Source organism: Bombus huntii, unplaced genomic scaffold (genome assembly GCF_024542735.1).
Source record: "Bombus huntii isolate Logan2020A unplaced genomic scaffold, iyBomHunt1.1 ctg00000072.1, whole genome shotgun sequence".
Lineage (NCBI taxonomy): Eukaryota > Metazoa > Arthropoda > Insecta > Hymenoptera > Apidae > Bombus > Bombus huntii.
In genome coordinates, this window is record NW_026099330.1 from 131,184 (window position 1) to 192,131 (window position 60,948).

Sequence of the window (60,948 nt, forward strand, 5' to 3'; positions counted from 1 at the left end):
GCTTGTATCTATATTTAATATATATATTATTTCGAGCATATATATGTCGGGTTCACATTATGATTAGGGTTAGGTGAGTGTAACGAATCTTCATTTGGATTAATCATTGTTGTTATGTAATAGAGAAGATATTTACTAGTGCAAATATGATTATTACAGAATTTGACAAGTAGCCGTAGTAATTAGATACTCGAGATGCTAATGACGATGATGTGAGATCGGACGAGAACGAGTGCACTCAACGTGGTATGAGAGTTGGCTGAAGTAAGTAGTTTTGTTAATTGCTCTTAATATTCAAGAAAAAAAGAATATTAAAAAAACAAATGTATGTAAAAATGAGAATGATACAATGTATGGCAATAGTCGCGTAGTACTAAAATATTTTTTTTTCGATGCTTATATTATAGATTATTAAAAATAGATTATTAAGGAAAGCAAAAGAAAAATTGTAAAAATGAACAAACCAATACCACACGGAGTTCCCAAACGGTGAACCATCTAAGTACCATTCGTGCCTAGCGTTGCTTAACTTTCGTGATCAAACGAAAACGAGTGCTTTTTTAATTTTAATTATAACGTTTATTGCCCAAAGAAATACATATTTTGTATATAAGGCCGAAAATTTTTACTATATCGAATGCTTTTTCAAGGCAGGCGGCTACTCGTTGCTTTGCATTGGGAGCCCACCAGATGTCTGACGTTAGTTTATTTATTGCGTACAGTGTGGAATGTTTGTGTCGGAAGCCGATTTGATTGTGTTGGATTACGTTGTTTTTTGTGCGGAAGGAGACTAGGGGGTTGTTTATGACTATTTCGAATACTTAGCTTATGTTGGATAGGAGGGGTCGCAGGTTTGATTTTGTCTTTGTTTCCGCGTCTTCTTTTTTTATTTTGCACTTGCCTGGTCAATGCGACTCAATATATTTTACGCACCGATAATTAAGGTTACAGTTTTGTGAGATATGACATAACAGTTGGCATTTGTGGCATTGCGTCATGTAATTTTTTCTGGTTTTTCCCCATTTTACCCTAAAGTAATTCAGACGGCTAATTTTTGGTAAGTTACTAATATTGCTATGAGAGAATACTTGGACTATGTAGATTGGGAGCAGTACGTTGTTATCTATTGATTTTTTATTGAGATGCGTGAAACTTTTTTTAATTGGACGTCGGACATCTATAATGCTTGCAACTCTACGAGTATTTCTATCTCAGAGATTTATTATTATCATATGTATAGAGGAATATATATAGGTACTGAATTAAACCATCGATAAACATATGATAATGAGTGGACTTGTGGAAAAAAATTACTTCCTCTTCGATTTCGATGGGTTTTGAATATATTATCCGAATATATTATTATATTGAATATATTAGTATCCGAGATATTCGCAAATAACTGTCGATAGTACTATAGTGTAGTCAGCCTATAGTTGTGTGCTGAGGCAGCGTATGGGTCAGTATTGGTTGCCCAAGTCCACTACAAATCTATCTCTTATCTTCTGTTTATAGTATATATAAACGAGAATTGGGCTAACTCAATGTCCCGTGCATAACTGTATAGGTTGTAAGAAATGTCTATTGTAAACCAATTAAATGTAAATGTCATCAATGTATTGCGTTAGGGTTAGTCTTTTTAATAGCTTGCTTGAAATAAAAACAAGTTAATTATACAAATACTGAACGAATTGATAATTGATATTATTTTTCGAAATAGAACAATTATTATTTTATGCTAATCATTTCGCGTGTAACCTACGAGTGCACTCAAATTTTTCACTCTTAACTCCTTTCTAACCTCATCTTTTGTAATTATTGCGGCTTATTTACGGTGTATTTACATGCGTGTGGTATTCGCTGGATAAACACTTCTCAAGCTTGTCGAAGGTGCGGCCCCTTTCCCCCACAGTAGTTACATGATAATAATTTTATTTGCACTAAAGTTCGTCGATTCGCGGATAAATATATCGAAAACTAAATTGAGAATGCGATAATCACGAGACTATCAATTTATATTATTTTAAATATAATTATTTTATACGTCTTTCAAATTTATTTGTGAAATTAGAAGTATTTTGAAAAATAAAGAACAAAATAAAGGATTCTGTTACATTGAACCGCTTAATTGAGCTTAATCACTAAATAAGTTCGGATTATCCTTTTCTCTTTCTTGCTTCAGTTTTTCCTCGGTCCTGTCGTTTTCGACGAACTGATCGATCGTCATAATGACATTAACAAATTAATATCTTATTCGACAATGATAACGGATTTATTTTCATTAGAAAATCGATTGACTGTGTTTACAATCAGAGCATCAGCATTTTCTTTGGCCTGATTGGTTACAAATCTAACAATGTGAAATTCACCATGAAGCATGAAGATAAATTTGCATTTAATTTCATCGTTTGAAAAAAATTGTCTTTTGAACGACGCATTTTCACCTTACGAAAAAGCTTTGTTGCTTTTGTACAAGAAGAACTGTTTTCATCGGAATGGTTATCCGAAAGAATAATTTGAAAAAACACTCTGTATAATATAAATGTGTATATCTGTACTATATGCGAATTCACCGCTAATCTACATCGACCCATTAGCACCTATTCTATGGTCATAACTGACCATATACCAGATCAGTGCTTTTCTATTCTTCGAACGAATTTCTGGTTTTTACGAACATTCATAGTAAACTTGTTTTATGTAGCGATAGTTTATTTTTTGGTAATTGTTCACTGGTAGAATGTCTACAATGAGTCAGTACATTTTCTTCCTTTTGAGTCTGATTTGCTCGATTTCTTTATTTATGTGTTGTTTCCAAACAAATTTGTTTGGATGTAGATGGTCCGGGCAAAGACTTGATTATCTAACTGTTTTGATTTGCTGTATGATGTGGTGGTTGAGAATAATAAGAGATGTGGTACCTTTCCTTAATGTGAATATAGTGAGGTTGCATTTACCCGTATTTTCAGTTTATTTCTATCTATTTGGCCGCTCCTCGAGTATTTCGATGTGAGTTTGTAGCTGTAGCTACATTAGAGTAGGTTCTAATTTATTTTATATAGTGTCGTACAGTGACAACTATCTACTTGCCAAGCCGCGTTACAAGAAAAAACCTGGGAGTACAGGAAATTACTTTGAACCCCGAGACAGTTGGGCTGATATAGTCGGCTGCCCGAAAGTTCCATTATAATATTTCCGAATTAAACATGATAGAATTTGGAAATATTGCGCTATAACGGTTTGTGAACAATATAAAGGAATACCGATAATGTGTAGGTCAAGGTGGGTGTAGGTCGTAAGATAAAGGATAGTGTAGATAAATATGACAAGGTGTATTTATAAACAAGTTATTTATTATAAATTATTTAATATGTATACAGGCCAGTCGTATTATAGCGGCGATAGTTAGAGTCAAATTATTAATTTTGGTTTTTTATCGTAGTTAATATTATGTTGGTTGTGGCCATGTTGAAGGCGAATCAGGATAGTCCTGGCCCAGGTCGGTGGTCTGGCCCTATAACAAATAATATCAACAATAATATAGCAAATAAATATCATAAACATCGATATCATTTGTAAGGGAATGCACTTTGAGCATAGTGAATTTATGTTGAACAGTTTTTGGGTACTAGATTGAAATTAGATAATAATTTTGTTACTTATGTTATAGATTTACCCGTTAATTTTAAGGAGATGCAATTGTTCAGGCGCCGTTAATTCACTGGATATGTCGTCCTTGTAGAGAAATGTTAGGTTGGCATGATCGCTAGTTACTACAAGCTAAGTTGGTACGACTTCTAACGACGCTCTTTTGTCTTAGAAATCGACCACGTGTTAATTGACCGAGTGTATTCTGTGTGTTAAGACGTGTCTTACGAGGCGATATATTATTACAAAATATATTGGAGAAAGTCGAATCTGCGTGAATCGATTAATTAATAAACCCAAACCTATATCCTTTAACAGGTTATGGGCCCAGGGCAGTAAACTGCGGTAATAAAAGGCATTACTTTTGAGTTTTTGTGTTTTCTGAGATAATCCAAGAAGAGACCACGCCATGGTCGACCAGGAGAGAATAGGTGATGTGGACAGCGATATGAAGCCGGCTCTAAGAAAGGGGAATTACGAATATTGGAAGACAATGACGGAAGCCTCGTTAATTTTCCTGGGTTGCTGGAAAGCAATAGAGCCAGGATTTACGGCAGCAGAAAGGTTGAACCCAGAGTGCATGAGGATGGACAACATGGCACGTGCGTACCTTCCCGGCATATTCGCCCCGAATATCTTGGGGAAATTAGGACTTTGAAAACAGCAAGGGATTCCTGGAAGGTGCTAGAGGACGTCCACCGGAGGTCTACGTCGATGGACACTGTTTTATGCATACGGGAACTGGGAACTATAGAGAAGACCCCCAACATGGATATCTCCACATACTGCGGGAGGATATACGACCTATGCGACAAGCTCTCCAACGTAGGATTAAAAATTGAAGACCATATGATGGCATGTTTCGTTTTGGCCGGCCTCGTGGCGGATCCAAATTGTGCAATGTATATTAGAACAATAAGAATCGATAAGAGTCTAACCATGAGGATCGTGAAGTCCGATCTTCTACTTGAAGAAAAACAGATCGAAGCGGCCATGGATTCATCCGAGAAGAACAACGCAATGGCGACCTGGAAACAATGGAGGCCCAAGCCTCAACAAAGCAAAGATGGCGCGAAACCAATGCAAAAAGACCAAAAGGATAAGAAGTGCTACAAATGTGGAAAATGAGGCCATATGTCGTACCACTGCCAAGAGGGAAAGGGAGATAAGGAGGACCAAAACCAAGGAGACAAAAGGGAGAGAGAATCAGAAGACAAACCGAAGTCCAAGGGACTTATCTCCACGCTAACTCTATCATCTATCAGCCACATGGAAAGGGACAGGATCAGCTACCTTGACTCGGGGGCCTCAAATCATATGACTCCGGACAGGCATCGGTTCGTGGATTTCGTGCCTGCAACTGGACAGATCAGGATTGGTAAGGTGTACCTGGAAGTCAAGGGAAAAGGAACGATCGTCGTGAAGATGACTAAGGCCTGTGGCGGGTGGAACCTATACTTGTCGAACGTCCTGTGGGTACCTGAATTAAATGTGAATCTAATCTCAATCAGGCAATTGGCAGTATGTACGAGGGATGAGGCCATCGGTACACATGATGATAGGGATGTAATATTCAATTCAAAGGCAGGAGACAATGTGTATTACCTAGAGACAATACCATCTGAAAGGCATGTAGCAAACGTTTCCGTGGAGAATGATCAGGAAAGACCTGGGAAAGATGACGACGACATTGAGGTCATTGAAGCCAAGGCATACAAAAGTATCGTATCATGGCATGAGAGATTAGGTCATCTACATGGGAATGCGATGAGGAAAATCCCTGTAAGTAGTGTGAAAGAGGACTCGAGGAAACCTGAGGAACCATGCAGAGTCTGCGTGAAAGGAAAGATGACCAAAGTACCATTTCCGAGGACAGCTCACCACATGTGTCAACGCCCTTTAGAGATTGCTCACAGCGATATTAGTGGCAGAACTCAATGCAAGTGGCTGGGCGGAGGTAATTATTTTGAGACCCTTATTGATGACTTTTCTCGTTTCATGCACGTCAGAATCATCAGTAGGAAGAATGAAGTACTCAAATGTTTCAACGAGTACCAGGTGGAAGTGGAGGCTTTGCACCAATCCAAAATAAGTGCCCTCCAAACTGATAACGGGGTTGAGTACACGGGGGAAAACTTTGAGAAATATCTGAAGGAGAAAGGCATCTTACACAGAAAGACCGTTCCTAGAAACCCTGAACAAAATGGGGTTTCCGAACGAGCAAATAGGTCGAAATGTCTAGATGTTTACTCATCCAATCAGGACTCCCTGACTATCTGTGCGGGGAGGCTGTGAACACGGCATGTCACATAAGGAACCTATTTCCATTCACTGCTATCGGAGACAAGATCCCACTGGAATTATGGAAGGGTAAGGGATGTGACCTCCAAGGGGAGATTAACAGACTGAGTGTGCTTGGATGCAGAGTCTGGTATCTGAAAAGTCCAAGCGGAGGAAAATTCGAGAGCAGGGTGGATGAGGGAATATTTGTAGGATATGACAAACAGGTCAAAGGTTATAGAGTTTACCTGCCGAAGACCAAGAAGGTGATAATATCCTGTCATGTCAGGTTCGAGGAGAACACGTTCCCCTACAAGAGCGCTAAGGCGGAAACGAACCATATAAAGGATAAGTCCTCGGAATGGATATGGGATGTAGAAGCCTTTGAACTTGGAAGGGGAGTTGGCCAGACTGACGTCGAAACACAGAGTGATGGCGAAAACGACGAAGGGGAGACTGACTACTTTATGGATAATTTAACGAGTGAGAATAATCCAGTGGAGGCTGTGAGTGTACCGATTGTGGCCAGGAGGTCGGCAAGACGGCACAAACCGAAAACATGTGATAATTGTGCTCATACTGCGACCGTTTGTAAAACTCAAAACATGTGTGTACCTGTGAATGTGTACGAAGCCCTGAGGGGGCCAGCTGCTCAAAAGCGGTCTGACGCAATAAGGGAAGAATTAGACAATCTAAAAAAAAAAGATGTGTGGGACATTGTGCAAAGACACTTAAATAAAAACGTTATAGACTGTAAGTGGGTGCTTGTGATAAAGAGAGACCCTGATAGGTATAAGGCTAGACTGGTAGCTCGGGGATTCTGGCAGAGATCTGGAGTAGATTACTCAGAAACCTTCAGTCCAATAGTGAAACGCAGAACTTTAAGAATTCTGCTTGCTCTATCTGCGGAGAATGGGTGGGTTTATGAGCACATCGATGTGGAATGTGCGTATCTCAACAGTTCTCTGGATGAGGATATATACATGGAGCAACCAGAATTTCCCAAGCCAGGGAAGGACAGAACTCAATTTGTGTGTAAACTTAAAAAGAGCCTGTATGGACTGAAACAAGCTGGGAGAATGTGGTTTAGGTACATCAATAGTATTTTAAAGGGTATGAGTCTGAACACATGTGTGAGCGATCCATGTGTGTATGTGAATGCGTCCAAAGATTTGATTGTAGCTGTGTATGTGGATGACATTCTTGTGTTTGGGACGAAGGAGTGGATTGAAATATTCAAAACTAGGATTAAGGACAAATTAGACGTAAGAATGCTAGGTGTAGACACTCAATTTCTATCCATCCGCCTGAGCATGCCAAACAGCACCACTGTAGTATTCGATCAATCTGTACGGATAGGTCAAATGCTGGATCTGTTTGACATTACTCGTGAGGTTGGGGTGGTGGGAGTGTCGACACCGCTAGCTAGAGAATGTGAGACTGGTTTTGATATTGAACGTGATGAGCCTCTCGACAGTAAATTATATGAACAAGCTGTGGGGCACATAATGTATGTAGCTACTGTAAGTCGTCCTGATGTTGCGTGTGCAATAGGGAAACTAAGCCAAAGATGCGCGAATCAACTGTATCCGATTGGAAAGCAGCGAAGCGGGTATTCAGATATTTACTAAAGACCAAAGACTTGAAGTTAGTATACCAAAGGACCGGGCAACCTCTGAAGGTGTTTTGCGACTCGGATTTTGCGGGTTGTACGGTAGACAGGAAATCCAGGAGCGGGTATGTGTTCATACTCGCTGGTGGTGCGATATCCTGGCTATCCAAAAAACAACCGATTATAGCTCAATCGACGTGCGAAGCGGAGTTCGTGACGATGCAGGAAGCAGCAAGGGAAACAGTGTGGATTTCCTTACTGTTAAGGGAGTTGGGCCAATTGTCATATTGCCCTCGCCCTTGCAAGATCTTCTGTGATAATATCGGAGCTATTTCATGGTCAAAGGTTCTAAGCACGTCCAAGTGCGTTACTTTTATATTAGATTATACGTATTATATATAGGGGATATTAGATTATACGTATATACCTAGTCCTGAGAATGACGCTGACATCCTTACCAAAGGCTTAAATAGGGTTAAGACTCAGTATTTCACCAAAGTTATGGGGCTTGTAGGAACTACGATCAAAGGGGAGTGTTGAAAAATGTTAGGTTGGCATGATCGCTAGTTACTACAAGCTAAGTTGGTACGACTTCTAACGACGCTCTTTTGTCTTAGAAGTCGACCACGTGTTAATTGACCGAGTGTATTCTGTGTGTTAAGACGTGTTGTACTCGGCGATCAAATATATTGGAGAAAATCGAATCTGCGTGAATCGATTAATTAATAAACCCAAACCTATATCCTTTAACAGCCCTAAACCAGGATATTTAAATTTTATATTATTGTATTAAATAATATTGTATTGATAGGAAGTATTTTATCGCTAAAATTATGAGTTTTGATTAAATATAGCATAGTGTCGCGTCACTACGAGAAAGGAGGTCAGTCGTAAAAAATGGCAGTAATTGTATAATAACAAAGAACAAGCCAAATATACCGGAATAACTCATCGGCTAGCGGTTGTGTCTATCAAAAACAAAAGAAATTTGAAAGATCTTAGTTTATAGGACTTGTTGACAATCAATGTCACGCGGTCGATACAATGTTTAAGTGGGCTGTGTTTAGACACACAACATAATTTATAAAATAAACAATTCTTATATTTGATTTAAGAAATGATAGATGGTTTGCGAGCAGTATTTATTAGACAGTGGCTGAAATTCAGTTTATAATTTGAATTTAATAATTAAATATCTAACGAATGAGTGTTTAGTCTATAAAGCACGAATGGAACAGATGATAATCTACAGAGCGTTCGTGCTTGGCGGGTGTATTATTTTGTTTTGTTTACCTAGTGGATGGGTATTCTGTTGCGACGGCTTTAAATTTTTAGATGTAAATAATGGGATTGTTTGATATTATTATAAGGAGTGGGCGATCACGGCATGCACCCTGAGAGTTGTATAGCACTGGTAGAGTTATTCGAGTGGAGATAGTCGCTAACTATTGATAAACTGCGTAAAATGCACTTGCACTTGCACATAAATTCAATCGAGGTTGTTAGAATCACGTGGCAGGCTAAAGTATATGTCGGAGATGAAAGGTCATCGGAGCCTTCCCCTTGGTATTTCGGAAAAATTCCTTAACACCGTAATCTAGAATCTACCATAGCTGTAATTAAACAATTGTAGTCACCCAGTCCGATTGTAATTGTTCGAGATTTGTGATGATGAGCTTGGGCTCAAGGCGACAATTAGTCGCCGAACGTAGCCGCGGTCAAGGGATGAACGCTTTGTCTAACAAAGGCATTGGGTAACCCTATAGCTCTCCTTAAAAGAAAGATTTGTAGCGGCACGTGGCAGTAAACATTCCAACGGTTTCTGTCCCGTAGCTCGCCACACGCAGATCCTATTCTCCGGGCAGGATGTTTATCAGATGCCGACGCGTCTCCGCAGTACGTGATCGGCTAGCCCGAGGACCGTTATAAACACTAATATCTAGTTACCTAAAATCCTTCAACAGATAAACAGTCTTTGTCCCAGTTACAGGAAGACAGGAGAGACCTATTTTTCCACGAACGACGTCACGGATGTCGCGAGTGTGTGATCATTGTGAGCTGTGTCAACTCTGTAACATTTTTGTGTGTGTCAATAAAAATAACTTCAGTGTAAAAAAATGAATAGCTTCAGTGAGGAATCCTTACCTGTCCCAAGCCTCCGCCAAGAGGACGACTCGGGCCCAGATTCGGACTTTGACTCGACATATATGTAATTGTACAGCATAAGAACATTTATATAAATAATATAATTGTACAATAAATGTACGCAAACATTGACATTATTTATTGTTAGGGAAAAATCGACATAAATTTCCTCTATATTGTCTATTGTAATGATCAAGTTTATTTCGTTGATTGGTGGTTCATCGGCTTACTCTGTTTCTGCCGAGCACACGCGTTTTTGTGGCTTGACGGTGAACTCGACCTAGGCAGTTTTTGCATAAAGGAATGTATGTGTGTGTTTGCAGAGAATGCCTACATGAAGACAAGAGGGCTTAGTCAGCGAGTTCAAGCGGACGTCTCTCTTTACCTGGCAGTTAAATAATATTTCAATCTCCCGTAATCTTTCAATCTCCCGTAATCTTTCAATCTCCCGTAATCTTTTAATCTCCCGTAATCTTTCAATCTCCCCCTATCATACCTACATATACTATGAACAAAATACTGTATCCGGTAGCAACCTACGCATAGGTTGCACGGACGCACAACTATAGGCAGAATTCATTCAAGCGATACCGGCAGTTTTTCGCGAATATCTCGGAAATTAAGCAAGTTCATTCCTTGTATGGATAGGAAAAGATTTTTCAAAATATAGATTTGCACGACATACGCAAAAAACATCAAAATCGAAGTTTAGTCAGTCTTACTACAGTTTCAGTAAATAGTGAATATAGACTAATATCTACGTAACATAGTGTAATTAATATCGCAATCTCGTTATACAAACTTGAACGAACGTATAAAGTGTCAATTTTGAACGATCCTTTAGTTTTACGATTTATTCCTTTTTTCGCTAGCCGAACCGTGGACGTCAACCGACATGCCGGTGGAAGTGTCACACGCTCAAGAAAGGCCACCCGCTCAGAAACAGTAATAAAGTAGACGAAAAATCCTGCATGCCATAGCTATCGAAATAATAACAAAACAGCCCCTCCAAAGGGACTAAAACCTCCATATAAAAACCCTCCTAAATTAGCGCTCAACACATTATTCTGTTGTAACACTTTGAACCGACACTCTGTTGGATTTATACAATAAAATTTCCATCAACTTATACGAAGTCACCTGGTCATGCGATAGCGGTGAGAATAGACAGTAACCGAACTCCCACCCGTGAGATATATGAATCATAGTGAGGAGGCAAAGATCCCAGTTCTTTAGTAAGTAAGTCAGTCTGTATTTTGCTATTGAAGTGTAACTTCGCCTTTTGAATAAAGTATTGTTCATTCGCCTATCTTTTTTTATATATATCGAAGATGAAAGGAAAGCCGAAGCCTTTTCTTGGAAATTTTGGGAACATCCTCTACTCTAGCCTAGATTTTATCCTAGCTGTAATTGTTCAAGATTTGTGATAGCGAGATTGGGTTCGAGGTGACAATTGGTCGCCGAACGTAGCCACGGTCACGGGATGGACGTTTTGCCTAACGGAGGTCTGGAGTGGTTGTATGGGTTTTCCGAGAAATGTGGTAGTGGCGGCATGCGGCCTCGGGAGCGGGCCTAGCCACGTGTGATGTTGCCTCAGAGGTCCCGATATAATGGGACATACATTGTATTAATAATCAAACTCGAGGTAGAAACTGCCTAGCAACGGTGTTTGGAACTTTCTCGATGCTTCCAAACTAGTATAGAAAGCAAATGCAATCGTACAGCGAGAAAAATCTCCACGAGGCTGGCATTCGTGCGATTGTCTTGGAGAGTAACACATCGAGCATTTTCAACAATCGTATTTTTGCGTCTAAGATTAGTCTACGCTTAGTAAAGAGTTATTCCGTTGACCGTGGATTCGTTTAAACACAAAAACGTTGTTAATAGCATTCATTAAACTTATTATTCGTAAATCATACTATTCATTAAACTTACTATTCGTTAAATAAGTTTAATGAATAGTGCTAGTCTAATGAATAAGTCTAATGAATAGTTCAATGAATGCGCTATTAATAAAGGAACTTGTTTGGATTCAGAAGATGGATACACCTATTGGCAGCCACATCCACTATTCCTATGTAAGTTCGAGCAATATGACGTCTTGTATGAAGGAATCGCCACAAAAATTCAAGAAATAAAAACCAATAGCAACCCGACGCTACCGGGTTTTGCCTTTACGACTCAAGAAATAACCTTTGTGCTAACCAAGACTGGAGAACAGCCTTTGTGCGGATACACCCTGTTATCCACAGAACACCCCAAGCTCTTTTTCCTAAAAACGACTAAAGGAAATACATTTATACCCAAACGTAAAACAGCAATCAAAAATTTGGATATATTCGCATACGTTAACTCAAAATTCATTTACGTAGAAAAACTGTCAGAAGACAAATAACGGCACTCTATCAGGATATATTGACACTAAGATGCATCTCGGAAAAGAAAATAATAGAGAATGCATTCAGTCTAGCAACTATATTACCTGATGAATTTGCGTATGCAATAACCAAAACTCCAGGACACATGGCTTTGGTCGCAGGAGAAGCAGTACACATAGTTAAATGCATTCCAGTTCAAGTGAAAGTAGGCAATGCCCTGGCCGCGCTGAGTGCACTCGTTCCCGTTAGATCACGAAAGTTAAGCAGCGCCGGGCACGGATAGTACTTGGATGGGTGATCGCCTGGGATTCCGTGTGGCGTTGGCAGAGCGCGCTGGGCCCGCCGCGCCCCCCATGCGGTGGTTGATACGGATGCCAGCGCGAAGGTTCGTTTCTCAGAGGAGATTCCTGATCAAGTGTTGGAGGTTTTCCTACGCCACCATTCCTCAGATCAAGGGGGGGGTACTTGTCCTGAAGTACTCTCATGGTGTTTAGATAGGTTTCGTGAAATGTATCCTGATGCTCCGTGTGTAGATTTTGACTTTACTTGGTAACAGTGCCTTATTTATTCATGTGTGTATATATGCCTAAATGTGTTCCCAGCGGGTGTTATTTTATTGGAGTGATTTTGTCTATATTCTTATATTTTATTTAATAAGATATGTTTTGTTTGTTGTTTTTCTCCCTTGCATTGACACGCGGTGAGTAGCGTCGGCTTCCGGATGACGGGTTGTGCATCTTGATTGTTGATTTGGTATATTATCATTACGTAGATTTTGATTACTATTTCCATGTGATTGTTGCCTCCGGTGTTTGATTTGATTTACTGTTATGAACATAGGTTTTGGTCATTTCAATATTAACGTTTAATGATGCATACGGAGGTATCTTCGTCAGAGGTTCCCATGCGGACTGTTCCAGTGCATATCTTGTTTTGTTTTCTTTTATTTAGTTTATCCTTTTTCGTTCATTTTTTATTCACTGCAAGTAGTATTTCAGCGCAAGAAGAAGAGGGGTTGGATTAAAACCTTATAATAAATTATTAAACCCTTAACTACTCATGGTGAACGGATTAAGAAGAAATAATAAATGACAATTAATACAATACACAGTAGCAAAAATGTTAAAATCTGTTAACGAACAGTCACGAGAAAGGAAAACTGGATCGTAATCAGCTATCAACCCGTCCATGATTGACGAATTAGAAGGAATATATGAAACACTGAAAGATAAAGGCAATACCCCGAAAGGAAAATCCCATTGTGACGCACTGACAAAATGAATCAACAAAAACTTCATAATAAAGCGAGACATGTTAATAATAAAATATCTTTGTTCTGTTACACAGAATGGGCGTTGAATTTAACAATCAGAAGAACCAATTGTTATACCTTCCGGATGGAATCTTACCTACGGACTACCCGGATGCTTACGAGGAATTGTTATTCAGTTGTTGCGTCCATCTAATCCGCTCTGCTTACTAGTTCCAATATGTTTTTATTTGTCAAGACTGATTGGATCCGGAGGATCAAGAATTACACGAAGATACGCCAACACACTTGCTGTGTGGAGTACCGGAGCGAACTACAGCAAAGCATTGCCGAATGTGCGATATAGATATGTCACAGATACAACCCGCGACATCCAGTACTGAGTGTATAAACGCTTACATGGATCTTACCGAAACCGAAAAAAGTTTTCTGGCTTTTGGAAAGATAACTTGCCCCGTTGTCCCCCTAGATGACTACAATATCATTATCGACAACTTACACGGATAAATACATATACATATACATATTTATACATATACATACATATACATACATACATATACATATAATTGTAAATTACTATAGTAACGGGCCCAAGAAAGTAAGAATAAAAAAAAAAGAAAAACTAAAACAACAACTCAATTGAAAACGTAACAATAACAATTAAAATATTTTTTTCGTGGCAGCGGTGGGATGCGCTCCACAGAGGATTAAAGTTCTTACGGTTATTGACAAAATATAATAGAGAATATGGCAACTCCATTAGAATCATTGAACGAAGACATGCTCTTGACATTGTCAGAAAAACTAAGAGCATGTGATGCAAATTTTCGAGTAATGAGCCGACATGAGTACAAAAACCAATGAATTACAAGACGACATGCGTTCACTCAAAACAAAAAAGGAAATCGAGACACCCGTATCACTGCCGATAATTCCTCAGGTGACAATACCGACAGACGGTAGCCCCCAACCAATTAAGTTAAAAGACGCGATCGAGTCAGTACCAATATTCGACAGACATCGACCCTCAGTATTTCAATTTTTAAGAGCATACGAGCGCGCACGAAACATGATTCCGCGGCATCAGGAGCCTCAATTGGTAAAATTATTAATGAATAAGCTTCGCGGGTACGGGTACCTCGCCGTAGAGGACAGTCAGCTAAACAGTTTGGACGATTTCGGGAACAAATTAAAGGATATGTTCGGCCCAGGGAAATCCCTTAACGAATATAAGGGAGAATTAGGAACAATATTGGAACGACCGGGGGAAGACATACTAGACTATATAGATCGCGTCAGAAACCTTAGGTTAGCAATAATGGACGGAGAAAGATGTGATTACGGTATTATATCTCAGGATGTTCAAGACACAATAGATTGGGACACAAGGGAGGCCTTCGTTAAGGGACTCCCAAACGAGGTATATTTGCGAGTAAAAATAGCGGGATACCATTCTTTAGAAGAACTCGTATCGCCAAGCTGTTAAAGCAACGCGAGAATTAAAACGAGCAAACGACAGAACGCAATACCAACGTCCGACACCTCCGAACAATTACAATCGTAACAACGTTCGTCCCCCGAGCAATAGTAAAAACATCGGAAACAACCGCCAGGATCGAAGACCTATATCGCCGCCGCAAAATGGCCCAAACGCTCCGAGACAAAATGCGCTAACATGCAATTATTGCAAAAAAACCTGGGCATTTGATAAAAGATTGTTATACATTCAAAGCCAGAGTAGACGCTAGGATAATCGTACCCTATGCATCGGAACAATCGGGAAACCGGGCACGTCCTTCGGGAGAATGGGGCGAGCCACGAAGGAACGATATTCCGAATCGCCCGAGAGTACAGGCAGTAGCAAGAAAGCCGGCACCTACGCCAGTAAAACAAACACGAGCAGCGATCCCCGTAAAATCAACTACACGATCTACAACAAAAACCAGAGCGAATGTAAAGCCGGCTGTAAAACCAACGGAACCACCACCAAATACTGTGGGAAAACCTTCCTGCTGGATCAAAAAGAGAAGAAAATACGAGAAGAATTGACAAAAGAAAATCACCAAGGATCGGACTCAGATTTGGACTCTCCGGATTGTTTCAATAAAAATGAACGAAACTCCAAGTACTCCCACCGCTAGAATAGTCTCCCCAGATTTAAAAACTAAGACAAATTTACTATTAGACTCCGGATCAGAAATCAATATTGTTACGTTTTTGTTTGGTTCGTTTTGGTTGTGTTGCCGTTAATTTTTGAATTCAGATTAAATTGTAGTGTTGTCTGTTATTTAATGCGATTGACAATTAAACTCCACGTTTCGGGTGATCTGCTACGCGCAGGAGTACTGGCACGGGAGAGGATTAAAGTTGGTGAAAATAAATGTTCGCTTAATCCTATTATATTATTAGACAAATATTCTTCACAAAAAATGTTTATTCATATTCTAATTGGAAATTGTCGTTGAAATTTCAAATACTCGAAGTTACTCAAATCGTTCGCAATACGTTTTCACTCTTATTAATTACAAGATTTTAATTTGATAGATTTGCAATAATTTACAAATTGACAAATGCAAACACGTCGATTAACAAGACTAACAAGAACTGGGGAACTGAGGAACTCTGAACTAAGGAATTATCTCTCTCTCTTCTATGTCGCTACGCTTATTTATATGTCGGAGATGAAAGAACACCGGAGCCTTTGAAATTTTGGATAATCCCGCAACATTGTAACCTAGAGTCTACTATAGCTGTAATTGAACAATTGTAGTTATTCAATCCGATTGTAATTGTTCGAGAGCTGTGATAATGAGCTTGGGCTCGAGGCGACAGTCAATAGCCGAACGTAGCCGCGGTCACGGGATGAACGCTTTGTCTAACAAAGGCATGGAATAATTCTATAGCTCTCTTTAAAAAGGAAATAGTTGTAACACTCGACAGTAAACATTCCAACGGTCTCTGTCCCGTAGCTCGCCACACGCAGACCCTATTCTTCGAGTAAGATGATTGCCAGATGTCGATGCGTCTCCGCAGTACATGTTCGGCTAGCCCGAGGGCCCGTTATAAATCTTAAGGTTTAGTTAACTAAAGTCCTTCAAACAGACAAACAGTCTTTGTCCCAACTACGGGAAGATAGGGGAGACATATTTTTCAACGAGCGGCGTCTCCCACTAGCAACTTTCCCTCGAGGGCGGCTAGCATCTTTTTCTAACCACCGATATGGAGATTGACCAATTAGCAGCAACGTCAATTTCCCTTACTTTCTGAACGAAGGCTTTTCTCGACGAATCCGATGATCTCGTATCCTTAGACACACCCCATCATAATTTTTCCTCCGTGGCATCGTTGGGACGGAAAGGCATTCTCGTTCGCGATCTCACTGATGAAAGGAGTAACCCTTTACGACCAGTGAATATCACGCATCCGACTTAGATTTTGTGAGTACGTTCATCTATCATCCCGTCGACCGCGGATTCGTTATTGAACCTAGGATCATTGTCATTAGTTTCTCGAGTATCTAACTACCACGGTTACTTGTCCGGTTCTATAATAATCGTATTTGCACTAGTCAATGTCTTCTCTATTGCATAACGACAACGTGTAACCCAAACGAAGATTCGTTTCACGCCCCTAACCCTAATTCTAATGAAAACCCGACATATATATGTATTAATAAATTGGTATGTTAAATTCAATTATTTTATTAACAATAAAATGCCTCTAATTTGGCTTCAATTTAAAATTTATTTTATTTAATTTATAAATTTAATTTATATGAGAAGTAAAATTTACTTTTAATTTCGACTTAAAGATTGATTTATTTTTATAAATCCTTATATAATTAAAACATTCAATTTAAATAATTACATGATCATTCTATTAATAAAGAAAAAATTAGCATAAAAAATAAAAAATTATTAAAATAAATAAATATAGAAAATTTAATGTTTTAATATATGAAATTAAAGGGATTAGTAAAACAATTTCTACATCAAAAATTAGAAATGTTAATGAAATTAAATAAAATGGTAATGAAAATGGAATATTTATTTTTGTAATTGGATTAAATCCACATTCATAAGGTAAATTTTGTTCTATATTAAATTTTTTGTATATTGATAAAAATTTATTTAATAAAAAAATAATTATTAAAATTATAAAAATTAATAAATAATAAATTATATTAATTAAGTATATTAATTTAATATTAAATTTTTTAATTGGAAATTAAATGTAATTTTATTATACTATATATTTAAAATTTAATTTAATTTATGATGATGTAATAAAATATATAAATGAATAATCAAATTAGATCAACAAAATGTCAACATCAAATAGCAAATTCAAAATTAATACGATGAATTATTGAAAAATGATTTTTTATTATTCGGATTAAAGAATATAATAGAAATAATGTTCCAATAAGAACGTGAATACCATGAAATCCGGTAGATAAAAAAAAAATAGATCCAAAAATTCTATCATTAATACAGAAAAATGAATTATAATATTCAAAAATTTGTATAAAATTAAAATAAAATCCTAAAAAAATTGTTGATATTAATATTGAGATTCTTGATTTAAATTTATTATTAATTCAATGTATCCTAATATTATTATTAATTGGATATAGTACACTGCTATATAATATTGATAGTTCAAGAAAAGTATTAAAGCAGTGAAAATTATAGAGTTTTTAAGAAACAGGACGACAGAAGCAGGACAGAATCGCAACAGACGGACATTGCAAAAGTGTCTTTTGCTCCGCCTCCAAGGATTTGCACCCCCTCCCCCAAATGTTTTCAAAATTTCCTAAGGAATTATACCTGGCTTTATACCCGAGGAAATTTTATGACCGCATGAAAACATACTTCTTAGTTTCCTACTTTCTTTCATACTTCCCCATTCCTATTTTCGTAGTTAATAAGTTAAAATTAATTTTCTCTATGTATCTCAAATATTATTTATAAAAAATGAGAAAATTAAATATATAAAATATAATGATGTAAGTAATATATTTAAATTAGTATATGGGTATTCAAATATTTGTTTTCCTAACCAAGTAAGTATAATAAAAATATTAATAAATCATCAATAAAAAATTTTATTTATAAAATAAAATTTATTATTTTTTAAATTATTTAAATTAATTAATGGAATTAAATATAAAATAAAAATTGATATAAAAAGTATAATTACTCCTCCTAGTTTATTTGGAATTGTTCGTAGAATTGAATATGCAAATAAAAAATATCATTCAGGTTTAATATGAATTGGTGTAATTATTGGATTTGCTATTTTAAAATTATCTGGATCACCTAAGATGTAATGTATTTGTAAGTTAATTAATATAAATAAAATAAATGTTAAAATGATTGTAATTAAATCTTTAATTGAAAAATATGGATGAAAATTAATTTTATAAATATTTAATTTTGAGTGTATTGGGTTTGATGATCCTGTAACATGAAGGATAATTAAATGTATAAATACTATTATTAAAATAATAAATGGTAAAATAAAATGAAATGAATAAAATCGGTTTAATGTATCATTATTAATTGAAAATCCACCTCAGATTCATTCAACTGTAAATTGTCCAATATATGGGATAGCTGAAATTAAATTAGTAATAACTATTGCTCCTCAAAAAGATATTTGACCTCATGGTAATACATATCCAAGAAATGCTGTTGCTATTGATAAAAATAAAATTGAAACTCCAATTGATTAAACTTGAAATAATTTAAATTAATAATAAAATATATTTCGTGCAATATGTAAATATATAATGAAAAAATAAAATGATGCTCCGTTTATATGAATTAATCGAATTAATCATCCTGAGTTTATATCTTTTATAATATTTGAAATTCTATTAAATGCAATATTGATATTTGGACAGTAATGTATTGATAAAAATAATCCTGAGATAATTTGAATTATTAAAAATATTCCAAGTATTGATCCAAAATTTCATAAGTAATTAATATTAATTGGTGTAGGTAAATTAATAAATGATATAGGTATGAAATTAATTATGAAATAATAATTGATTTAAAATATAAAAGATTTATTTTGATAATTTCAAGAGTAACAATATTAATTTCAGAAATTATAGCTAATTTTGAAATAGATTTTAAAAAAATTAGTGCTTTATCAACATTAAGACAATTAGGTTTTATAATGAGAATTTATTCTTTAGGAATAACAGATTTGACATTTTTACATTTATTTATTCATGCGTTTTTTAAATCTATAATATTTATATGTGTTGGAAGATTGATTCATTATATAAATGGTATTCAAAATTTTCGTTTTTATTCTGGTATATTTTTTTTTATATCCTATAAAAGGATTATTAATAATATTTTCATTAATAATATTATGTGGTTTTCCATTTTTAGTGGGATTTTATTCTAAAGATTTAATTGTTGAATATTATTTTTTAAGAATTAAAAGAACTTTTAGTATAGTAAATTTAATTTTTGGAACTATTTTTACTGTATCATATTCTTTTCGTCCAATATTTATAATAATAAGAAATAATTATATAATAAATTTAATATATTTAAGAGAAGATTGTATTATAATTAGAGTTATATCAATAATTTTAATAATAATATTAATTTTAAGAAAATTTATTTTTAATTTTTTTTTATCATTTAAATATTTAATTTATATTTATAAATATTTTGTATTTAAAATGATTTTATTAGGATTAATATTATCAGTATTAATATTGAATGTTAATTTTTTTAAAAAAAGAAAAATATTTATTAAAAGATATTTTATAATAGAATTTTTTTATAAGTTTATAATTAATCAATTAATAAATAAAATAATTTATTATGAATTTTATTTTGAAAAAGGTTTATTAGAAAAATTTATAGGAAAAATTATAAGATATATTTGTGATTTATTAGAAATAAATTTTATATTTAAAATTTCTTTTTTATTATTATTATATTTATATTTATTAATATTAATAATTTTAATTTAATTAAAATTATTATATATGTCGGAGCGGACATTAGAATTAGGGTTAGGGGCGTGAAACGAATCTTCGTTTGGGTTACACGTTGTCGTTATGCAATAGAGAAGACATTGACTAGTGCAAATACGATTATTATAGAACCGGACAAGTAACCGTGGTAGTTAGATACTCGAGAAACTAATGACAATGATCCTAGGTTCAATAACGAATCCGCGGTCGACGGGATGATAGATGAACGTACTCACAAAATCTAAGTCGGATGCGTGATATTCACTGGTCGTAAAGGGTTACTCCTTTCATCAGTGAGATCGCGAACGAGAATGCCTTTCCGTCCCAACGATGCCACGGAGGAAAAATTATGATGGGGTGTGTCTAAGGATACGAGATCATCGGATTCGTCGAGAAAAGCCTTCGTTCAGAAAGTAAGGGAAATTGACGTTGCTGCTAATTGGTCAATCTCCATATCGGTGGTTAGAAAAAGATGCTAGCCGCCCTCGAGGGAAAGTTGCTAGTGGGAGACGCCGCTCGTTGAAAAATATGTCTCCCCTATCTTCCCGTAGTTGGGACAAAGACTGTTTGTCTGTTTGAAGGACTTTAGTTAACTAAACCTTAAGATTTATAACGGGCCCTCGAGCTAGCTGAACATGTACTGCGGAGACGCATCGACATCTGGCAATCATCTTACTCGAAGAATAGGGTCTGCGTGTGGCGAGCTACGGGACAGAGACCGTTGGAATGTTTACTGTCGAGTGTTACAACTATTTCCTTTTTAAAGAGAGCTATAGAATTATTCCATGCCTTTGTTAGACAAAGCGTTCATCCCGTGACCGCGGCTACGTTCGGCTATTGACTGTCGCCTCGAGCCCAAGCTCATTATCACGACTCTCGAACAATTACAATCGGATTCAATAACGACAATTGCTTAATTGCGGCTATGGTAAAATCTAAATTAAAGTATTAAGGTATTTTCCCAAAATTCCAATATACACAAGTGCAGCAAAAGAATAACGAGACCAGGAAAAAGTAAAGTACATGGACGCACAAAAGACGACGCACTAGATCTTTTTTTATTTATTGCTTTTTAAATAATTTCCGATGGACTTGCTTGTGATATTCACATGATAGCTTAGAAATCGTCGAAAATTCTTCTAACTTAATTACGTTTCATTTCGTTGTAACAATCAGTTAAATATCAGATGTCCATCCAACAAAAGGTTTAATTCCAACTTTAATTTTCGTAAGAGAAGCAGTTATCTGGAGAGAGGGAAATCAAGAGAGTAAGGACAATAATGAAGTATAAGAATTTCATTTTATCGTTATATTGATGGGCGTTCTTGCAGACGCAATATCGCGGTGTAATCGTCAACAAGTAAGACTTTCATCTTGAATTTTAAAGAATTTTTAAGCAAATTGTCGCATCATTATTAAAGAAATTATCATATCATTCTTGAAGGAATCAATCAAATGTTTTTTTGTTTTATATTAGTTTATTGAATTATGCATGAACATAATAATAGAAATATAACAAAATGGATCATACCCAATTCAATAAAATAATATAAAACAGAAGTTGTTGTTCATATATTATCACCTTAAAAAACTAAAGAAACTTTTCGGACAACCTAATAATTCCTCTGCAATTTGTACACACAGTTCTGCCCGAGCAGCCGAGCTAAACGGGCGTGTGAAACAGTGCTTCAGTGAAAGTGCGGCAAGTGAGGAAAAGTAAGAGAAGAACGACAACACCCAACGCCAAATGGTGGAAAATCCAAAATGCAACAACAAATACCGCCAATAAAAATAACAAGCAAAGGCAAAACATATTTCATAAACAAAGTTACAAATATAACAAATCCAAGTCAGTCACTAAACGAAGAACAGGAGTGCTCAGCTATGAATGAAATAGAAATGGAAACATTACAAAATAATGACGAGAATAAAATCAACAACGAAGTAACCCACCAGGATGAAAGATGGAAGGTCGCAATTTACAACAAAAAACGTAAAATAACACCAAACACAAACATTAGGAAAGCTATAGAAGCAGAAAAGCAACAACGGCTACAAGAAATCACTCTCCGAAACTCCTTCAGCGCACTGCCAGAAGAGAAAAAAACACACTCAGCCGAAAAACCAATAACCCACATCGCCAAACCACCATCAACTTACATAGAAGCCCAAATAGTAGACCCCCTCATTGAACTACTGAACAACACGGCAGGAAAAGAAAATTACAGTATAAAAGAATTAAAACTAGACCAGGTAAAAGTACAAACTAACACCCCAGAAACTTTTAGAAAAGTGACAAAAGCACGAAAAGAAAAAACGCCGTATATCACATTTACCAGCTCAAAACTGATAAAAGTTACAAAGCAGTAATCAGAGGATTACACCCAAAAACAAATACAAACAACATATGCGAGGAACTAGCCAAAATCGGACACCAGGTAAGAGCAATAAACAACATAACGAGATATGATACTAAACAACCATTACCGCTATTTCTAATAGAACTCGAACCTAAAAATAATAACAAAGAAATGTTTGAAATTAAAAAAGTTCTAAGCACAATAGTAACAGTGGAGCCACCTAGACATAAAAAAAACATACCGCAATGCATACGGTGCCAGCAATATGGACACACAAAAATTTACTGCAACAGAAATTCGGTGTGTGTCAAAAGTACCTAACAATAAACTGTCCATACATAGGAAAAATAAATGAAGTAAAATGCTACAACTGCAATGGAAACCACCCAGCCAGTTACAAAGGCTGTGTAGTTAGAAAACAACTGCAATGTAAACTGTCTCCGCCGCTTCGAAACAGAACACACAATAACATTCACGCGCAACAGGATAGCACAGAAACTGAAACAACACCAAATCTACAGCACGTAATGAACAATAACCACAGTAACATCAACACCGTTGGTAGCCGAAGCTACGCGCAAGTAGTCAACCAATCGCCACCCTTAGACAACCAAAATCAGAATAATAACAGCAACGACACTACACAAATCAAGGAACTGCTCAAACAATCCATCAAAAACATCGAAATGCTAACAAAAATGATAAGCGAACAAAACGCAGTTCTCAGACAGCAAACGCAACAAATAACAGTCATGTTACAACTTCTTACAAACATGCTAAGCAAAAAATAAAAACGGGCACGCTGAAAATAGCAGCCTGGAACTCAAACGGCCTACAACAATGGGCCCCAGAAATTAAAACATTCCTATATAACAACAATATAGACATATTACTTGTTTCAGAAACACACTTCACTCCAAAAAGCTACATGAAAATACTTTACTACACCATATATGATACCGAACACCCCTCAGGTAATAATAAGAAACGATATCAAACATCACTTACACATCCAATTTAGAAAGGAATATACCCAAGCAACCACCGGTACAGTACAAACTAGCAGCAACCACTCCCATTTGCCAGCAATATATGTACCATCACGACACAAAATTACATCACAAATGTGGGAAGAGTACTTCCAACACTTAGATGACAAGTATATCGCAGCGGGAGACTACAATGTAAAGCACACGCTATGGGGATCAAGAACTACTACATCTCGAGGTAGAACCCTGAAAAAATACACTAGAAACAAGAATCTCAATATATTACCCACAGGAAGACAAACAGACTGGCCGACAGACCTCAGCAAAATATCTGACCTACTCGAGTTTGCAGTTACAAAGGGACTAAACGCAAATAAACTAAAAATAACACCCAGCCTCGAGTTTAGCTCCGATCATACACCCATAATAATTGCATACAGAAACAAGCCAATACTTTATAGCAATCCAGAGACACTATGCAACAAAACCTCCAAATGGCAAACTTTTAAAGAAATAATCGAGAGTAAAACCAACTGCAACATCCAATTGAAAACACCCGAACACATCGAACAGGCAGTAACAACATTGACAGAAACTATCCAAGAAGCAGCATGGGCAACCACTATACCTGATCCAACCACCAGACAAATAAAAATAATTCCGCCAGACATACTTGAAAACATTAGAGAAAAAAGAAAAGCGAAAGCAAAATTGCAAAAACATAGAACACTAGAAAACAAAAAACACCTAAACAAACTTGCAAAGGAAATAAAAAACAAAATAAAAGAGCACAACAATAACGAATTCACAAAATTCATAGAGACACTCTCTGCACACGAGAACTTCAACTGCTCCCTATGGAAAGCCACGAAGAAAATAAAGAAGCCAACCAAACTAGTCCCAGCAATCAGGACGGCAGACAATACATGGGCAAGAAGCAACGAAGAGCAAGCTGAAGAATTTTCCAACCACCTTTCCAACACATTTACACCACATAATATCAACAATAGCAGCCCCAAATGCCATACGGACGAGGATGCGCAAACCACTAGTACCTCAACTGACAAACACTACATCATACCTAAAACAATAGCACAAGAAATTAGAAACATAATCGAGAAAACAAAACATAATAAAGCACCAGGAATCGACCTAATCAGTGGTAAAATCTTGAAAAACCTTCCGCCAAAAGCGATAACACTAATGACAATAATATTCAATGCAATACTACGAATCCAATACTTTCGTAAACTATGGAAACTAGCCAGATTATAATGTTACGTAAACCAGGCAAAGAACCACACCAAACTGCATCTTACAGATCAATATCACTACTTCCTGTGTTTTCCAAAATACTAGAGAAAATAATATACGACCGCATAAAACCAATAATAGAGAAGTAACCAATGGTCAAAGAGGAAATTAACAGATACGCAGGAAAATACAAAGAAAGAATAGGAATATACCCAAACCGGCTAGCTGTGGAAACGGTCAACACCCCAAACATGGATAGAAGACTGAAAAGGAAACACCCAGCAAACCTCACAAAGGACACAACCTAACAAACACGAAGATGGTATCCCGCTGGGGGTAGCCACCCACATGATAATCAAGCAGTTAAAAAATGTCCTACCAAATGTCCAAATTAGACAGATTGTGAATGAAAAGAATTAAACAAAAAAAAAAAAAAAAACGCGTATGGCGTTAGCCATACACGCTGGTCATCCTGCTTGTATCTCGGGCTGATAAAAATATTGATAGCATTTTTATGTTGTATGACGTCTTTAGAATTTCACACGACTCTTCCTCTCTGTCTCTCTTTAAACAAGCTTTTTTCTTATTCCTTTCAATAAACACACAACATTTCACACTTTATTTTCTATATTCGTTCAGATTCGTTGACAAAAAATTTGTAATCATCTTAAAAGAATGATTTTACATAACAAATTTTTAAAAATCTCCGATATACTTCTGTTCTAATACTTCTATTTTAATACTTCTTATTTTAAAAATCCCTAGTTATTATTATAATGTAATCAATAATATAGAAGAAGTAGTAGGAAAAGTATTACAGTTTGTATCATTAATCTATATTAATCTGATTTGGTATAGTCACCGAATAATCCTAATATACTTTACTTTAATCCGAATAAATTTCATTATAACTTATGAAAATGAGAGTGATCATTTTAATGAATTCGCAAATTGTTACGACCGTTCGCGGAGAGACGCGGTCGCTAGGAGATCGCGTCAGCGAGAGGCGTAAATTCTCGCTACGATTATGTTGATCGACGCCGCGAAATAGTCGTTCCCCTGTTTCGGTTAGGATAACAGAGGTGGTTTAATGAATGTAACACTGTATTAACAGGTTAACATAGAACAATATATTTTACAATAATATGACGAAGATGTTACAGAAATTTGACTCGACTTTGCGATATCTCTAGATAAATTCGTTTGCTCGTCAGATTTGTCGAAGTGTCACGTTTGACTCGTCAGAAGGAACTGAACGCCCTTCGATTATTCCTTTGTCTCATTTGGAAGACGACCCCCACTATGCTCGGGTCACGCCACCGCTCGCGCCTATGATCACGTATGCCTCTTCTTGTGTGAAAAACGTAACGGTCAAAAATCGACGTTTCTAGAGCTCGCTACTTGGCGACAACTATGCTCTCGTCGATACATTGTATATGATCCAGATAAGACGATCTGCCTGCTACGTTGTAGGACCGCGAGCGACGGTTAGAAAATACAGCCTGTGGTAAGCCTCGTGGCGTAACACAAATCTTTTGACATTTCGTGAACAAAAGGACTGTCATAAACACCATTTTTGGTGTTACTACCCGATTCTAGAAACTGAAATATTTTACGTCACGTAACGCGGTCGCGGTCGCGATAGGCAAATTGACAAACCTGTCAATCCCTATGCCCATTAACATCGTTTCTCCGTCTGTCTGTCGTACATCCAGCCTCAATTACAATTTATTCCCGTCACGGAGCGCTATCACCAGCCATAGCAAATTGTCCCTGAGCTTTCTTATCAATCGGAGAACGACTGCCGCTTATCGTTGACCTCGACCGCCGACCACGACGTTCAAAGTTTCCGTCTAGATTTACAAATCGACCACAACCAACGAAATTTCATTTGTTCCCTATCGATAGATTGTTTCGTAACCATTCTCGAGCAATTTCTTCGAATATCGAGGAGGTGCGATGCGTTTCGCTTGCCACGCCGCGACTAACCGTTCTCGATCCAATATTTGCGCGAGAAAACGGTCAGTCGTCGATAAGGCAAGTAAAGACGAAAGTGTGAATTGAGATAGCGAATCTGTGAAAAGCGAAATCGGAGCAACTGCCGATGTCTATGGAGATGTAAGTGGAAGTTGAACTTTTCGAGGAAAACAAGAAGAATTATTGGAAGTAAACTGTAAATTTATATTTCTATGAATAGAACCATAGAAATGGAATTCAGATGGAGATTCTTTTCGCTCTTGAGACATTGTATATGTCGGAGTCAGGTTGGAAATTTGGGGCGTTCAATGAACCTTTACTTACTTTACCATCTCGGGTGTAGCTAATGTTTATTGGTACAAATGTGGACTTGTGACTCTGGTCTAAGACTCGATAACGCATCCACGGTCAACGGGTTAGTAGGCTTGTTTCTTCGTCCAAGTCTAAGATGTAATGGTTACCCAGCAAGACGTTAGTTAACTCGTACAAGAGCGCGTACCGGTGAGAAAGTGACTTTCCGTCACGGTGGCGCTGTCAATGAAAACTATGATGGGTGTGTCTAAGAGAACGACATTCTCGGATTAGTGGAGAGACGTCTTCATTTGAAAACTGAGGGAAATTGACGCTGCTGTTAATTGGTCAATTTGGAACAAAGACTGCTTGTCCGTTCGAAGAACCTTAGTTAACAAAATCCTAAGGTTTAAAGCGGGTCCTCAGGCTAGCTGAACTTATGCTGCGCAGATGCATCGACATCTGGTAATCATTTTGCCCGAGGAAACCGTTGGAACCTTTTTTTTTTTTTACTGTCGAGTACCTCTACGGGTATTTCTTTTAATACGGGCTATGTTATTACTCCGTGCTTTTGTTAGACGGAGCTTTCGTCCCGTTGATCGCGGCTACGTTCGGCAACTGACTGTCGCTTTGAGCTCAAGCTCATTGTCACAAATCTCAAATAAATACAATTGGGTAGAATAACGGCAAATAGTTTAATTACAATTTTTATGGATTTTCCCGAAATTTCGGAGGGGCGGCCCTGGTGTTCTCTCATCTCCGACATATATAAAGAATATTTTATTCCGAATAGTTAGTTGTTTTTGTGGTGGATAGTATAGTGGATTAATGAAGTGGGAACAAGAGATTCCTGTTGCAACCCGTCAAATATATTTGAAATAATTAAATAAGTTAATAAATATATGACGTAGAATGGTCACAAGCAGGGCTGTGAGCGTTCGGTGGATCTTCCTTGGAGTTGACCATCGTCGCGGAGGCGCACGCGGATACGGTTTTCTCACGCGCGAATGAACACTCCCGACGCGGCAATCAATAGCAGCGGTGTATATCTCGTAGTGTGAACGCCGCGGGTCTTAGGTCCGGTAACGAATCCGCGGTCAACGGGAGGAGAGATAGACTGACACTGACTCGAACGTGTACTACTCGCGGATCAAGCGGTGTTGGTCCCTTCGTCGATGAGATCTCCCGGAGGAATGAATGTTCGTCCCAACGTCACCACCGAAACAACCTCTGGTAGTGTGTCTAGGTATGCCAGCTTCTCCGATCGGCGTCGCTGTCGATTGGTCGATTTGGGACAAAAGCTGCCTGTCCGTTTGCAAAAATCTTAATTGCCGAAAAAAACCCCGGTTTTATAGCGGGTCTCCGGGATGGCTGAACTTGTACTGTGTACGTGCCTCCACGTCTGGTATTCATTGTCCGAAGGGACCGTTGGAATGTTTTACTATCAAATACCTCTATGGGTGTTTCTTTTAATGAGGGTCATACTGTAACTTCGCGCCTTTGTTGGACGGAACGCCCGTCCCGTTGAGCGCGGCTACGTTCGGCGGCTGATGGTCGCCTTGAGCCCAAGTTTATTATCGTAAGTCGCAAGCAGGTAGGATTGGGTCCAGTGACGACAAATCGTTTAGTTATAACTGTAAGCTTTAATTACAAGTTTATGGGTTTTTTCCGAGGCTCCAGGAGGAAGGCTCCGGTGTCCTTTAATCTCCGACATATAAATACTGTCGAGAGACGCTCATACAAACGTATTCGCAATGATAGTGTATGATCGTTCGTAGATAACTCGATAACTCGTATAACTCCGTTAATAACTGTTAATAACTGATTCGCTCGCGATCGCGTCCGTTTATTTATACTGGTTGGGGAGAGTCGAAAAATTCAAATTCGCCTTTGTTCTACGGTTGCACATAGCGGTGACATTGTTTTGCCCGGAGTTTATTTATCGTTACATTTCATGCGTCAAGGCTGTGTCAATGTTCCGAGTCAAAACAACAACATGAGTCGCTCCCGATTCGCATCGTTCTCTGACTCATGTGCCGTTACATCACCCCCTTCCAGTGATAACGTTTCTATTAGGTTATGTTCAAAAAATTATTTACACTGTTTTTTCTTGGTAGTCGCTATTTTAAAAGTTAAATACATACTTTCGATACATACGATACATCCTGTGTCCGACAATTTACGACTCTCAACCGAAACCTGCCTGAAACCAATCGGGAAAACGGACTCTTCGCCCAGACCGCCTAACGGACCTATTCCTGGTGTTTTCTTCCGTCGTTCGATTATTATTATTTGCACCGCTTTCGTTGCGGGCGTTCGTTTGTCCTACCGGAATACGTATGTTACGAGTTTCGGCCGTTTTTTTTCTCTAAGTCGTCCGGTACTATACACGCGGGTTTTAATCGGTCTATGGAAACCGTTACGTCGCGATTATTTACTTTTATAATATAATCTTTTTCATCCCTTTTTACAACTTTATGTTAAGGAAATTCGAGGATTTGGAAATACAAATAATTGACTATATTTCACACACAACAGCTATACATCTATATTACACTCTGAAGAACGTCTTGCACGCACGCTTGTCGCCAACCGACTATCCAGAATCTTCTAACGGCAGTCTTTTGTCTCAACTAAGACCTGGACGCCCACTGACCCTTACACACACACTCTTATGTACAATGTAAATGTATCACTTCCCTAACACTTTAAACGGCCCGTCGTACTGCGGCTGTAAAGGGCCTCCTATCGCGTCATGGCGCAAGAAAACATACGGCGATGATTTTAGATCTTTAAAAACGAAAATTTTCTGTTCGCCATGACGCGTAACCGGGTATGGCCTGACTTTCTCCATCCGCTCTCTTAGCAGGTTCGCGAATTCGAAGTTGGCCCGCTGATTAGTAAAAAGAACTTCGCCGGCAATCGTATACCGGTACCGTAGATCATTTCGGCCGCCGTTGCGTTAAGGCGCTCCTGTATCGCGGTTATAATCGGCGAATTGTACGATCGGCAGAATTTCGACCCAGTTGCTCGTGTCGTGGCACTTGATCGCCGCTTTAAGCTGTCTATATAAGCGTTGTACCATCCCATTAGACGCGGGATGATAGGCCGACGTGCGTAGGTAGGTTACGCCGAGCAACCGGTATAACTCTTCAAACAGACGCGATTCGAATTGGCGTCCTTGGTCAGTTGTTATTTTTAAGAGAACGCCGAAACGAGAAATCCAAGTTGAAAGGAGGGCCGAGGCAACGGTTGGCGCTTCCATGTCAGCGATGGGAATGGCTTCGGGCCAATGCGAAAAACGATCGATACACGTTATACAATATTGATAGCCCTCCGAATACTGCATTACGATAATGTCTACGTGTGCTGAAAATACGTACCTGGTGATTTTACTGCGTTGGCACTTTATGCATTGTTGCGTCCACGTACGGCAATCTTTGTTTACGGACGGCCAGACAAAGCGCGTTGTGGCCAGTTCTTGCGTGGCTCGTATCCCCGGATGGAAAAGTCCGGCTAACGACTGAAATACGTTGCGTCGTAACGGTTTCGGTACGAACGGCCGCAAGGTTCTGGTCGAAATGCCGCAAAATATTTCCACATTCTTTTCGGGAAAACGAATCTTCTCTAGTCGCAGTGCGCGAGAGTCAGAGTTGAGGATTTTCTTGAGCTGATGCTAACGTTCGGTGATCTACCGAGTTTTCAGTTGTCCCGATGCGAGCTCCGCAGAGAGGACTTGCTTATGTAAGTCTATGGGGGCTGGTAAACCCACGTTCCCGCAGTCAGGGAGGACCATCGGGACCAGCGGCCCGCTTACGTGAGTCCTCTATGTACACCGCAGGGAAGGTCGCCGGGAGTGTAAGCGAGAGGCTCGTTTATGCTCTCTGTATGTGGCCTTGGGTAGTAGCGCACCCACGATCCCGATGCCAAGGATGGGACCGTCGGGATAAGTTCCCGGGTACCTTGTACCTTGAGGCCCCCGCTTACGTAAGTCCCATCTGGATCTGTCGAGTACGGTTAGCAGCTCGCCGGCCGGCAGTGACGTGGCGGTACATCCACATGATAGTCCCACCAATGACTTAGGATGGTACCACGGGGGTCGAGTGTAAGCCCGGAGGGAGTAGCGACCCCTCTGCTCGGCCAATTATGGGTTTGGACTCGTGGTGGCAGTGATTGATGACCAAGATGCTGGCAAGAGGGCCGATTGAAGGGGTAATGGCTCGCCCCGAATGGTCTTCAGTGGGTGAGCAGCGTCCCGCCTGCTCTGGAACCGTCCTGGTGAGACAGTAGGGCTTGCAATCGCCCCGTTCGACCTGTAACGAGCGACAGCCCCTGCAGGCTTAGCTAATCAAGGTAGCACTGGGTGCCTTGCGCGATGGTTGGGCGTATCCCAGCCCCTATGGTCCTAGGGGTACCCGGGTGCCGGGTAAGTTGACGCCGAGGAAAGCACCCGTTAACTAAGACTGACAATACTTGTCCCGATGCGAGATGGCGTATCGGCTACATCGTTTTCTACGCCTTTAACGTACCGGATATCCGCTGTAAAGTGTGCTATATAATCTAGATAGCGAAATTGTCGCGGCGAACATTTTTTAAGTTTTTATCGAAATACGTAAATGAGGGGTTTGTGGTCGGTATAGATTATAAAGTTTCTACCCTCAACGGCGTGTCGGAAGCGTTTTACGGTGGTTTACATCGCGAGCAGTTCGCGATCGTAGGCGCCATGTTTTTGTTGCGCGGGTTTTAGAGATTTCGTGGCAAACCCTAGCGGCTGCCATTTGTTGTTCACGTACTGTTGTAAAACGGCTCCTAATGCATAATCGGGCGTGTCTACCGTAAGGCTGATGGGCGCACCTAGTATCGGATGCGCCAGCATCGTGGTGTCCGCGAGGGCACGTTTTGATTCTTCGAAACTGTCCTCCGCCTGTTTGGATCACTCGATGGGCGTGTTGCCCTTTTCCGCGCCTCTTAACAGGTCGTGAAACGGTTGTAAAATTTTTGCGGCCCCCGATATGAAACGTCGGTAGAAGTTAACCATACCGAAGTACCTGCGTAATTGTTTAACATCCGTGGGCTTCGGGATTCTGATTATCGCTTCGACACGTTCAGTCGGCGGCTTGATTCCTTCGGCGTTCACGTTGTATCCGCATTTCGAGGGATTAATGACTACACCGTAATCATTGAGGCGGTTGAATACTGTTTACAGATGTTCGCGAGGTTAGTTTTCGTCTTCTGAAGCGATAAGGAAGTCGTCTATGTACGCGTAGACGAAATCGAGACCGCGGATGATTTCGTCGACGAATCGCTGGCACGTTTGCACGGCGTTTCAAACATCATATTGGTCGCTTCGAAATTTCCGAACGGTGTTGTAATTACCGTTTATTCCACGTCTTCCGGCACAATTGGAATTTGGTGGTAAGCGCGAACGAGATCAATTTTTGAAATTATGCGCTTACCGTGTAGATGGGGGGCGAAGTACTCTATGTGTGGTGGCGTGTACCACCTATCAGGTATCATGCGAGCGTTTAACGCACGATAGTCGCCACATGGCCGCAGGTTTCCGTACCTTTTCGGTACGACGTGCAGAGGTGACGCCCACGGGCTTTTCGATGGTCGCACCACGCCTTGCTCAATCATGAGTTCAAATTCAACTTTCACCTGCTTGAGCCGATCCGGTGCGAGGCGGCGGGGTATTTTGTAAACTGGCGGGCCTAGCGTGGTTTCGATGTTCCCGTAATTCGGCGGACGAGTGAGGCCGGGAAATTCCGCCAGTAGTTGATGATACACTGAATTACCGCAGATGATTTTTATAGATGAAACGTTGACCGTGGCTGTGTATCCCTTCGAAGATAACTAGGTCGTCGTATCGAGAAGTCTTTTATTACGTGGGTCCACGAGCCGTAGTGACTTAGAAAATCCATACCGATAATAGGTGTTTGGACGTCGGCCACAATAAAATACCACTTAAAGGCACGCCGTAGGGACAAGTTAAGATGGACCGCGACGGTCCCGTACGTTGCGATTTGTGCCCGTTAGCCGCGAACAACTCGTACTCGCTTTATCTCGCATGTCCTCGGATTCTGCTGCGCGGGTAGATGCAAATGTCGACGCCTGTGTCTGCCAGATACGAGATACGCGTGTTTTTGTCGAATAGGAAAATGCGGCGGAACATCAAGCTGTCGTCGTTTGCCGCGTTTACAGCCGTTTCCCGGCTTCCAGTTGCACGGTGAGTTGCATTTTCTCGCGCGTTCCCGAAACGTAGCGTGGTAAAAACTAAACCATCTTGTCGCAGCGTGTTTCAGGATCTCGAACGGCGGCGGTATCTCGTACGAGAGCGTGATCGTGGTCGCGGTCGTCGACGATTATCCATGGGCAGCACGTTCATTTGCGCTTGCATCTGGATCGTCTGCTCTCTCAACGCGCTGATGGCAGCAGCGGTAGAATCACTAGCTCCGACGTTTTGTGCAGGTGGATTAGATACCGCAGTCATTCGGTCTGTGCTGACCGCGACAACCTGTCCTGGTCCCGAGTGTATTTCGTAAATGCTGCCGGCGATCCGGGTCAGCGTTTCGGGGCTCTTATCCTGCACGGCGGCCAGAATATGCTGCACGTGAACCGGCAGCCGGCCTTCCCAGATGGTAAGGATGAAGTCATCGGACGTTACGGGAGTGGCGAGGAATTTTATTTCGCTCACGTCGAATTCACATTTCGCGATATATATTACAACCCCGTACTCGTTAAGGCGTTTAAACAAAATCCGCCAGTATTCGCGGTGTTGTTCTTCGTTTTCGGATGCGATTAAAAACTCGTCTATGTATGCGTAGACGAAATCAAAGCCTCTCGTGATTTCGTCCACGAATCTCTGACACGTTTCTCTGACGTCATGTTGGTCGCTTCGAAAATGCCAAAAGATGTTGTGATCGCGGTTTTTTCTACGTCCTCCGGCGCGATTGGAATTTGATGGTAAGCGTCAACGAGATCGATTTTAGAAAAGATACGCCTACCATACAGATTCTGCGCGAAGTCCTCTATGTACGGCGGTGTGTATCTATCCGGAGTGGTGCGGGCCCAATAGTCGCCACAAGGTCGAATCCATCCGTCCTTCTTTAGAACGATGTGCAAGGGTGATGCCCATGGGCCTCTCGATGGCTGCATCGCGCCTTGCTCTATCATGACTTCGAATTTCGCCTTCGCGGCGAATTGAGCCGGCCAGATTGAGTCGATCGGGGACGAGGCGGTGTAGTTTGGCGTGACGGGGGGGGGGGGGGGTCCCCGCGTCGCCCTGATATGGTGTTGCACACCGTGTCGTAGAAAACTTCTCCGGAAAACGGGCGGTTTCGTCAAATCAGGGAATTCCGTCAGTAGATTGGGATACGATGATTCTCCGTCGATGGTCTTGATTGACGCTATGTCGGTGGTGGCGGCGAATCCCTTTGTCGACAGTCATGTAATCGTATTAAGGAACCGTTTGTTTCGTGGGTCTACGAGCAACTCATAATGACTCAGGAAGACGAAACCGATGATGGGCGTTTGCACATCGGCAACGACAAAACGGCACTTGAAAGATCGACATAGTTGAGGGACACGGTGATGGTGCCATCCTAACCCCAACCTAACCGTCGCAATCCCCGTTCCGTTGGTCGCAAACAATTCATAGTCGCCCTTATTCGCGGATCCGCGTATCTTGTTACGCGGATACACGCATGTGTCGGCACCAGTGTCCACTAAAAATGAGATTTTCGTCCTCTTTGGTTCGTGTCATCTACTGCGGTCAAAATACGCCTGATGCGAACGGATAGTCGATTCCTCCACACTGTGAGGATGAAATCGTCCGGCGTGGAGGGGTTAGCAAGTTTTCTCAGGTGGTGATAAAATTCAGATGACTTCCTATCCCCCATCTCTTCGCTTTCCACCAACTTCTTCAACCTTGCACTGTCCGTATCCGTTAGAATACGAATAAGTTCGCCTTTTAACTCCGCGTACCGTCCCGTGGTTGTAGGATCCGTCATGACGCCCTCAATTTGTTGTAGAAGTCGATCGTCGAGACATTTTCCAAGAGTCGCGAATCTTATCTTGTCCGACGAGATGTCCGCCGTGCGAAGTTGCGTCTCTAATAAGGCGAACCACACGGTGATGTTTGAAGGTAGCAGAGGAGACATAGTGATTGCTACACTAGCTGTGACTTTGCTATCTTCGTTAGCGGTTGCCATTTCTTCGTTCCAAATCACGTCGGATGTCACCAATTTGTGGCGGAATTGTAGAGGATTGATGAAACGGCAACGAGAACTTACTGTTGCAACCTGTCAAATATATTTGAAATGAATTAAATAAATTATAAATAAATATAGATAATGTCCAAAGTCGCTGGTACAAACGCATTCTCAAAGACAGTGTATAATCGTTCGCAGATAACTCGTAGATATTAATCGATAACTGGTATAATTCGTATAACTCGTATAATTATCGCTTCGCTGGCGATCGTGTCCGTTTATTTATACTGGTTGGGGGAGAGCCGAAAAATTCGAATCCGTCTTTGTTCGATGGTTGCACGTAACGGCGGCATTGTTTTACGCGGAGTCTATTTATTCTTATATTACGTGTGTCCTAACGATCTTGATACTCCGAGGCAAAACAACAACATGATTTGAATTGTCCTCTGACTCATGTGCCGCTGCAGATCAAACTTGGATGGAATAGCTTGTACTCGTGCATCTCCTTTTATGTTATTTCTAGATTCGGCGAAAGGACAAATGCCTGAAACTATTCACTGTGGCCAGCCGGATGCTTCTGGGTAGAACAAATCGTTAATCTTCGGTTGTTAACTAAAATGGTGCGATACGTATCTCAGAGTTTCTGTTGCAGACTGGTGATTCGTTTAGAGTTTAGAGTACAGGTTTCATAACGACTTCTTGTAACATTTAATGCAGTCGAAACGTTTGTTATGCCGAGCTTTGCCATAGACAATAAATGTTTAGTCTAAGAAGAAATCGTAGTGAGTGTTTCTCGATCGAAGAGTCAGTGAGTATAAAGACACAAGATGAAGTTAAGAAAAAATAAGGGAACTGAGACATATCAAAACGAGAAAGGATATTGATATTGATAATTAACTTTTCGGTAAAATTCGGTATGTTAAGATATATTTCTGCAGATGTAAAGTATATATTCGTAGAAAAAATATCTAAAAGTAAGAATGTTGCAATTAGTTTCATTAAAGATAGTAGAACGTATCTATGCTTAGAAATAATTGTGGCAAAGATCGCATTTAGCCACGTGAAATTTGGGGTCAAAGGGCAAGATTGAAGTAACGATTACAGTGGCACGAATGTTGCCAAACAGTAAGCTTTGAAATTCTCGCAACTCAATCGCTAATGCAAATGCAACACAGATTCAATTAGAGATAAATACAGTGCAGTTAGTTAGCGATTTGTGAATTATATGACGGAACAGATACGTAGCAGAGAAATTCTGTTTCAGACCCGGAGATATTGACACGAGCGCAACGTCTGAAAGTAATTATAATTAGTCTTGAATAGATTTAGTTGCACTTTGATGAGCGAGAAATTTGTTTTCTTTTTGGATAACCGAAAATTTATTTGTAAGTTTTATCATGCAATTCATGTATATGCAATTTCCTATGCAATTGAAGACGATTGTTCGTTTTTAATGGATGTTGTAAGAACATTCAGCTATGGTACATATACTATAATAAAATGTAATTATCTAAAAGTTAACTATTAATTATTTCATTTAGAACCTGCAAAAAGTGTTAAATGTTAAACAATTAATCAAGTCTCTTGTTAAATTGCTGTTGATTACTGTGAGTAATTTTCTAAGACGTTAAATTAATATTTCTAAGGAGATATTTCGATAAGTACTATTAGCCAGGGCTCTTTAGATATTTTTTGCTCCTTAATTCTTTTAATTCGTCGTTTTTTCCCAGCTCTTCCCAGGAAACTTTACGTTTTGACCTTATTTTACTCTTTTTGATAATTTACCGCTTCAACGTCGACACCGCGCCGTTCTTTCGTTCACAAAAGGCGATTACACTTTAGAGCTCGTGTCAAACTTCTTTTGTGTTCCCGAAAGGAGATTCCACGTAACGTGCAGCACGCGGTAACGCGTGAATTATTGTAAAGTACAGTGCTTATTCTTAACATTCTACCGGGACGATACATCGCGTAAATAAATCATTCCAACGAGATGGACGTGCAAATAAATTCCATCGATAATTCTAGCTTAATATTATTCGAATAAAATTCGAATGAAAGTACCACTAATTTTTTGTTCCATCTGATTTATTTTTCAGATATTAATATTGGCAAATATTGTCGTTTTTTAATTCAGACGCTACTTAAACTAAAATTTAACTTTCACTTTTTAATAATTTTTATCGAAAGGATGAGAATTTAAAGAAATCTTAATTTATGCTGTCTGGCTAATTCCTATAACGTCGTTAGCGCTCGACGAAATAAAGTAACAGAGAAATAATTACCGTCTTAATTTTTGTACTTTGTACTGTGAAAGTGTGAAGTGAAATCTCAATTTAAATAAATTACGCAAGCTACCAAGGACATTATTTATCGAAAACAACAGCGTTTCCTCGAATTCAAACATAACCTATTCTGACTCGGGACAAAATCCGGAAAATCGCGCGGTTCTTTTCGATCTTTCAAAGATCTCTCTCTTCAGAGCTGTCTGAGATAAACGAGACACTTTAGAAGGTGATTCTCCAGAAATTGTCACGCTGTTAAGATTTGTCGATTAACGGAGTTTATAATATGATCGAGACGAAACATGCTAGTTTTTTAATTCAACTATATAATTTTATTGCATCTGTTTGATTGTACTACTTTCGAAGAAAGAACAATTTTTAGAACTGTCGGAGTTTATATTTCCAACAGCGAAGAACGATATCGTAAATTTAAGAGTTTTCGAGGAACAAGAAGCGAATAAAAATTGGGATATTTCTGGGACATTATTCGAGAGTAATATTCAATACAATTTATAATAGTTACTCTTCCGTTTGCAAATTTTTTTGCTAGAATAAAAACATCTTTCGACTTATTCAATTTTGCTGGTGAAATGAACGAAAAGAAGTGTATTAAAAGCAACTTTCTTCATACTTTTCATTGTTTGCATACAATGGAAAGGAAAATATTTGAGTTTCGAAAGTTAATAATCCTCATTAAGAACTCACTAATCCAATAACACGAAGCAAAATAATTATTTTGGATATTTTAAAATTCAAGGATTTTTCACTTATCAAATTTTTAGTCTTCCTATTGTTAGGATTCGCATTTAATTTTTTTATTGCCTTTTTAAAACGAGTAAAACGTAATCGAGATAAAATATTTAATTACGCTCGTTCGAACAATATTCGAAAATTACTATCGGCATAAAATAACTTTGTATCTTGAAATTTCCCGTTGAAAAATCGCAGAAGCGTGGTCGTTTAATAAATGTTCCAAAGATCAGGCGATTATTTGCGTAGCTTCGATAATTACTGTTTCAAGGGACGCCAATATCAATATACCAAAGCTTGTTTTTCGGTGTGGCGTCAATCGAAGAGGCGCGTCGAACCGGAAATTAATCGACGCCGTTACGTACTAGCGGTAACTAATACACCGACAATTAATCACTTGACAGCTGCAATCCCTGGTATCGATACATCCGTGGCCTGACCTCATCCATAAAATACAGTCCTCTGCATTGTGCTCTTTTCTCTTGATACAAAACTGAAAAAAATTGTAATCAGTAATTAACGTATCCTTTGTTAGATTTCCTTTTGCTGATTCGACGAAAGGGACAATTAATGGAGTGCACGATCTCCAATAAAATCGAATACAGGTCGCACGATTAACATTTTTGATCTCGAAAGCCAGAGGAACGTGAGAAACTTCTCGGTATTACTTTTCCTTTTTCTTTGACATTTTTCTTTGACTTCTGCAGTACGTTCGAAAAACTTGGTCGTCGAAATGTAGACGCGCGGCTGGTAATACACTCGTTTTCGACAGAAAGGAAAATACGGAGGTGCAACTGAAAATTAAATCGATGAACCGAGGCAATATTTGCTCGTTTTATGAAAAAAAAACTGTTTTAGAGGGTTGAGTTTCAAGAAGTTTGAATGTCGATTACGAAATAACGTGAAACTTTATATTTTACGAATAATTTGGTTTATTTGGCGAACAAAATGCAGAGAGTGCAGGGAATGATGGATTTTAATAGGTATAAAGTTTTAAAATCGCGAATGGACCTGTTTCATTCGACGTAATATTACTATAAAATTTTCTCCGTATAATTAATTTCATAACGTTTATTCGTTTAACGCAATAAGAATTAATATGTCAGATAAAATTATAGTTATAAAATTAATCGTAAAAAATATAATAAAAACTGTAAAATTCCTCCATTAACAAACGAAATCTGATAGAATAGAAATTGGGAATTTTTTAGACTCTGAACGTACCAGAATGAAAATGGACTACTCGTAAGCAGACAAAATCACCATTAGGTTTACAGGTTTACAGTTATCACAGGTAGGTTTACAGTTATCGTTTTCAGGAACAATGTATGTAATACTTGTTCGCCGTGTTACGTCTGGGTCAAAGATGTTTCACAGATAATTCTCTATTCACGATGTATCGATGGATCGTTTGGAATTTGCCAAGTAGCTGTTAATTTCAATGAAATTATTCTTTGTAAATTTAGAACGGAAGTATTATAAATATGCCGGCATCCGACGGTTTTGTGAGAATATCTCGTTATCGAATATAATATAAATTATATTCAATGTTACAATTTTGGAAAAGCAGGTCTCAATGATTTATTATGTGATGTACGTACAATGTTACTGCTTTATGGTTAAACAAGAAAAGAAAAAATGTATAAGAGTTTATTTGTTACGGCTTAATATTCCTGTCGTATCAGCAGACGCTTCTTTCCGTATTAAAGTCTTATCGTAGATGAAAATCTCAATCTCACGCACGATATTACAAGGTCTGGATCACAATACGTTACGAGTTGTTCCTAGTTATTCTTACGAGGCGATGTCCCACGCGCCTCGCTCGTTCGTCCTTCCGGTTTCAATGCATTCATCAGCTAAACACGTGGAAGGTATCAAAAAGGAGATGAGAGCTCGGACTCAGGGTTCAGGAGAGCACAACTGGAGGGGGGAAACAAAACTCTGTCCGCTGTTACTTTCTTTATCTTGAGGGCAACGTCACCCCCTTTGATGCCCCCGCTTCCAGTTTCACGAGGATATCCTCGTCCGTTTAATGCCCGTGCTCTCGCACAGCACCTCCTTCGTTACCATAGGCTCCTTATAGGTCTGGAGACATTCCTTACCCTCCCGGATTTTCACCAAGAAGGCCTATTTCGAATTCTAGGCAACCTTTCCCTCCAGCCTTCTTTAACCGGTGGCCTCCTTTCCTCGTTGTTCCTCCTCTCTCTCACCCGTCTTTTTTATTTTCTACCTATTTGAACAATCCATTCGCCTCCAGAGTCGTAGGTTTCTCTATCCCTGGGGTCAACTTCGCCCCTCTTCCACATACGAAGGATCGCCTCTCTTCGCCCTTTTTATCCCATCGGCCTTCGTGTCCTCAAGCGGCGACACAGTTTTCCTTTTGTTACGCTGTTCAAACTTGTTTCTCACGTCCCCGTTTCTTTTTCCAATCTAGACTATTGGAGGGGAAGTTTGTGTAGAGACGTTAACCTCAACGGGCCTTTCAACCTGTCTCCTACCTTTACGTCCCTTCTTATTTGATAATTTCTTTTTATTTACAAGTACTTTACAATCAATTCTCGCATTGAGAATTTTGAGTAAGTTTCTCTGGCGTGGTGCAGTGGTTATTGACTATTATGATATATCTATTACCACATTTTGTTATTTCTTCTCTGACTGTGGGTATCTTGAGGTGGTGATGTATTGCTTCGTTGGTAACATACCAGGATGCATCTATTAGGGACCTTAGAGTTTTCGACTGGAAGCGTTAAACTATTTCAATGTTGAAATTACTTGCTGTTCCCCATAGTTGGATTCCGTATAATCCGATAGAGTGTAATTTTGTTCTGCGTGCTTAGATTAGAACGTCGACCAACGAACCAGTAGAATTTTTTGAGTTTAGCCTTGAGTTGCTTCGATTGGTCTATGTTGTGTTGTTTCCATGTTAGTCTCCTGTCGAGAGTCATGCCCAGGTATCTGACTGAATCCTTGTTAGGAATTGTTATATTGTTAATGGTCACCTGAGGGCAGGTTTGTTTTCGCAGCGTCAAACTGTTTCGCTGTTATATTAGAAACAAAACATGAGTTTCCAGTTTTCCTCGATGCTTTCCTTAGCAGAAGTTTGGTTAACTAATTTTATGAAACAGTATTTTGAATTATCCCTTCGTGCAGCAAAATCCGCTTCAGTCGCACGAGCCATGGAACTTAACAAGGTCAATGTTGGTAAAATTTTTTCATCCGTTTCATGACCTTGTAGACAAGCATAAATTTCGACCATATAAGATTTTTAACGTTGACGTGACAGGTATCACGATAGTACAAGAAAAGTGATTTCAAATTATCGGTTTTAAAGGCAGAAGACAGGTTGGTATAATCAGTTAGCGACAAAAGAAGACAGCTTTCCATAGCTGTCATCTGCGTTACTGTCTCGGGAAATTATGTTCCTTTGTTATAAATTTTTCCAAAAGTTTGGAAAATAAAATAACTGGGCCAACGATTCTATCATTTAAAATTCCTATTCGAGTATTTGCTAGAAATTACGTTTGCGGATTTGATTCTTAACACGTCTGGATTTTCACTTGCCGAGAAATGTTCATTCTGCATATCCACCGTTCCATATTTACTGAATGAGCCCTTGTCCGTAAATAATATTCTCGCAGGAAAATTACAGTTACACTAAATTTTGCGAGACATCCATCTGTAAAATTCTCTCTTCTCGGGAAATCTTCCGCACTCAATTCTTGAACTTTTCGAAAACTGTACGGGTGTAGCTTTTATTTCTTCAATGCTATCCATATGGTTGTTGGTATCTTCTTCTGCAGCATAATCCATGTTTTAGCTAAACACGCTGCGATGTTCTATACCCAAAGTCTGAATCATCTTGTTGAATAGTCGGACTTCACAGATTTTAATGTACTTGCATCTAATAAATTTTGGTTGATTCTACGTAATATACTTGTTCTTTGTATTCTATTCTATTCGGAGATTTTTCACGTAACGCAAGTGCATATCGGCAAGTGTGTCAAAAGTATGACATTGTACAATAGACTACGAAAAGATGATGATGTACACTACGACCACAATATACACAATACGCAGTAAGTGCATTACACACGCAATAACATGCACTGCACACAATACACACAATACAACTCGCTCAACAATAATTGCTATATTCGCATGGACATTAAAAAAGAAATAAAACGAATCAAAAATAAAAGAGTTTAAAAAAGTGAAAATTAAAAAGGTCTAACAATATCTACAAAAATTAAAAAAATTTGTGGTTGGTATGATACAGAATAGCTACCATCAGCTGCAACAGCATTATCCGTGTTTGTTTGGCTGCTTTCATTCGATATGTTTGTTGTTTTCGCATGAAAATAATGTTTTGTACAAATGGTCTACATGCTTCGGTCTCCCTTGCCCATATCGCATTCGGGTTTTTAATTGCTGGAATCAGTTTTATTGGGCTTTTCTCGTTATTTGAGTTCTTCTCGAAAGCCCGTTTCGTAGTTTCCCACAGTGAGTAATTGGTGTCCTCGTGGGGTGAAAGTGAGTCTAGATATTTCGAGAATTCCATATCATTGTATCCTTTATAGCCTTTTTGACGTTTTTGTTATTTCGCTCAGGACCTTTTTATTTGCTGATATTTCGTGTTTCTGCCAAATCGCTTTTGCTTCCTTCTCACATTTAATTTTTTCCAGAATTTCATTCGGTATTAATTTGTTTTGTCTGGTTGTTGATTTGCAATTCGTGGTTGCTTCCACTACTTGTGTGAGTTCTGTTAAATGCTTACTCAACTTCATCTGGTGTCTTGTTATTACTAGTACATTGCCTAAATAATTGTTTTATTGCAGAGTGATGTTGACTTACTGCAAAAGACTCGTTTGCGTTATATTCAATTATTATTGGAGTATGATCAGAGACGAGTCTTAGGTTTCCTGATATTCTTAGTTTGTTTAGATCTGTATCATTTGTGACTGCAAAGTCAAGCACATCCAGTGTTTTATTGAGTTCTGTTGATAAGTGAGTTAGCTCGTCAGCTGACCTTAAGGTTACTCCTAATATTACTCTGAGAGTGTACTTCCAGTATTCTAGTGTTATTTTATATTTTAATGATGCGTACAATGTTCAAATTTGGAAAGAATTTGTATTTGTTTGTACTGAGACGGTTGTAACTTATACGTGACCCTGATTAATTTGGCTATGGAGGTAGTGTTTAATGTTATTCTTAATTATTATTGCTGAACCTCCATGTGCTCTTCCTGATGAGCATACAGTATAGTGTGATATTTTTATGTAACTCTATTTGTTGTATAATGTATTATACAAAATGTTTTTATTTCATGTATTCTCTTTTGTAGCCCATTAGCGTCCCATGCTCTTATCTTTAATATATCCATTGATTTATTTTTGCATTAGTGCGCTGCTGATAAGTTGTAGCATGGCTGATATTTCTTGCACTTGTTGCTTTAATAGCGAATTCTGTTTAATTCTGTTAAATCCATGTTTTTCTATAGCTTGCCTCACGTAGCTCTTTAAATTCTGTTTAGATTCATTGCTCCAGATTAATAACTCTAACAGGGCCCGCCTACGGCACTGGAGCTGCCAGGATGGCGAAGATGCGGGTGGAGGTACTAGAGAAGGAGATCGAGGTCTTGCGGAAAGAGCAATCAGGAAAGGCCGGGTGTGTCCATTAGGAGAATGCACGGTACTCGCTCATGTACCTTGTCTTGTAAAGGCGTTGCTCGCACCTTGTCGCCAATAAGTTCGTTTATCTTATTGGCAGCTACTTTCACCTCGCTGCCAGCCCTCATTTCTATCAAGATGTCCCCAGCTCTTGTTCTACGAATGCCCGAGCTTTCCTTAAGAACATCCTTCGCCACCATGAGATCTTTATACACCTGAAGCCATTCCTTGCCCTCTCCTACTGTTACGCCACGAGGCTTGCCACAGACTGTGTTTTCTAATCGTCGCTCGCGGTCCTACAACGTCGCAGGCAGATCGTCTTATCTGCCCGCCGGATCATATACAATGTATCGACGAGAGCATAGTTGTCGCCAAGTAGCGAGCTCTAGAAACGTCGACTCGTGGCCGTTATTTTACCTCGCGTAAAAGAATGTGGCGTGATCCGAACGTAGTGGGGGTCGCCTTCCAGAAAAGACCAAAATAATCGAAGGGCGGGCAGTTCCTTCTGACGAGTCAAACGTGACACACCGAACATATCAGACCAATAGCAAACGAATTTATCTAGAGATCAAAGTCGAGTCAAATTTCTGTAACATCTTCATCAGATTATTGTAAAATATATTGTTCTATGTTAACCTGTTAATACAGTGTTACATTCATTAAACCACCTCTGTTATCCTAAACGAAATAGTGGTTCCCCTGTTTCGAGAGGAAATTCAAAGAGCTCGGGCCTTCACTAATGAGGATCCTGGAAGAACGCCTACAGGAATGGCGTCATAGTCTGAAAACAAGGCAGAGAAAGGCAACCACGGTTGCGGGCAATGCCACCAATCGCCCTTGAAGTCGAACACAAGAGAAAGAAAGATGCGAAGAGACCAGTTGCTGCCAAGGCGCCTAGGACCTCACAACAAAGTCTTCGGTTTAGGACGCGATGGAGAGCGGATGTGTTGACGGGTTGCTCCCGCTAGCCGAGTATATGTACGAGGACGTAGGAGCGTTTGAGATGGGTGTGATTGTTATAGGGTGTAATGGGTCAATGAGGCGGGAAGTGTAGTGTAATAATAATTGTAAGGAAGTAGTGAAATGAAATGAGAGGTATGAGTGGACTGAGGTGGCAGGAGAATGCATGGGAGTGAAATAGTGTTGGGTGATGCGGGGGAGAGTGAGTGTGTGGAAATGGAAATAGAGTTGGCATGTATGATGATTGAGTAGGTGAGCAACAAGACGTTTGTGCGTAATGGGGTGATAATATCCTCACTGAACAAGAATAAGTAAGTGGAGGATGTAATAGGAAGTGTGCAAGAAACAAAAAGTACGGTTAGTAATCGTTAATTTGAATTTATCCGTTATTAGCGACCTCGGATAAAGTCAAATAAACATCTAGACAAGACCCCATCGACTATAATGGCAGATCCACGCGTCACGGTAATTAGTCGCTTATATACATACGCGATAGTGGATAACTGCAAATAAATAAACAATAACGTGAGCATGTCGTGTGAGTCGACACGTTGTAAGTCCCTATTTTTAAGGAATAAAGTCGGGCCGGCCAGGGTTCTTATACTTATAATATTTATTTGGCCATTTATTTATTGTGACACGAGCCGAACAAGGTTCTTTGGAATAAATAAATAACTAATAGGGTGCCGAATAATGAGGGGGCTGTAGGAGTTACGTGGTGATTAGTAGGTTGGAGTATGTAACGGTTGGATATAAGCACCGCTATAATATTATAATATTTTGTTATTTTATTTATTCTTTTAGTTTATTTTACTTCTTTATTTATAACTTTATATTGATTAACTAGTAATTGTTTTATTCGTTTTATTTATTTATTATTTATTATTTAAATTATTTATTTATTTATTTATTTTTATTTATTTATTACTTATTATTTATTATTTATTATTTATTATTTATTATTTATTATTTATTTATTGATTTATGGTATTTATTACTTATTGTCCATTATTTATTATATATTGTTGTTATTTATCTATATTGTGGCGTTCTTGGCGCGCATCATCGGGTCTTTAGCAGTATGCAAGCGTTTGACAGGGGAAAATTAGATAGCACAATTATTGTAAATATAATCATTGTTTGGCTTATTTGTTGACGACCTGGCGATGTTTATGGACTTGCTTATTACATACAATATGGACAGACGGTCTAACGTAAAAAAACGTACGGCGCAGGAGGTTTCGGAACCCCCAGGCCCCGTCGGGAACACGAGTGGCTTACCAGGCTCGACCCGACGGTCATCATGTTACTGGAAGAACGGCGGGGGGGGGGGTGGAACACCAGGCACCCCCTTGTGCGGTAATAGCTACTGGGGAAAAGGAAAAGGAAAAGGAGAAGGGCAAACTAAAGAAGACGATAGCGGGAGGAGAGAAGCCGAGGATGATGTCTGACGTGAAACCGAATGAGAATGTGATAATCTCGGTTATTCCGAGGAAGGATGGGGGAGTAAAGTGAGGATTTCTGCCCCTTTAAACCGAGTAAGAGGCTTCAGAGGAGCCCTGATTAGTGAAAGGACGGAGGTTGGAGTGATTGAGGAATCGGAGGGGTGCTTTGGGACTAGAGGGAGCGACCACAGTACGCCCGTAGCAGGGATAGGGCTGGCCTACGCTAGAATGTTGACCAGGAGGGTGGTCGAGAGGAACGTCAGCGCGAAATCCACGAGATCGGCTATGGCTAGCGAAGTCGAGGATAGTGCGAGAGACGATACGCAGATTAGCGATGCTGACGACGAGGATCTTCTGATCTCCAGGGCTGAGTTGAAGGGGCTCACACAAGCCATGGTAGGGATGGTTAAAATGTTCAACATGGTGTTGGAGAGGCTGTTGAAAGTTGGACAAAGAGAAGGATGAAGGGATAAGGGCGATAGGCAACATGATGAAAGGTATCCTATCTACCTTGGAGCAGTGTGGGGAACACAAGGAAAGAAGAAGAAGGAGAAGGAGAGAGCCTGCCGAGGTTGTGAAAAGGGCAGACAGGGCAGAGGTGGAGAGGGAAGTGACGATAGCCAAGGGCGGATATTCAAAAAGAAAGGTATTATCGCCGGCTGAAGGTATCAGAGCTGAGGAGTATAAGAGACCCCGAAGAGGAGAGGGCACATACGCTGAGGCGTGTGGGAGGGAGAATGGAGTGATAAAGGGTGACTACAGCGAGGACTCCGAAGGTTGGGTGAGGGTAGAAAAAGGAGGAAGGAGAGGACAGCTCGCTTAGAGCAAGCTACACCGATGGTGCACCCGGCAAGCAACCGGCGAGTTGGTACTGAAGAGAGAGGCGTACCAAGAAACCGGAGGAGGAAGGAAGCCATACTAATTAAGGTAGAGGATGGTTGTAAATGGCTTCAGGTGTATAAGAGGATAATGGCGGCGAGGAGTTCATTGGAGGGAGCCACGGCGGTTCGTAGGACGAGAGCGGGCCACATCCTGATTGAATTCGACAGGACGGTGGTGGTCAGCGAGGCGGCGGCTAAATTGAGAGCCGCCTTGAGTGATAGTATGGAGGTGGCCGCTCTGGTGATCAGGGCGACTCTACAAACAAGAAACATCGACACCCTCACCAGCAGGGAAGAGCTGGTGGAAGAAATCAGGCCACACTAGGGAATCGAGGAGAGTGGGAAGGTGGAAATTAAATCTATAAAGGCGGCACCATGGGACACGCAAGAGGCGGTAGTTGTCCTCCCGGTGAGTGGAGTTCCTAGTGACGAGAGAGAAAGGAGATTGAGAACTGGGCTAACGATAGCCTCCGTTAGGCAGTTAGCTAATGTTCGGCACTGTTACAGGTGCCACATGTTGGGGCACGTGGCGGCAAGGTGTACTGTTGCATGTCCTGGCAGAAAGTTGTGTAGGAGGTGCGGCAGCGCTGAGCATAGTATGAAAGATTGCGATAGAGAACCGAGACGCGCCATGTGTCTGAAACACGGTGGTATAAATGCAAGGCATGTAACGGGTTCGTTGGCGTGCCCTATGGTGCGCTTAGGTGGTAGGAATAGACGGGTGCCCAATTAGTGTCTTACAAATAAACCTGAACAGGTACAGGCTTGCACAAGACCTGATGATGCAGTGCGTATGTGAAAGCAGGGTGGACATAATGGTCATCTCCGAGCCCTATAGGCAGTTGCCTTATTTATTTAATGACGAGGGTGGGGATGCATCGGTATGGGTCACCCTATTTAATGGAAAACATGCGACGAGCGAGGCGCTGATAAGAAATGTAGGGATTGTAGGGGTCAGGGTTGGTGATGTGCTTTGCGTCAGTGGGTATTGTTCCCCCAATACGGGCAGGAACCAGTTCAACGATTATTTGAAGGAACTGGAAGGGGTCATAAAGGAAGGGAGGAAAGGAGCACCGGCGATTATGGACTTTAATGCGAAATACAGCCGCTGACAATGCTCATAGAGAGAAGCATGGTCACGATCCATTCCATAGGGATCAGTATGGCTTCAGGAGAAAGAGGGGGACTCTTGAAGCCCTGGATAGGATCGTCGCAGTTGCTGAAGAGTGTAGAAGGAAGGGCCTGGTGTGTGTTCTGGTCGCCCTTGATTGTGAAGAACACCTTCAACGCTCTAAGGAGTGAGAGGATAATGGAGGAGATCCGAAGGAGACGGCTACCGGGACGGTTACAGGAGTTGTTAGCGGACTATCTGGCTGAAAGGAGAATATTGGTACACTGTCGGGACGATGTCGTAAGGAGGAACGTCTACGCAGGGGTCGGTCTTAGGACCGTTACTGTGGAATCTAGTGTATGACAGGGTGCTGGAGGCGCTGGACCGGGAGAAGACGGAGGTTATCCTCTTAACAAGGAAGAGGATTCCGAAGATTTTTAATGTTGACGTGGGGGATAGGGGGGGGAGAGATATCCACTAGCCGTGTTGTGAAGTACCGAGGGGTAGTGTTGGATAGTGCTAGGAGATTCTCCTCCCACCTCAAAGCAGTTTGTGATAAAGCGGAACGGTTCTTGGGCGCCATACGGAGCCTACTCTCAAACGTCGGTGGGGCCAACGATTTAGTCAGGAGACTGTATTATGGGGTCTGGAAGTCTGTGGTACTAAATGGCGCACCGATATGGGCCTCCTCTCTGGGAAGAGAAACAAAGAGGTCGATCATGAGAAGCGTGCAAAGGGCAGCGTTGATCTGTACGTCTACCGCCTACCGTACGGTGTCACATGGGGCTCTGTGTGTGCTTACCGGTAGCATGACAATTTACATCAAGGCATGGTTGCGGTGGAAGCAGTATGAAGTGAAGAGGCGGATCAACGAGAGCCCTGAAGAAATGGCACATGTTGGGCAAGAAGAAATGAAGGATTTGGAGACGGAGGCAGAGGACAGGTGGAGATTGGAGTGGGCGTTCCACAACCCCCACAATTGAACTACGAGACTGGTAGAAGATTCGCTGATCTTCTACAAAAGAAAGAGGAAGATCAACTACCATACGATGCAGATCCTTACGGGACACGGTATCTTTAACTGTTACCGTCTGTTTCGATCATTCGCGGAGAGACGCGATCGCGAGATATCACGTCAACGAGAGTTGTAAGTTCTCGTTACGATTAAACAATCGACGCCACGAACTGATCGATTCCCTTATTTCGATTATGATAATAAGGGTAGTTTAATGAAATTTCACAAAATTAACACAACTAAATTAATGTTTATTGCAACAACTTATTAACTAGAAAGATATAAATGGAACAACAAAAAGAAAATGTGACTACGTAATGCGCGATATAAGATGTGTGTTGACTATTTGGCTTCTCGAAACGTTCTGATTTTTTCTGGAAGGCGACCCCCACTACCTTCGGATCACGCCACATTCTTTTACGCCAGATAAAATAACGGCTACGAATCGACGTTTCTGGAGGTCGCCCTGCTTAATGAACCATGCGCTTGCCACTACAATGTTTGTTTTGCCGGGCAGCCGCGACGATCCGTCTGCGACATTATAGTGCCGCGACCGACAGTTAAGAATATGATCTATGGCAAGCCGCATGGCGTAACATCCTCCCCCCGTTGAGAGGGTACCGATCAAATTAGCGAGATGTGGTTGAAGTTCCCATCTTAGTTCGTCTCGGTGGCTAGTTGTTCGGGTTTCTCGAGATCGGGTTGAATTGGCAGTGGGACAAGCCTTTTGACGGCCCGATCCAAAACGCTCTTTGCCGTCTGAACTGTAGCTGTCCGGATGACACCATCGGCGCCTGGATGAACCTTGATAACTCGGCCCAGAGGCCAATGCATGGAGGGAACGTTGTCCTCTCTGAGGATGACGATTGTGCCTTTTTGGATGCCGTGTCCACCCTTGCTCCACTTATTGCGGTTGGTTAGCTCGTTCAAATACTCCTTATGCCAGCGGTTCCAAAAATGCTGTTTAAGCTGTTGGATATGCTGCCATCTGGAGAGTCGGTTCGATGGAATGTCTCTGAAATCTCAATCACGTAAGCACATTAGTGAATCGCCAATGAGAAAATGTCCGGGAGTGAGGACTAGGAGATCATTTGGATCGGTGGAGATAGGAGTTAGCGGGCGGGAATTGAGGACTGCTTCTATTTCTATGATAAGAGTATTCAATTGTTCAGAGGTGAGTAACTCGTTGCCGGCTACACGCCTGAGGTGGCGTTTAAATGACTTCACCGCTGCTTCCCATAGCCCACCGAAATGCGGCGAATGAGGGGGAATGAAGCGCCATTCGATTTGTTTGTCGGCTAAAAATGCGGTCACTTTTTCCTTGTGATCGTCCGATTGTAATAAATCGTGAAGCTCTCGTAATTCGTTGCTTGCTCCTCTGAAGTTGGTGCCGTTATCAGAATGGATGGTGGAGCAATACCCTCGTCGAGCGATAAATCTGCGAAGAGCGGCGATGAAGGCTTCGCTAGTGAGATCGTCAACGAGCTCGATGTGTACCGCTTTAATTGCTAGGCATACGAAAATGGCTACGTATACTTTTATCTGACGACGGTTACGATCTCGTTTTTCCTTGATGTGGAACGGCCCGCAGTAATCGACGCCGACGTTTGTAAATGGGCGAGATTCCGTTACTCGCGCCTCCGGCAGATTACCCATCACGTATTCTACCGGCGGTGGTTGAGCGCGGCAGCAGCGGACGCAGCCTTTGATCGCCCGCCATACTTGACTTCGACCGTCAACGGGCCAGTATCTTTGTCTTACTGCTTATAACGTAGCCTGCGTTCCGGAATGCATGTGGATCTTGTGCTCGTGGTCTATGATGCGTGTTGTAACGGATGACTTAGGTAATACTATGGGATGTTTCTGGGCGAAGGTCATCGACGAATGACTGAGTCGACCCCCGACTCGCAATATTCCTTCCTTGTCTATGAACGGATTGAGTCGCGTGAGCTTACCCTTTATCGCCGCGTTCCGATCTTTTTGGAGTGTACGAATTTCCTCGGAGAAATGGATGTTTTGCAACAATTTTATCAGTTTATTGTGCGTTATGCGTAATTCAGTAACGGTTAGGGGTGCCGCTCGGTTCCTTTTCTGTTTCCAACGGAGGCAACGAGCTATGATTCGTATCAACTTGGGCCAGGATGAATATCTTTGCAACAAACTGTAATCGGCGGGGTTTGCGGACAGACAAATCGCCCCCTTCTGCTCCGGTACTTCAATTTGCGGTGTTAGCGCCCATGTCGGCCAATAGCCTTCCGACTGGTAGAGCCATGCAGGACCGTGCTGCCAGATGGTTGGGCGCAGAAACTCTTCGGGTGTTTGGCCGCGTGATATTAAGTCCGCGGGGTTGTCGTCGGTAGGAACGTGGCGCCAATCGCGGATGCTGGTTTTTGTTTGAATTTCGGAGACTCTGTTAGCGACGAATGTTTTAAGGGTGTGAGGTGATGTATTGAGCCAATGGAGGACGATAGTGGAATCGGTCCAATAGATAGTTCGAGTAATTTTGTGTGATAGGGCTTGTTGTACTGTCGACATCAGGGACGTAAGAAGGAGTGCTCCGCTCAGCTCGAGCCGAGGAATGGTCTGGCACTTGAGTGGGGCGACTTTCGATTTTGCGGTTAAAAGTTGGGTCCAAACACGGCCGTTGGTGTTAAGGGTTCGAAGATAAACACAGGCTCCGTAAGCCTTTTCGCTGGCATCGCAGAAACCATGCAGTTCAATTTCCATTGCGGACTCGATTATTGCCTTGCGTGGGAACCTGACGTTGTTTAATAAGGGTAATTGGGCATAGTACCTTTCCCACTCTGTATGTAACTCGATCGGAAGTGATTCATCCCAATCGATTTTCGACGACCATATTCGTTGAAGTAGCATCTTGGCCCGAACAATCACCGGTGCGAGCAGACCGAGCGGATCGTAAATTTTTGCAATCTCCGAGCTGATGATTCGTTTCGTGACTCGAGAGGGCGTGGGTTTGACTTCGACCGAGTAAAGAATAGAGTCGTCGGATGAATTCCAAAACACTCCCAGCGTCTTCAAGGTTTGCGAGTCGCCCAAAAAATGTTGGTGATTTGTTTTTTCTAAGGAAAGTCCGTGTAATAAGTCCTTATCGTTTGACGCCCATTTTCGTATGTTTAAGCCGGCCAGTTGAAGTAAATTGGTGAGTTCTGTTCTGAGCGTGAGGGCTTCGTCCTTCGTTTCGGCTCCGGTGAGAGCGTCGTCGACGTAGAAATCCCGCTGCAGTACCTGTGCTGCACGTGGAAATCGATGTCCTTCGTCCTCTGCCAGTTGCTTGAGGCACCGAATAGCTAGATACGGGGCTGCGGATAAACCGAACGTTACAGTGTTAAGCTCATATGTTTCTGTTCCTCCACTCGCGCTGCGCCATAATATCCTTTGATATTTCCGATCCTCTGGTCGTACGAGGAATTGCCGATACATTTTCTCGATGTCGCCGGTGAGTACGTATTGATGAGCGCGGAATCTAATTAATATATAAAATAAATCTTCCTGTAACTTGGGTCCTGTGTGAAGTGTATCGTTTAAGGAGGTTCCGGTAGTGCTTGGTGCCGATCCGTCGAAAACTACACGGAGTTTGGTGGTTTGACTCGATGCTTTGGTCACGCCATGATGGGGTAAATAGTATCCGTTGTCGTCGGAGTGGTTGTCATTGACCTTCGTCATGTGTCCCAACGCCAGGTATTCCTGTATTACCGTTCGATATTCTGATTCGAAGCGTTTGTCGTGCTGGAATCGGCGATTGAGTGAGGCGAGTCGTTTACTCGCCAGCGTTTTAGAGGATCCGAGTGACTGAAGCTGATCGTTGAAAGGTAGAGCGACGATGTATCGTCCTTCGCTGGTGCGTCGGGTGTGGGCTTGGAAGTGTTCTTCGCATCGTCGATCTGCCTCTGAGATATGTTTAATTGAGGGTCCTTCATCGATTTCCCAAAACCGCGCGAGGTCTGCTTGTAAAGTCGTCGTGGATGTGTGAAATATGTTTGTAGCGGTTTGGGAAGTTGGACTCCCCCCGATTACCCATCCGAATCGCGTCTTTTGCAGACGCAGTCCAGGCTCGTCTGGCTGCGTGAGGTTGACTTGTCCCACACACATCGACGCGAGTGTCACAGACGAAATTCGAGCAACTGTATATAACAAACCGAAATTCCGAACGCCTTATCGCGTGTGACCGTCCGGTCACCACCCGTTCTCAGCCGCCTGAATGGCATTCGATCACTCCAGCCGTTCTCCGAAATTTACACTAAGTATAAACAAAACCTTCTCCCACTCCAACGAATGGAAGAATATAAATGCTCCCTTCAAAATCATCCAGTCAGTCTAATAAAAAACTCTTAACTAATCCAAGTATCGAAAGTGTATCATCGCGAACCGGAAAAAATTGTATAAATTGAGTAAAAAATAAAAAGAACTTAATCTCCTTTTCGGAAATTAACAAGTTCCTTATTTTTACCTTAATTTTACACGACATTTTTGGCGATCCGTGCCAGGATCTATTCACTTCAGTGCAAACGAAATTACGATTTCGGCGTACGCGCATCATTGAAGATCGAAGGATCAACGGACCCAGTGCGAATCTTTGCTACTACGAAGCCCTGCAGCAACTTTCAACGTTCCACTACGGTGAAACTAGACGAGAGGACTACGGTCAGCGCAGAGCAAGCCTACGAATAAGATTCGGAATCTAGAACCAGCCAGAGAGGAAACATCCCTGAGACTCCTCAACGGTCATAGCTACTACGGTAAGCTGAAAAATCTGGATTCATTTTCACGATACCGTGTGAGAAAACCCAGTTTCTCAAGCGCTTCGAGTCCAAATAGCAACAGTAGTTCAGACTCAATAAGCTCAATTAGAATCATGCCCACATCACGAAAGGACAAAGTCGAAACTATTGAAACCGTTTCTACAAACGGAGGTACGGACAATTCGATTCGTGCCATACTCGACGTGATACAAAAACAAATTGAAATTCTTGCGCAACGTGTAGAAGAGACACAACGGACGGCCGACAGTGAAAATAAGAAGCGTGCAGCGGAAATAGAACTATTAGGCAAAAATATCTCTAAAATAAAAATAGGACGCGACGCTACTACAGAACTAGGCTCCCTTATTACTATGGACGAATCTGTTGCCGCGAGAGATAGAACTTCCCCACCATGCGTTCCAATTCGAACAGAAGAAGGCAACCATCCCTCTTACGAAGACCGTCCACCGCAATTCGCCCCTCCGAGCTTACGGGCCAAAGACGCGATAGTATGTATTCCGCAATTAAACGGCGAAGACAATATCGGAGTAGAAGAATTCATACGCGAAGTACGCGAATTACGAGCCATGTGTAGCGAACCCACGCTACTATTAAAAATGATCAAAATCGGGAAAATCGCGGGTAAAGCCGCAATGGCCATCTGCAATATACCGATATACGAATACGGACACCTGTACGATGCCCTAAGACGAAACGTAGCCACCCAAGACTCTGTTAGAGAACATCAAGACCAGCTACGCGAAACGAGACAGCGTCACGACGAAAGTGTGCAAAATTATATCATCAGGTTCCGCAGAGCGCTCAATAAGTTACAATACAGTATAACGAACGAATACCGTGACGAAATTACTAGACGAGCTATGAACGACAGGATTTTAAAAGACTCCGTGATCGATTTTATCCGAGGCTTGAAAGGCGAAATAGGACAATTACTACTCGCCAATCCACCATACAATATCCTTGAAGCCGAAAAGAAAGCCACCGACATCGAGCGATTCTTCAGGGAAGATCGAAATCGACGACCAAAACCAATAGAACGATTACGACTTCCCGAGCAGCAACGACTAACAACCAATAATCCTAATCCGATCACTAAAAAACCAACTCCAACACCCAATCCAATGCCAAGAAGCTTCCGACAAACCGAACAAATACCACTTGCCCAAAGGACACAATTAAAATGCTTCAAATGCAACCAAATCGGACATGTCTCCAGTCAATGTAAAAATTTTCGAACACCCAGCCAATTTCCGAAACCACCAGCAGTCCACAATCTCGAGACACACAAGGAAGAAATAGAGGAACCAATAGACCAGACCTACGAGTTAACGCCACAACAGGAAGACTACCCACAGCACTTTTACGATCCGACGGACAGCGACATAAATTCCTCATTGACAGCGGAGCAGGAATTAATATACTCAAGCGAAGATGCGTATTACGACCAAGAATAACAAAAGAACGGAAATTCTCGATGGGACACTCTAAATTTAAAACCAACGAACACGCTTTGATAAAACTATTTGGCAAAACTCTAGAATTTTTTGTGGTAGAAGACAACTTTCCAATTATAGAAGACGGCATACTCGGTTTGCCAGCTCTATCTAAATTCAAATTTGAACTCTCGAATCAACAATTAAAACTTGACAATAATATACTTTTATTGCAACAGGAAAACGACGTACCTCCAAAACAAGCAGTGTCAAAAACAGTCTACCTGGAAGGAAAACCGACAACGATATGCTTTATCAATGGTGGTGAGTGCCCAGCCAAAATGACTAATTTTATCGAAAATTCAAATACGTACGATCAAGTCTCCACGTTTAAAGATTTAGTTAGACTTTCGCATATAGAGAAAACCCTCCGTGAACCAATCGAAAAGATATTGCTGTTCTACCTCGACGTATTCAATCTAGAGACCGACTTATTACCATGCACTAATCTTGCTAAACACACAATAACGTTAAAAGAAAATAAAATCATTAACACAAAATCTTACCGACCGCCTGAATGCCATAAAGAAGAAATCAAACGACAAATGGACGAAATGCTACAAAAGAACACTATAGAACCATCCGATTCTCCTTACAATTCACCAGTCTGGGTAGTACCAAAAAAGGCAGACGCCTCAGGGAAACAGAAATGGCGAATTGTAATAGACTTCAGAAAAATAAACGAACTAACTGACCAGGACGCATATCCATTACCTGACATAGACGACATACTATCCCAACTAGGCAACGCAAAATTCTTCTCAGCCCTCGATTTATCCTCCGGATTCCACCAAATCACAATGGACATAGACTCTAAAAAGTACACAGCATTCTCCACACCACAAGGACACTATCATTACAATAGGATGCCATTCGGTTTAAAGAATGCACCTGCAACATTTCAACGCATGATGGATACCGCGCTAAGAGGACTCATAAATAAACATTGCTTCGTATATTTAGACGACATTATAATATTCGGACAGTCGATTGAAGAGCACAATAGCAACCTCGCGATAGTATTGCAACGCCTACGCGAACTCGGACTCAAAATACAGCCGGACAAATGCGAATTTCTCAAACCAGAATTAGAATATCTTGGACATATAGTAACCGCCGAAGGTGTAAAGCCAAATCCCAAAAAATTAGAAGCCGTTAGCAATTTCAAACAGCCACGTAATCCCACAGACATCAAATCGTTCTTAGGACTAGCAGGTTATTACCGTAAGTTCATCAGAAACTTTTCTAAGATCGCGAAACCATTGACCGAACTTACAAAAAAGGAGACACCATTTCATTGGACAGATAAAACCCAGGAAGCATTCCAGACATTAAAAAACAAACTCTGTTCATCACCCGTACTAAAATTCCCAGACTTTGCGAAACCATTCACATTAACGACTGACGCCAGTAACGAAGGTATAGGTGCAATCTTATCACAGGACGGACATCCATGTTGTTATATCTCGCGAACTCTAAACCCACCGGAACGAAACTATTCCACTACAGAAAAAGAACTTTTAGCAATAGTATGGGCCGTGAAACGCCTCCGACAATATCTGTTAGGACGGAAATTCCTCATCCGAACCGATCACGAAGCACTAAAATGGTTACAGAATTGCAAAGACCCCTCATCACGCTTGATGAGATGGCGATTAAAACTAGAAGAATACGAATACGACATAGAATACACGAAAGGAAAAGATAATACTGCAGCCGACGCACTATCTAGAATACATGTTCTGACCAGACGACGCGAAAATTTGAACATAGAACTCGATAAAAAATATCACGATTGGGAAAAATCTACCGACGCGTTACCCAAAATTCTCAAAATGACTCCGAACCGTAAATCTTTCTATCAATTATCCAAAACAGAGCTAGGAAATTACGACAGAATCGAATGGTTAACTAAATTAAACGAAATTATTCATATAAACGAAAAGATAGGTATAGGCGACGACAGTTTCACAGAGACCGAAAAGAACGCGATCAAACAAATTTTACTATTCCTGAACGACACCGTAAAAGAATTAAATTTTGCATGGGAACCAATTCAAACATATAGCGACGAAGAAATAGACGAATTATTGAAAGAAAATCACGATTTAGTAGGACACCCCGGTATACAAAAGACATACGACCGCATTCGTGAACGGCACAGAGTACCAGATTTGATGAAACGTATACAACAACACATAGAATCATGCGACTCCTGCCAAACATCTAAAACTACACGTATCAGACCGCGCGAAGAACCTTGTATCACCGACACACCCCTCGAACCAAACGATAAAATTGCTATGGACTTATTAGGCCCACTGAAAAAGACGAAAAAAGGCAATCAGTACATTCTATCCATACGTGACGAATTGACAAAATATTTAATACTCGTACCACTAAAAACTCAGCAAACGGAAACAATTTGGAACGCACTCTTGAATCATTACATTTACATCTTTTCCGCTCCAAAAAAGATATTAACTGACCGCGGACAGAATTTTATATCTAGTTTAATGCAACAGTACGAAGACGCGTTCAAAATCAAACATATCAAAACGACATCCTTCCACCCACAAAGTAACGGATCGTTAGAACGGACACACGCAGTAATAACAGACATGTTAAAATCGATACAGCGAAATTCGGATGAAGAATGGGACGATCAACTTAACTTTGTATGCCTTGCATATAACACAATGATACACGACTCTACTGGTTACACGCCATTCGAACTCACATTCGGACACCAAGCCAATCTTCCCTCCACAATATCCAAGAATCCCCAACGCACGTACGCAGACGAAGTCACGTTCCGCAAAAAGGAATGGGACTCTAGACTCCGACACGCTCGCGAAACATTGATCAAAAGTAAACAGCGATATCAGCGCGATCAAAAACGTAAAATTATAAAACCTCAATCAGTTTTCAAAGAAGGAGACTCTGTTTTAATACATAACGATCATAAAAGGCATAAACTTGATGTGGAATGGTTAGGACCGTACACGATTGATAAAGTATGTACTCCATACTATCTGATTCAAGACAAAAAGATACACGGTAATCGTTTAAAACCTTACTTTCCAGGTCGACGCTCCTCTTTGCCGGAATAGTATCCGCGCAAATAAATATTACACCATTAGAAGGAAACTCTGTATTCGTAGAAAACATAGGAAAAGGATATTTATACAGCGACACCCATTGCTTAGTGGTATTTTCGAGAGGATGAGGCTGTTGAGCATAGCACTGGTATCGGGGTAGGATTCTCCTAATTTGTTCAATGCATATATGTGTTGTTTAAATGTGTGGACTAAGCGCCTTAATTCCGTTGGAGATTCCTTGGTTATCCTTGGATAATCAATTATTGCCATGCAGTGACTGAAAGCTGTGTATCGTGGACATTCGAAACTTTCCTTGAGAACGGCTATAGCCTGACTGTAGTTTACATTACTAAGGGGTAACGCGTTTAAACAATCGGCTGCTTCTCCTTGCAGGGCGGACTGCAGGTAATGGAATTTCTGTATGTCAGTGAGACTAGGATTTTTATCGATAGTGGAGGAAAAAGTATCATAAAACGTGTTCCATTTTTCTAAGCTTCCGTCAAAGGTAGGGAGCCGAAGATCTGGTAATTTAATGGATATCGGATTTGAACTTGCAGATGATGCACAGGTTGGAGGGTTTATGGATGTCGACGGCGAAGCTGTTTGCGCGTTCCTCAGAAGATTTTGTAGCCTTGTGTCTACCGCGACGTACTGATCCCTTATTTCGAAGCCGCGCGCTTGTTCCCCCTCGTCCAATACTTCTAATTCGAGTTGAATCGCTTCGAATTGACTCGCAACTTCGGTCAGTTGTTTCTCGTAATTCTTTAATAAGGAATTTTGCTGACTCTCAGATTGCTCGTACTCGTCCAGTCGATTCGATAAATATGTGAATCGGCCGCTACAGTAGCCTCGTCTTCGACGCAGGGAGATGAGTTGGTCTTCGCTCGTCATCGTTGCCGAGGATAGGAGATGGTCGAAATAAGGAACGAGCTTACCTTACTGTCGTGCGGCGTGAGGTCGCGTGTATGTTAAGTTGTGAAATTCGTTGCGTTGATGATTGTCCAGCTGCGACGGAAGGCTGCGTGGTTGCGTTCCCTTGCCAATGGGATGTGCTTCCTCGAAGATGACGCGCCTGACGTCACTGGTTTCGCTGTAGTGGATGCTCCTGCTTCCGCTGCTGGTTTTGATAAAGTCACGTGGCACTGTGTGGTCACTGGTAAGTGCACTCTTCACTGGCACGTAATCCGGCTCGAAGGACCAAAATGTTTCGATCATTCGCGGAGAGACGAGATCGCGAGATATCACGTCAACGAGAGTTGTAAGTTCTCGTTACGATTAAACAATCGACGCCACGAACTGATCGATTCCCTTATTTCGATTATGATAATAAGGGTAGTTTAATGAAATTTCACAAAATTAACACAACTAAATTAATGTTTATTGCAACAACTTATTAACTAGAAAGATATAAATGGAACAACAAAAAGAAAATGTGACTACGTAATGCGCGATATAAGATGTGTGTTGACTGTTTGGCTTCTCGAAACGTTCTGATTTTTTCTGGAAGGCGACCCCCACTACCTTCGGATCACGCCACATTCTTTTACGCCAGATAAAATAACGGCTACGAATCGACGTTTCTGGAGGTCGCCCTGCTTAATGAACCATGCGCTTGCCACTACAATGTTTGTTTTGCCGGGCAGCCGCGACGATCCGTCTGCGACATTATAGTGCCGCGACCGACAGTTAAGAATATGATCTATGGCAAGCCGCATGGCGTAACACCGTCATAAGATCGGCAAAGAGTCTCACACCAGCTGTTGGGATTGTGGTGCGGTGATGGATGACGCCGAGCATGTGCTATTTTGGTGCCTTAGATGGACGGAGGAGAGAACGGAGTTGGAGGTCGAGATCGGTGAAGATTTTCAATTGGAGAACCGAGTCGTTGAGAAGATGGCAGCAGAGGAGCAGCTGTGGAACAGGTTTCATGACTTTTGTACAAAGGCGATGAAATGCTGGCTTTCTAAGGAAAGGGCGGTGGAGGTCAGGAGAAGATGGGAAGGAAGGAGGAGAAGAATGACCGGAGTCGAGGAGAG

The 60,948-nt window shown here is 40.7% G+C and overlaps 2 protein-coding genes and 1 pseudogene across 2 annotated transcripts; 1 reads left to right on the forward strand and 2 right to left on the reverse strand.

Moving 5' to 3' along the window:
- The first annotated feature begins 12,271 nt into the window (after nucleotides 1–12,271).
- Nucleotides 12,272–12,389, forward strand: LOC126876370 (5S ribosomal RNA; annotated as a pseudogene).
- A 38,912-nt stretch (nucleotides 12,390–51,301) lies between these two features.
- Nucleotides 51,302–53,475, reverse strand: LOC126876342 (uncharacterized). The gene is made up of 3 exons (XM_050639176.1): nucleotides 53,320–53,475; nucleotides 53,101–53,242; nucleotides 51,302–52,857 (listed from the first exon to the last, which is right to left on the reverse strand). Exons 1-3 carry the CDS (start codon nucleotides 53,473–53,475, stop codon nucleotides 51,302–51,304), a joined length of 1,854 nt encoding a protein of 617 aa, XP_050495133.1.
- Nucleotides 53,476–58,942: 5,467 nt separating this feature from the next.
- On the reverse strand, nucleotides 58,943–59,803 carry LOC126876343 (uncharacterized). Its single transcript, XM_050639177.1, has one exon. The coding sequence runs from the start codon at nucleotides 59,801–59,803 to the stop codon at nucleotides 58,943–58,945; it is 861 nt and encodes a 286-aa protein (XP_050495134.1).
- Nucleotides 59,804–60,948: the final 1,145 nt, after the last annotated feature.

Excerpts from the sequence above, each read along its gene's own strand:
- LOC126876342 (XM_050639176.1), bottom strand. The coding sequence starts at position 53,475 with ATGAAGGACCCTCAATTAAACATATCTCAGAGGCAGATCGACGATGCG. Across the intron at positions 53,243-53,319 it reads ATCCTCTAAAACGCTGGCGA|GAATACCTGGCGTTGGGACA; the intron begins GTAAACGACTCG and ends ACGGTAATACAG. Across the intron at positions 52,858-53,100 it reads TTTCGACGGATCGGCACCAA|CCCCGTATCTAGCTATTCGG; the intron begins GCACTACCGGAA and ends GTTTATCCGCAG.
- LOC126876343 (XM_050639177.1), bottom strand. The coding sequence starts at position 59,803 with ATGACGAGCGAAGACCAACTCATCTCCCTGCGTCGAAGACGAGGCTAC.